The sequence below is a fragment of the Arvicanthis niloticus genome, chromosome 6, assembly GCF_011762505.2.
Source record: "Arvicanthis niloticus isolate mArvNil1 chromosome 6, mArvNil1.pat.X, whole genome shotgun sequence".
In the NCBI taxonomy this organism is placed as follows: Eukaryota; Metazoa; Chordata; class Mammalia; order Rodentia; family Muridae; genus Arvicanthis; species Arvicanthis niloticus.
In genome coordinates, this window is record NC_047663.1 from 14501693 (window position 1) to 14573781 (window position 72089).

Sequence of the window (72089 nt, forward strand, 5' to 3'; positions counted from 1 at the left end):
ATTTTTTTAAACTTCTATTTTCAGTCTTTGATGGATCTACAGGGATGTCACCCCATCAGAAGTTGAGAGCATTTGTATAGTAGGCATCAAAAGTTTGAGAAATAGGGATTGGAGAGATGGCTCCGCAGTTAAGAGCACTTGATGTATTTGCCTTAATTATATATAATTTAAAAATGTATTCCGAACCTACGAGAACAATGAGCCTTGCCTTTTGACAGATGAGTCATTTCAAGATTCACTTGTGCAGACACACACAGAGCATATACACACTATGTTAGCAGCTCACAACAATTACCATGTAGTTACCATGTACTACAGCTGTGAGCTGCATCCTGACACTTAGGTACATCAATGGCTATCTCACAGTTTTTATGGCTTGGGAGTTTGGGGCAGCTTTGCAAAGCTCCAACTCTTCATGAAATGTCATTGATGGCATGCTTGTCCTCAGACATCTTGCTATTGGCTTAATGCCCTATCAATGCACTACACAGAGATGGCCAAAAACCTCAGAAAGAGGGGCTGGAGAGATGGCTCAGTAGTTAAGAGCACTGGGTGCTCTTGTAGAAGACCCAGGGACAATTCCCAGCACCCACACTACTCTCTATAACCACCTGTAACTCCAGATCCAGGAGATCTGATGGCCTCTTCCGGCCTCCATGGGCTTTACATGCTTTTGGTTGCCCAGACACGCATGCAGGTAAACATACCTACACATATAAAATAAAAATAAAAAATAAATCTTGTTCTTAAATCTTGAAAAATATGGAAAAATCAAGACAAAAATAATAAATTTCACTCACTGTCACACAACCTGAGAGACCACTGATGACACCTGGAATTGTTTCTTCTTGCATGTCATCTTATCCTGTCATGCACGCCTTGGGCATCCACGTACCTATCCCACTTTTCCAAGTATATCTATTTGCATGGACACATAATATTGCATACCTTAATCATGTCATTAAGAACCCTTTATACTGGTTTGTTTATTTGTTTAAACAAAGTCTTGCTTTATAGCCCAGGCTGGCCACAAAGTCATAAGAGAGCCCAGGCTGGCAATGGTAGTTTAAATGAGAAGTGTCCCCAATAAGCTAAAACATTTGAACACTTGGTGTCCATTTACTTGTGCTGTTTGGGGAGGTGAGCCTTGCCAAAGGAAGTACATCACTGGGGGTGGGCTTTGAGAGATGGTACCTTCACCCCACCTCCAGTTCTCCACTTAATGCTTTAGTTAAAGGTGTGTGTGCTCAGCTTCCTGCCGCCATGCCTCCACCCCATTGTGATGCACTCTCATCTCATCCCTCTGGAACAATAAGTCAAAATAAATTTTCTCTTTTTTAAGTTGCCTTTCGTCATGTGGTTTTATCACAGCATCAGACTGTCTTACTTAGCATTTTACTGCTGTGGACAGACACTATAACCAAGGCAACTCTTATAAGGACAACATTTAATTGGGGCTGGCTTACAGGTTCAGAGGTTCAGTCCATTATCATCAAGGCAGGAACATGGCAGCATCCAGGCAGGCATGGTGAAGAAGGAGCTGAGAGTTCTACATCTTCATCTGAAGGCTGCTAGCAGAATACTGGTTTCCAGGCAGCTAGGATGAGGGTCTAAAAGCCCACTCCCACAGTGACACAACTACTCCAACAAGGTCACACCTACTCCAACAGGAGTAGTGCCACTCCCTGGGCCCAGCATATACAAATCATCACAGTGACTAATACATTGACTTTGAATTCCAAAATCCTCCTACCTTCGGCTGCCAGGTCCTGGGAGTACAGACATGCACCGCCATATCTAGACTCCACTGAATACCTAAAGCACCTACTGGTTTCCATTATACAAACTGACCTTTGTTGTTAAGGCTGCTATTGTTAAGTTTTTAGAGTTCTTCATCTTTTAAGTTATTTTGAAGAATTCAGTGGCAAATATCTTTGATCCAAAATCTTCTCATGCATTTTATCTCATCTCCCCAGTTGAATCCCAGAAACGTAATGGAATGTAACCCAGGCTGGTCTCGAACTTGTGGTTGAGACTGAACTTGAACTCACAATCCTCCCAAGTACTGGGATTACAGGATGGCACCACTTTCCCTGGCTTGAAACCTTGTTTTATGTAGTGACATTTTCTTGCCCCCGCATCAGCTAAAAACTAGTGGGTTTATCTTTTTTGTTTTAATGCATACTGTTTCTAGATTATTTGCCACTTAGTCAACACCAAAAGTCAACTCATTCATTTATTCATTCAACAAACACTTATATGCACTGTGAACAATGCACCAGGAACAGGCATTGTGGGGTGTGCAGTGGTTGCCACAGCTTTTAGTCAAAAGCATGTTGACCCTCAGCTTCTTTCTGCAGGATTTGAAGCAGCTTGAAGTAAACTACTTCAAACAAGTAATTAAATAGAAATAGACCATCGGGCCCACAGTGAATACAAACATATTTTTCACAAGAATCAATAAAATCCCTGTCACTGATCTTAAAGTTATCTGTGCGTTTCCTAGAAGCCGAAGAAAGTGGGAGCCATGATGGTCAGTCACATGATTCTCGTTCCTGGAACTTTATGTCTCTGGGGAAAAAAAGCCTTTTCTAGGATTGAGTTCCAAAAGAAACTCGCCAGGAATGATTTTATTGCATCAAAGAGGCATTGTCAACTTAAAAAAAAAATTAGTGGCATTTTGGATGTTTTATTTTCCTTTTTGAGATAAGGTCTTGTGTAGCACAAGCTGGACTCAAACTCTGTATCTGAGACTGGCTTTCAACTCCTGATGCCCCTGTCTCTCGGTCCCTGTTCTGAGATGCCAGGCCTGTACCCCTGAAAAGTGGCCGATACATTGAAGTGGCTTTGTTACCTCTTTCTTTCCTTCTTTCTTTCTTTCTTTCTTTCTTTCTTTCTTTCTTCCTTCCTTCCTTCCTTCCTTTCTTTCTTTCTTTCTTTCTTACTTTCTTTTTAACAAAGATAATCAGTTCAGTGGCCTCTCTCCCGGCCTGTCTTTGGTGATCTGCATCAACTACTGACATAATATAAAGATGAAATTTCATGAAGGTGACCGATAGGGATGCTCAAGCCAGTGTCTGGAAATATAGCCAATGACACGGCCTAGCTCAGTCCAAGAAAAGAATTTAGAATTCCTGGAGGAAAAAGAACAACAAGGTGTCATGTTTTATCTGTCAACTTGGCAAAAGTTAAAAGCCTGCTTTAAAGATTAAAACCCAATTTTGGCAGGAGTTGGGGAAACCGGCCCTCGCCTACCCTGTGGGTGGGAACAGAAATTGGTGTAATAATTTTGGAGGGCAATTTGGCATTTTGCAACAACACTCTTAAAAATGTGCTTACACACAGCAATTCTACTTTAGAAGATGTTTTCAAAGGAAGAAGAAAAACAAAAGAGCACACAAAGCCTTAGGTGGTGAGACTTCCTTCTCCCAGGCTGTCAGGATTGAAGGCAGCACAGGCCGATACAGAACTAGGAATCCAGCTGGGCCTTTGCAGCTTAGGCTTCTCAGTTTTCACATATATTCACTTATCCATTCATTCATCCATTCATTTATTCAATGTGTGTGTACGTGTGTGTGTGTGTGTGTGTGTGTGTGTGTGTGTGTGGACTCCCATATGCAGGTACACACTCATGTGCATGCATGTGGAAGTCAAAGGACAACCTCAGATGCCATTCCTCCTCGGGGTTTTCTGCTTGTTTTTTTTGTTGTTGTTGTTGTTGTTGTTGTTTTTGTTTTGTTTTGTTTTTTTGGTTTTTTGGTTTTTTGTTTTTTTGGTTTTTTGGTTTTTTGTTTTTTAGACAGAGATAGAGTCTCTCACTGAGACCAGAAGCTTATCCATTAGGCTAGGCTGGCCAGCCAGCCCTGGGCGTCTGCCTGCCTCTATACTCCCAGTGCTAGGGTTGCAAGTTCATTCCGCCGTGACTGGATTTTCACTTCGGTGTTGGAGATCAACCCAAGTCCTCAAGTCTGCATGGCAAGCACTTTACTGACAGAGCCATCTCAGCCCTCCCCTTGCCCAATTCCCCCCTTTTAAAGACTTATTATTTTGAAATAATTTAAGACTCAACTCATTATAGACTTTTCCCATCTGTCCCTCAGCCAGCTTCCCCTATGGTATTATCTTCACAGGCAAGTGTTTGAACGGAGCTAGGGAATGGCTGCCCCACTGAAGATCTCCTAGAGAGTTGACCTGGGTTAGCACACACATGCAGTGCAGGAGATGAGCTGCTTTGAAAGTCTACCGCGTGGACAGGCTCACGTAGCCACTGTCACTGTCACCAGGATTTTGAACTTGTTTTACTCTGTAATAAACTCACTCCCGCTGGCCCTTTCCAGTCAGACCCCTGAGTCACCAGAGCCCCTGGCAACCACACTGCTCTGCCGAGATACCGTTTGCCCTTTTTAGTGTTGTAAAAACGGAAGCAGACAGACCTGGAGAGATGGCTCCATTGGTGAAGTGTTTGATGGACAAGCATGAGGACCCGAATTCGGGTCCCCAGCACACGTGGAAACAGCAGGGTGTGGTGACAGGTGCCTCAGCCTCAGCTCTGGGGAGAGAAGACAGGAGGGTCCCTGGCACTTTCTGGCCAGCTGGTCTAGAATAGTAAGTGAGCTCCAGATCCAGTGAGAGGCCCTGTCTCAAATACAAGGTGGCAAGCTACAAAGGAAGCTGGCCAATGCTGCCCCTGACCTCCACAGACATGGACACGTGCATGCATGTGCACCTACACACATCACTAAAATAAATGGAGGTATATGGGACATGACATGTACATTTTATTTTGCTTGGCTTCTCTTTTACCCCCCAAAAGCTCCAGCCGACCACATCTTCCCCTCAGCCCTCCTTAGCCTCTGGCCATACTTTCAGCCTCCTCATCCATAAACCAATCCTAAGAGACAGAAAGGTGACACAGAGAGATTCTGAATGGAGCTGCATCACTGTGCACCAGTAAACCCACAAAAATACTTAATCGTGTCCACATCCGATTCCCACTTGTCCACACGTGTCAGAAAATATCAATGTCAGATTCCCACTTCAGATCCATTCACTTGTGGCTGAGGGGAACAGGCTACTTAGGAATCAAAACATGGCCAGGATGGCACACACACCACTGGGAAGGCACAGGGAAGTTCAGCTGGGAAGGGCAGGGGTCCAGGCAGTAACTATACACCATGCGCAGCTCATGGAAAACTGTTGAGAGCCGCAGTCAGTATCCGCCATTTCAAGATGGCGTGGACATCGTGTCCCTCCATTAGTAAACAATTAACTGCGCAGCTGCAAAGGCAGAAAGCCCGCCAAAGTCACTGGCCAATCCCGAGGCCTAATATTGGGTGGTGAGCGAACAGCCAATCAGAAGTGAATACATCACTCTAGGGTATATTTAAGTGGTGCCTCTTCCTGTCTTTGGCCCTTCCGCGTCTTTCCGCTTTTGCTGTTACAAGAAGTAAAGCCTCGTCTGTAGTGATACCCGATTATTGCCTCACGTGTCCTTATTCGCGGGCGAAAAGGGACTCGGGAGGTGCGCGGAACAGAAAACAGCCTCCATGTCCATAGCTATGAACGACTCAAGGCTGGTAGGATGTAACCCTGTGCTCCTTGGGTTCTTCAGGGCCCCATTCACTGGAATCAACCAATACTAGGTATTTCATTTGTCACCTAAGGGGAGCTAGGCGACAGTCTGTGACACGAGACCCCTGTGAAGACTCCGATGGCCTGCTCTTGGTCTGTGAGAGTTTTCTAGTTTGGGGTCAGGTCTACAGAGAGCAGGTTAATATGAAAGAGCGCCTAGAGGCTTCTTCTGCATGAGAAAGTGGTTTCTTGTGCCGTTTCCTTCTTTGTAAAACTGTATATGAGTGTGTGGTGTGCCCGAGTGTGTGAGGCCACAGCTGTTTGCAGGAGTGGTGTGTGCACATCATCAGTGCTAGTGCACTAGAAGACTAACTAGTACACCAGAACGGTCCACCGCAGTGCCAGTACACTAGAAGACTAACTAGTACACCAGAATGGTCCACATCAGTGCTAGTGCACTAGAAGACTAACTAGTACACCAGAACAGTCCACCGCAGTGCCAGTGCACTAGAAGACTAACTAGTACACCAGAACAGTCCACCGCAGTGCCAGTGCACTAGAAGACTAACTAGTACACCAGAACAGTACACATCAGTGCTAGTGCACTAGAAGACTAACTAGTACACCGGAACAGTACACATCAGTGCTAGTGCACTAGAAGACTAACTAGTACACCAGAACAGTCCACCGCAGTGCTAGTACACTAGAAGACTAACTAGTACACCAGAATGGTCCACATCAGTGCTAGTACACTAGAAGACTAACTAGTACACCAGAATGGTCCACATCAGTGCTAGTGCACTAGAAGACTAACTAGTACACCAGAATGGTCCACATCAGTGCTAGTACACTAGAAGACTAACTAGTACACCAGAATGGTCCACATCAGTGCTAGTGCACTAGAAGACTAACTAGTACACCAGAATGGTCCACATCAGTGCTAGTGCACTAGAAGACTAACTAGTACACCAGAACAGTCCACCGCAGTGCCAGTGCACTAGAAGACTAACTAGTACACCAGAACAGTACACATCAGTGCTAGTGCACTAGAAGACTAACTAGTACACCGGAACAGTACACATCAGTGCTAGTGCACTAGAAGACTAACTAGTACACCAGAACAGTCCACCGCAGTGCTAGTGCACTAGAAGACTAACTAGTACACCAGAACAGTACACATCAGTGCTAGTGCACTAGAAGACTAACTAGTACACCAGAACAGTCCACCGCAGTGCTAGTGCACTAGAAGACTAACTAGTACACCAGAACAGTACACATCAGTGCTAGTGCACTAGAAGACTAACTAGTACACCAGAACAGTCCACCGCAGTGCTAGTGCACTAGAAGACTAACTAGTACACCGGAACAGTACACATCAGTGCTAGTACACTAGAAGACTAACTAGTACACCGGAACAGTCCACCGCAGTGCTAGTGCACTAGAAGACTAACTAGTACACCAGAACAGTACACATCAGTGCTAGTACACTAGAAGACTAACTAGTACACCAGAACAGTCCACATCAGTGCTAGTACACTAGAAGACTAACTAGTACACCGGAACAGTACACATCAGTGCAGTGCATACAGAGGTCAAAGGTTGACCTTAGACAGCACCTGCAATCATTTTCCACTTTATTTTTAGAGGCCACGTCTCTCGTTGAACCTAGAGCTTACTAATTTAGCTCCTTTAGCCAATCAGCTTGGCCCAAGGAATTCCCCTGCCCCCCTACCCCCAGTCTGGAGTACTGGGGTTACAGGCATCCAATACGCATGCCCAGCTTCTGTGTGACTGCCGGAGATCTAAACTGATCCTCACACACTTGGGCAGAAAAGGCTGTATTCACCAATCACCTCTCTAGCAGCGAGCATTGCCCAGAGACTGTAGCTGCAGCAGGAACAATTTATAGCTAAACAAAACAACCTAAAAACAATAAACTAAGGCCGTAAAAGAAAAAAAAAAAGATTAAAGGACAGAGAGGAAACACTGGAGATTTTATTAGACCAGAAAAATACAGTGTAGTGATTTTGTGAGCATCTATCTAGGAGGAGAGTCTATGTAGGAGGAGCACCTATGTAGGAGGAGCACCTATGTAGGAGGAGTGTCTATGTAGGAGGAGCATCTATGTGGGAGGAGCACCTATGTAAAAGGAGCACCTATGTAGGAGGAGCACCTATGTAGGAGGAGCACCTATGTAGGAGGAGTACCTATGTAGGAGGAACACCTATGTAGGAGGAGCACCTATGTAAGAGGAGCACCTATGTAGGAGGAGCACCTATGTAAGAGGAGTATCTATGTAGGAGGAGCACCTATGTAGGAGGAGCACCTATGTAGGAGGAACACCTACGTAGGAGGAGTGTCTATGTAGGAGGAGCACCTATGTAGGAGGAGCACCTATGTAGGAGGAGCGCCTATGTAGGAGGAGTGTCTATGTAGGAGGAGCACCTATGTAGGAGGAGCACCTATGTAGGAGGAGCACCTATGTAGGAGGAGTGTCCTATGTAGGAGGAGCACCTATGTAGGAGGAGCACCTATGTAGGAGGAGCACCTATGTAGGAGGAGTGTCTATGTAGGAGGAGCACCTATGTAGGAGGAGCACCTATGTAGGAGGAGCACCTATGTAGGAGGAGTGTCTATGTAGGAGGAGCACCTATGTAGGAGGAGCACCTATGTAGGAGGAGCACCTATGTAAGAGGAGCACCTATGTAAGAGGAGCACCTATGTAGGAGGAGCACCTATGTAAGAGGAGTGTCTATGTAGGAGGAGCACCTATGTAGGAGAAGTGTCTATGTAGGAGGAGAGTCTATGTAGGAGGAGCACCTATGTAAAAGGAGCACCTATGTAGGAGGAGAGTCTATGTAGGAGGAGCACCTATGTAGGAGGAGCATCTATGTAGGAGGAGCACCTATGTAGGAGGAGAGTCTATGTAGGAGGAGCACCTATGTAGGAGGAGAACCTATGTAGGAGGAGCACCTATCTAGAGGTGTATTGCTCCATCCAGGAGACCCTGTGTCATTCCCAGTGACTGGGAAAGTTCCTGCCCCCTGCCCCAGCCACTTCACATCCATCTGTCTCCAATCTCCCAGTGCAGCAGAACTGAGCAAAAATCAGAATGCTAGCTCTGATCTGGAAGTTTTTTCCCCCTTTATTATGCAATTAATATGTCCACATGAGGACACATGCAGGTGACCATGTAGCTAAACACCCAAACCAGGACACATGCGAGTCAAAAACATTATGCTGAAAGTAGGGAGCTAGCTGTCCCTTGGTGTCTGTGCTGCTAACTTTCTTGTCAGTTGGACACAAACCATAGTCACCTGGGAAAGAGGAATTTCAGTTGAGGGATTGCCTCCATCAGCCTGGCCTGTGAATCTGTCTGTGGGACACTTTCTTGATCAATGGTTGATTCAGGAGTGCTCAGCCCACTGTAGGCCTTGCCACCTCTGACTTGGTGGGCTTGGGTTGTATTAAGAGAGCTGGCTGAGCAAAACCATGAAGAGCAAACTAGTCAGCAGTACTCCCTCAGAGACTCCTGCCCTGGTGTCCCTCCATGATGGACTATGGCCTGTAAACCAAGTGAACCCTTTCCTCTCCAAATTGGTTTTGGTCAAGATCTCTATCACAGCAACAGAAACCAGACTAGGGCAGTACCCTTGGGGTATCCAAGGATATCAAGATCCACACTGATACCAAAGTGCCTTACATGAAACAGATGGGACAGGATGTCACCCAGCCTACAATGGAGGCTGGTGGGTCCTGTAAATAGACCTACAGGTGGAAGGCTGCCATGCACTGAAGGGATTCATCCGGCTCCTCTGTGGGTCTTCTAGCAAGCTCTTCCACTCATTTATTTCAGAGCTTTCTTTTTTCATTAACTTCAAAGCTAGGAAATGGCTATTTAAGATGCAATTTCCTGTCATCCTGAGAGGCAGGTAATTGGGAGGTGACATGAGCCTAGCCCTGCTTTCTTTGTTCTGAAATAAATGGAAATGCTCTCATTTTCCAGCCCTTCTTTTCTCTGCACTCCCATGCCATCCTTGGGCCTTTGTCTTGGGAGTCCAGCCTTGCCTCGAGCTGATGAGGTCTGCCATGTACAAGGTACCTGGTGGGAGGTGACCACTGTCTGATCCCGAGGCTGAGCTGCTTCCCTTTGTGGAACATGGAGCCTGTTGTTTAGACATGGCCTCTTACTGAATCTGCAGCTCCCAGTCTCAACTCTGCCAGCTCAGAAAGCCCTGGGGATTGCCCTGTCTCCTCAGTGCTGGGATTGCATGCACCCCCACCCCAAGCACTGTAGTGGGTACAGGAGACCTGAGCGTGCATGCCAAGTGCTTCACTTACTGAGCCAGCTCTCCAGCCCCGTGTCTTTATTTATTCTTATCAGATGAGGTTGGGATCTCCCAGAGACACAGGGCCTGAGTCACCAGAGAAATTTTACAGAGTTCAGGTAAAAACAAGGAGCAGTCTGCAACAGTGGTTCTCAACCAGTGGGTGGCAAGCCCTTGGGAGCTGCATATCAGTTCTTTACATTATGATTCATAACAGTAGCAAACATTACAGTTATAAAGTAGCAACGAAGTAATTTTATGGTTGGAGGTCACCACAACAGGAGGAACTGTATTAAAGGGTCACAGCATTAGGAAGGGTGATAACTCCTAGTCTGGAGTTGATGATTTCCTGCAGAAATCTCTACCAATTGCCTGGCTCATTAGCCCGGTCAGGAGCTGTCCAGGTGCTGACCGGAAGCTCTCCTCCGCACGGCTCCCGCTCAAGTTTCTTTCTGGACCCCGCCTAGTCTCCTTCACGGGGGGGGGGGGGGGGGGGGGGGCTGTATTTGAAGCTATTCCTTATAATTTCCTCTGTAATCAAAATCGAGAGACATCTTCATTTTGCGTACGGGCTTCCCTGACCTTGAAACTGTTTTAGAAGCAATCATCTAGTTACCAAGGGGACGACGCAGGAGAGCAGAAGTTGAACAGCTGGCCTTTGAGGGAGCAGAGAGCACAGCACACAGAGAGAGAACATGGAGAACAGCCATGCTGGCAACGAGTGCTGCTGTGGCAGCCACCAGGTGGGCATGCAGGCGGCAATGTCATCACCCGGGTTCCACAGGATGCTGCCAGTGAGAATAAGGGAGAACGTGTTCCCGGGCAAGAAAGGAAATCACTTCTTTGCCTGCTGGGTCTGAAGCCTCAACAAGGCACTTACTGAGCTGGGGGAAGGAGAGGGCTGGGTAGCTGGAAGGAGCATGGAAACCAGCTCAGGCTGGGCTGCTAGAGAGTGGGGGGATGCGGCTTGGTCTGAAAGAGCCAGAACAGGGAAGATTATACTAGTGTCTCTGTAGAACACAGGTAATGCCTGGCCTAGAGAAGTTAAGTCAGGGGGAAAGGGGAACCACTTACAGAGCAGACTCTACAGGCAAAACAGAACTGAGAGCAACGCAGCACAGCCTTACCTTCTAGGTCCCTATCTGCCTCCCCCTCCCTCTCCTTCCCTTCCTTCCCCTCCTCCCCAACTGCCTTCCCCTCCCCCTCCCCCTCCCCCTCCCTCTCCCTCCCCCTCCCCCATCCCTCTCCCTCCCCCTGTTCCTCCTCCTCCCACTCTGCCTCCTCCTCTTCTTCCTCCTCCTCCTTCTTCTTCATGAGTCTCCTAGAGTTCAAAAGGGCCTCAAATTTTCTACGTGCCCAAGGATGACCTCGAACTCCTGAACTGATCTTCCTGCCTCCACCTCCTAAGTGGTTGAATTATAGATATTCGTTACGATACCTGATTTGTGTGGTGTTAGAAATCAAACTCAGGACTTTGTTTGCCTGTCAAGCACTCTACCCCCCGGGCCACATCAACAGCCCTGACTTTTTACTTCTTGAAGCCTACTATTCTTTAAGCCCTGTGGCCAGTCACCCTGTCATCCCAGCCTTCCCTGCTCAGAACACTCCCTGGCACTGCTGGTCTGATCAGCTCCTGGGACCTGAGGGCCTGTGGTTTTTGCTCTCACCTTCAGCACATGAGATGCTCATGCAAGCAGGGTGTGAACTTGCCATTTTCCTTTGGCATCTAGCTGTCTCTGGGGAAATTTACCTCTTTAAGCCTTCAGTTCCCCATAGGAAGTGATGATATTTGAGCTGGTAGCCTTGTTTTTAGAATCAACTATGCTAACACAGAGAACATCCTTAGTGTGTGATTGCCTTGAGTAGTAATGATCTACCAATCATCCCTCCGAGGGGACAGCTAGCGCTTACACTCAGCTCAGACCTGCCCTCCTGCTCCCACCTTTCCTGGGCCATCCTCCCTCTCTCCATCTCCACAGACATAGACATGCCTACGTGTCCCCAACCCACACATATATAAGCCTGACAGATAAGTGTTGATCTCCTCTGTCTTTGACACCAAAAAGGTGTCACCGCCTATCTGTCACTGACTGGTTCACATCTCTACTGACCACCACCATGACTTGGAGTTTGGATTCCCAGCCCATCTCCTCGTTGCTCACGGCGCAGCAATCGGTTCACAAGGCAAGGCAGAGGCACCGGGAAACATTCTGTGGCCGTAACAGCCAGCTTGCCTTTTGCCCAAGGCGTGTGTCTATCAAAAGTCATCCAGGAAGTTCTACTGCTCATTATCACATACAACAGCTCAAGTGACAGGAGACATCATGTCACCTGTCTCCATGATCCCAAAAGCAAGGAGAACTGGGTGACAGAGCAGACACCTGAAAGTGACATCTGCCATCACCTCCTACCCTCTAGGGCCAGAAGGAGGCTGTCAGGAAACCCCACCCTTACCCAGGACATAACTGGGCATTTTCTTCCACATGCTTGTGGAACTCGCTGGGCAAAGCCTACACGCACGTGCAGAGTGGGGCAGGGTGTTCCTAATTAAGACCTAACTAGCGTGTGGAGCCTCAAATTCTCTCAACTCAGCTGTGGATTCAGAGAAAGCTTGCGTTTCATGAAACTCCTCTCCCAATAGGGAGTGCATGAATTATTGAAAGGAAAAAAAAAAAAAAAAAAAAAAAAAAAGCTAGCCAAGCCAGGGAGGGAGATCTGCTCCATTATTCATCAGGCCAGGAGTCCCCAAGTCCCCGAGCACAGCTGCTGGCTTTCTACACCGTTTTCCCATTATGTCAACAGGATCGTTTCCAGCCCCGCTGTATTGGCAGCCTCTGAACAGACTTCCTCTCCTGCCATTCGAGGCCTGTCCTCATCTGCAGCCAGCCTTGCAGAGCTGTAGCTAGGGATGGAAGCTCTGCTTGGGGCTGAATGCCTTCCTTTCCCTTCCTGGCCTCAGCTCAGGGGTCTTCCAGCCTGAGGACAAGACTCCTTCAAGAACCACAAAGGCTTTAAGGCAGCCCGTGTCAGTGTCTGCAGCTGTAGCATCCATGCTAGCCACGCCCATCCAACCCCAGCCCATTTGCATTACAAACCTGGGTAAAAAGTCCTACTCTCTGACCTTGGTCCATGCTGGCCCCTCCCTCTATTTCAAACTCCCTCTCAACCTTCTGCCTTACTGCTGAAATGCTCTGCATCCTGCAAAGCCAAGAAAGTAACTTTCATTAGAGACCATGGCAGGTGCTACACCTCTTCACCCCCCCAAGGTCTCAGAAGCTTCCCAGTGGCCCAGAAAGTTCAAGATTCTCGCCAGTTCTGGCTGCGCAGTGAGGACAGAGCCTGTGCGAAATGTAACAGCATCTCAACCAAAATGATTAAGAATTACATTGTGAGAAAGCTTATCAATAAATAGACCAAACACAGCCTCCTTAGAAAGAGCTGCACGACTCCTCAGCCATACCCTGTTACCCAGAAGTGAGGCTCAGAGAGGTTACAGATTCTGTCTGAGGTCACACAACTAGCTAAGTGACAGATCCATGTTGAAAATCTCATTCCAACAAATACACATCTTTTCTCTCTCAGCCACCCAAGTCTTGGGGCACACTGCCTTGGGCAGGACTGGGAAGGAAGCCACAGGCATCCCTGGAAATGCCCTTTGTAAAGCGTTTCAAAGGAAAAAGAAAACGTTGATCATGGTGGCACATGCCTTTAATCCCAGAACAGAGGCAGAGGCAGGTGGATTTCTGTGAGTTCAATGTCTGTCTGGTCTCACTATGTAACCCTGGCTATCCTGGAACTCACTGTGTAGACCAGGCTGGCCTCAAACTCAGATCTTCTTTGTCCTTTCATGGCACAGATCCACCACACCTGTAATGCAGTTTGTTTAGCAGCTATCTCCTTGGCAGCTTTAGCCTCTTGAAGAATTTATCCAACTTTTAGACATTTATTCAACAAATACCCCACCCCCTCGCACCTGCTGTGTGCCAAGCCTTCTGCCTAAGCTCACAATAGAATCAAAGAGAACACCAATCAACTCATTATTACTACACTGATGACTCCTGGGCCCAGAGGAGGAAGAGAAATGAATCCTTAGACCACAGGAAGAACCAATAGTATGTAGTGCAGTGGATCAAGAGATCTTAGCCACAAAGGGCTTCCGCCTCTGTACAAGTGATGCCTTATAGTCCAGGGGTAAATGTGTTTCCATGTCTGAAACTAACCACTGGGCAGAGGAGACAGCTGGGTCAGTAAAATGCTAGCAAACACTTACGGTCCAGACCCTGGGGAGTAGCAACAGGAGAATCCCTGGGGCTTGCTGGCTGGCCAGCCAAGTCTAATCAGAGTCCCAGAGATTCCAACTGCACACGCACGCTCGTGTACACACACTCACACATCACAAACACTCCCCATCTTGTCCCACTTCATCGCCTGAAGGAACTTGACAGAAGCGTCAAGTTGTGGAAGACCCCTGTGGCCTGGCTGCCCAAGCCCACATGTCCCTGCAGGGCATGCTTCTAGCTTGCAGCAAATGCTACTGTGCACAAAGTTCACACACGTGTGGATAAAGTTACCAGCCGCCATTTCAGAGACATGAAGATGGGCTGATGTTCCGGCCAGAAAGAGTGAGCCCTTGGGTTTTCCCAGTCATTCTGGCTGGATAGCCCTTCACCACACCATGGCTCCAGCTGTAAATTGTCTGGGGCTTAGAATTAAGTTTGATGGCCCCGTGGAAGCCCTGTATTCCAGTTAACAATTTAGAGGAGGAAGAAATGCTTAACGACAGAGGCAGGCAGCTATGAGCTGCAGATGTGGTTCTGCCTTCAGGAACACCCTTGGGTCTGAGCCTCCCCGTTGGCATCTGTGAAATGGTAATGTTGTGAGGGTCAAATGACCGGAGACCTGAAAAGCGCTTTGACTAGTGTCTGACCCTCAGAACTCAATAAACAACTGGCTGGTGCTAGAATATTCTCTCCATCATCAACTGCAGCAGCCGGCACGGGAAAATGGATCTGACTCAAGGCAGGTGTTCTTGATTTAGAAAGCCTCCCTTCTCCTACGACAACCCCAAAGTCTTCACCTACAGCCTCCACGAGGATGCTTCGCCACCCCAGGGGTTCTCCTCTCTCTGGAAGGCAGCATCCTTCAGTCTCAAAGCCCACCCGCAACTGACTGCATAGGGAAGGCAGGCCCCGCCCAGACCCCGCCCCAGGCCCCGCCCCAGACCCCGCCTTCTTCCAGTCCGGTGCTCCAGCGGCGGCCACCAGCACGGTAGCTGGCGCAGAGCATCTCCGGCGGACCGGACGGGGCGGGCGCCCGGCAGGCAGTGCGATACCTTCCACCGCGCGCAGCCCACAAGGGACCTTCCAGGCGAGTCTGGAGTCGTGGTTGTGAGGTAAGAGCAAAGATGAGTAGGAGGGATAGACACAAGCCTTGTCGGGGGTCCAGGAAGCGATGATCTCTGGTGGTGCCACCGCTACAGCATCGGGCTGGCCTCCTTACTGAGTAGCCAGGGGCAGGGTGGGGCGTGCGTTCTCTCACTGTCTCTCTCTGTCTCTGTCTCTCTCTGTCTCTCGCTCGCTCGCTCGCTCGCTGTCTCTCTCTCACTGTCTCTCTCTGTCTCTGTCTCTCTCTGTCTCTCTCTCTCTCTCTCTGTCTCTCTCTCTCTCTCTGTGTTGGGACTTGGGGATCATGATGACGCCCCCTCCTTGCCGATGTTTCCAGCCAAAGCCACACTTTCCCATTACAGACTTGAGTGAAACTGGAAGAAATGGCCTGGATGCGGGATAGTAAAGCCCTCTGCCACCTGTTGAGCTGGGCTGTGGGTCTCTGAGGGCCAAACTCCCCTAGGCTGTCAGGGTCTGTGATTAGACTCATTTCCCAGTGGTCTCACCCCCTCCGCAACTTACCAGTCTATCTTAGGACATCTGCTTTGCCTATATTGTTTTCCTCCTGTCTGCCTCAGGCGACAGGAGGATGCCTGGAGAGGGCGATTAGGAGAAAGAGGCTTCACCAAAAGCCCCAGAGCTGATAAAGGTCCGTGATGGAAAAGCATAAGACCCGGGGATCCCCTTTACGCTTTGTGTGAGATGCCAACCCCCCAGGAGTACCCTATATTTTCCGCAGCCCCTCGAAAGTGCTCCATTTAATGACTTGGTCTCTTTACTGGAGTCCTGTCTTGGCAATTGATGAAGCTGCAGCATATGAAGTCTTAAAGTGAAATCAAATCTTAGGGCTGAACAGGGATTTTTTAAAATGTACCAGGTACCTAGGTGAGAACTCCCATGGTTGCTGTGAGAGTCCCATCTCAAGGCTGGTTCTCAAGGTTGCTTAGGAATGGATAGCTTTCTGTTTGGTCTTGCCACACAGAAGGCAAGAATCCCAACCATTCCCAGGTTGGAGGCATTGGGATTTCCTGATCAGGGAGGGGTCTTGGGGACGTGGTAGCTGCACTGTTCACATCCAGCTGAAAGAGGCTGACCTTAGTTTGTGATCCCTAACATGGACTCTAACCCCAGTCGCTCACCCTCTGACAGTGTAGCACTGGCTAACCTAACTCACAGAACCTCCCCGAGGCTCCATTTCCTCTTGGAAAGCTGGGCTGTCAGTTATGAGAACAAAGTAAGGTCACAGGTGACAGTATCCATTCGCAGAAATGTCCAGGGCTGCCTCAGCTTCTTCAAACACCAGACTTGAGGATGGTGGCCACCTAGTGAGGAGCCTAATTAGTTCTCCAACAGGGAGAATGTGCTCTGAGTGTTAGAACTCGAGAGAACTCTGGTGGAGTTTAGATTCCCAGAGGATGATGAAGGATCTGTAATTGCGGAGCCATACCTCTAGGGGGAGCTATCATTCTCCTCCACCCCCCACCCCCCCCCACCCCCCACCCCAGGCTTCTGATCCAGTTTTTGCAGACTCCTGGGTCACTGGCAGCTGGTCCTTCACCACGTGCCTGTCTCATTCCATCCTGAGTTTGGCGCTAGTCTTACATGCTGGCAGAACTGGAGACAACTGGATGTGATTTTAGAGGCATTGGTAAATCCCCTCTTCACCAAATATCCACTTCTGGAGTATAGCCGTCTGGGGTCTAATATTCTACTGTGAGAAATGTACTCCTTTAGTCCCCAGCCTGTAACCTATGTCAGCTACTAAACATTCACAATGATGTCTTGTTTAGACACATTTAGGACCTTTAAGAAAAGAAGGTAAAGACAGAAGAGCAGAAGGGGGAATGGGGTATAGGAGAGAAAAGATGGGACTTTGCCAACTGTACGGTCCCCAGAAACAGACCCAGTTCCCTGGAAGGAAGGAAGGAAGGAAGGAAGGAAGGAAGGAAGGAAGGAAGGAAGGAAGGGAGGGAGGGAGGGAGGAAGGCAGGCTGGGAAGACAGATGGCAGGTGACAGGGAAGAGCTAAACCTCAGTTGTGATTCTCTGAGGAAACAGGAAGTGGGCGCCTCCTAAGGAAACCTGTGCTAGACAACTGACTGGGGGCCTAGGCTGTGTCTCTAGCTGTTTACATTGTTAGTTAGGGTAGCAGAGAAGGACACCAGCGCCTTACACTTACACACACACACACACACACACACACACACACCCTGCCCCTTATGTCACCTCTCCGGAGAGAAGCAGAAACAGTCGTTCACCCACACCCGACATGGCTCCTGGACTGATAGAGGCTGAAGGAACAGGGGATTCCACTGGAGTCAGCATGAATGGCTTGTGATGTTCTGTGTGTCTCCGTGTGGGGCATGATGGAGAACTGGGGGGAAGTCTCTGCTGAGAGAGCCTGTGGGCTAGTCTCATTGGGGGAGGGGTGGATGAACATCACTTAGATTTGTGAATACCACTGCCACTGTTGCCCAGTGCTGGTTTATGCTAATCCAAAGAAGAGTGTTTGCAGCCCACCCTAGTGGTCCAGAGGGCAGGGTCGCAACCAGAAAGGAGACACAATGGGCCGTTAATGTGTCCTTATGGTCTTTCATTCCCAATAGACATCTTTTTGTTGGTTTGTTTGTTTGCTTTACTCTGTTGCCTTTTTGTTTTTCTAATAAAGCCCCGGCTCTTATGTACCACAGGCTAGCCTCAAATTATTCATGTAGCTGAGGATGGCTTCAAACTCCTTATCCTGTCTCTGCCTCTCAAGTACTGGAATTATAGGCATATACTACCTGCTTTATGCAGTGCTGAGACTCAAGCTCAGGGCCTTCTACAAGGTCGGCAAACACGTTACAACTGAGCTGAGCTACAGCCCCCGCCCAAGGGACAACCATCCTTATATATAACGTTGATGGTGCCGGCATACCTTTGTTCTTCCATAATGAACACCCAGGGTCCTTTTGCCAACCAATGAGCAAAGCAACAGGAGTGCGCTTGGCTTTGGGGGATGGGTATTCTTGTGTTTGGTGACCTGCGTATTGCAGGATGTCCCCAGTCTCCACCAACTAGATACCAGTAGCCCTCATCCATCTACACACCTGGCTGTCCTCAGACATTTGCCTGATATTCCCTAGGGAGCAAGGCAGCCTGATGTTGAGAATCATTGGGGATCTAGCTAAGAATAAACTGGGAGGGGAAAAAAAAAAAACAGTCTTGCTCCCTCAGGAGCAGCGTTATGCGAAAGCAGCAAAAAAGCAGTCAGCTGCATGGTGGAAGTGCTGGCAAGAGGGTGGGGTGAGAGGCTGAAGGGTGTGGGTGGGGTGGGCGGCCATTTCTAAAGGAGACTCAGCAGAGGCATGCCTGAGTAGGTGACATTTCAGCAGAGAGGGGAAGTGAGGGAAGAGAGCAAAGTGTACAGAAATCTGGAGACCCACCTGCCAAGTGTGTGTGTGGGGGGAAGCCTAAGGGGGCGGTGTCTGGGGCTGGGTGGAGTGGATGGGTTAGGGACAGGTTGCTGGAGTCTGATCATCTAACCCTCCCACCCCCCTCCAAGGACTTTCGTTTTCGCACTGAGCGCTCACAGCCTGCTGGGTGCAGACGTACGCCATCCTGACGGCTTTTAGCTGACATTGACAGAGGTAGGTGCTATTTCTTTACTTGATTTTTTTTTTTTTTCCGATTGTGAAGAGTAAGGTCCAGAAGGGTGGAGGAACATGGAACATGTAATGAACAACCCACACCCTCGTCTCCCGACAAAGTGCACTCTGGGGCTGTGTCGTTTGGAGTTCTCTGCCCCCAGCTCCAGCCCTTTACTAAAATCTCTCTCAGAGCCCATGTTTTCTCTGAGGATGGTGCTCCCCCCTCCCCATCCCACATGTTGGTACTCTTCGGGTATATCGTTTATCCTTAGTGCTCATATGCCTCATGCCTGTCACCAGGACTAGGAGGTAAGTGGTCCCTCCTGCTCCTAGGTAACATCTCTTACATTTGACTTTGTATGTATTCATTGAACTGGACCCGGGCTATCTGCTGAGGTTGGGACCAGTATCCCAGGAGGTCAAGGGACATGAACCGAAGCAAGAGGAAGCTTTGTGTGTGCGATCCAGTGTCTCTCCAGGCCTTCGGGGCTGGCTTGCCAATCTCCCTCTGCTGAGGCTAGCCTGAGGCTGGCCTCAAAATGGAATGTTCCACAGTTGAGCAGAATTGCTGAGACCGTCTCCCTCCCCAAGACTCTCTTGCCCCATGCAGAAGTCAGAGTCTCAGTTAGTCCCAGGCAGGCCCTTATTTATTGATCAAGCAGTATATATGGGAAGTCAGGTCCTTCTTAAAAATAGAGATTTAAAAATAGCTCAGAACTGGGAGAGGGGAAGCAGCTCACAGCGACTACAAAGGAGTGACCTCCCTGGTGACTGCCACTATGAAAGCCTTGATGCTTTTCCTTGCCCAAAGATCCCAGGATGGGGAAAGATATAGAGGAGTGCTGCTGGTACCTGGAAGAAAGTCATCTGCCAGCCTGAGTGAGGGACAGCCAAGCTAATGAGGGACCCTGGACCAGGAGCTCACATCCCATGGACATGAGGAATATCTTTGACTTGAGTGGAAAAGCCTGGGATATAGAGTTGCCTGAACAGATGTAGCATCCCTTCTAGGGATGGACTTTTTGGGAACATGGGTCCCTAGGGGTTCCATTAGGAGGAAGGGATATCAAAAGGAACATCCTGGAAGATGGCAGTGGGTACTGAGCCTGGTAAGTGTCCTGCCAGTTCAACCTTTGGCGATGCAGCTTGCTTCAGTGTCCCTGGGTCATTGAGAATGAAGACCTAGGCAGTTAGTTATGATCCCCTCCCCTGCCATCTCTGCAGTGGACACATGGGCATGTAGCCTGGAGTTCAGCCCCTTTGTGCGCCTTGAAAGAGTCACTTGACCTCCCTGAGTCCCAGTTTCTCTAATGAAATGAAGCAGTGAGCAGTTACTACTGTGGTGACAAGTTTAGAGTAACCAGGGATCCTTCATACACCCGTTACCACAAACCCTCCCAGTGTGGTGGGCGTGGAGCTCTGCCCACCTTCTGCATGATGTCTATGCTCAGCTTGGCTGAAGTTTGGCCACCATGCTGGTGACCCTGGTTCCAAAGCCATCGTCTGCCAAGACATGGGCACAATGGTGATGACAATGGTGTTATTTCCTACTCTGGGGTCCCCATGCTAGTGGTCTTGCCAACCTTGTCTAACTGCAGAATGAACTTGTGAGGCTGTCACCATGAGCCCTGTGTGTATGTATGTATGTAAAAGAGAGAAAGAGAGACCATATGTATGCAGGTATGTGCAGTTGCATGTGTACAGTTACACATAGGCATGTGAAGGCCAGAAAACAATATCTCAGGGGTTGTTCTTCAGGGACAACCTACTTTTCTTTTTTTAATTTTTATTTTTTAGGAAGGTTTTCTCACTGTCCTAATGCTCACCAAATAGACTAGGCTGGTGGCCAGAAAACCCCAGAGATCTGCCCATCTCTACCTCACCAGTTTGGGGGTTATAAAGTGTATACTAGCACACCTGCCTTTTTAAATGTGGGTTTCAGGGATTGAACTCATGTCCCCATATTTCAAGGCAAGAACTTTACAAACCAAGCTATCTCCTAGGCTTTCATGAGCCAGATTTTATAGAAGAAGAAACAAAGGCACCATTAACTAATCTCAAGTCACCTAGCTGCTTTATGAACTAACGAATATAACCAAAACATCTAACCTAGGGGTAAATTCTTATAAAAATTGTCTTCTTTTTATATGAAATGAAACCTCCAGATGGTAGCCATGAGATGCAAGATACTCAGCCAAGTGTCATCTTCTCAAAAAAGCTTCCCAAGATGGTCCTATCTGGGGCCTTGTGTGCGTTAGGGGCATCTTTGGTGCATGGTAGCAGCCAGCTTCCCCAAGTGCTGTCCCTCCCTCGAGACCAAGAACACCTAGCAGTGCTTCCAGATTACTTGGCCAAATAGCAGCCACTCCAGTATTGTAGAAACCCATGCATATTGTGGATCTTCTAATACCCAAGACACTTTTGTGCTCAAGTCTAATCATGGGCCTTCAGAGCTCTGTGTTCGGAGCCTTCTAGCAGGTTCAATCTCTGGGGTCTGTCCTCAGCTAGCAGAGGTGCCAGAGGCAATGGGTCTCTTGATCTGTAGGAGAACTGCTCTTCCTCCTGCCCCCTGGGGCTGCAGGTCCATGTGACTGTCAGGTCAAAGTTCTTAGCATGAGCAATGATGTGAAGAAGCCGGGGCAACTGAGGGGCTGCTTTGGGCCTCACCCCTTGATGAACACTTTAATTAGCTTCTAGTCTCTCACCCCTAGCTCGGGCCCCCTTTCCATTGCTTGTGTATACACACTTGTGTATGCACCCCTAAAATGATCTAGATCCTGCCCTTTCAAAGAAATTCAAGTGTGTGTGTGTGTGTGTGTGTGTGTGTGTGTGTGTGTGTGTGTGTTTCTTTCTTTGCTCATTAGTCACTGGGCCAGGGTTCTGAACCTAGAGCTTGCATATCAGGCTGCTGTAGCATGCCAGCCCTCTGTCTCCTCGTCCTGAGCACTGGGATTACAGATGGCTGCCACACTTCCTGGCTTTTATATGGATTCTGGTGATCCCAGCTCAGGTCCTCACATTGGCACAGCAGGTGCTTCACCTGATGACCCATCTTGCCAGCTTTTGCCATCTTAAATGTCTAGTCCAGTGGCATTTCACAATCCAATGTGGCAAAGCCAGCCCTGCTCCCTAGAATAGCATCACCCTAACTGGAGATACACCCCGGTAACTATCCTCCCTGTACCCCCGTTTCCCTGAGATTCTGTCAACTGCCAAGCTGCTTCCTATCCCTACAACTTCACCTTCAGGGTATTTTATGTAAACATGTGATGTCTGACTGGGTCAGGTTTCTTTAATTTCACACATCTTCAAGCTGAAACATGTATTGAGATTCCGTGTGTGTGTGTGTGTGTGTGTGTGTGTGTGTGTGTGTGTGTGTGCGTGCATGTGGTGTGTGAGCACAGATGTGCGTGTGTGTGTTTGGTGTATGAGCACAGATGTATGTGTGTGTGTTGTATGAGCACAGATGTGTGTGTGAGCACAGATGTGTGGGTGTGGGTGTGGGTGTGTGGTGTATGAGCACAGATGTGTGTGTGTATGTAGTGTATGAGCACAGGTGTGTGTGTGTGCATGTGCTGTATTAGCACAGATGTGTGTGTGTGGTGTGTGAGCAAAGATGTGTGTGTGTGAACACAGATGTGTGTGTGTGTTTGTTGTATGAGCACAGATGTGTGTATGTGTGTGTTTGGTATGTAAGCATAGATGTGTGTGTGTGTGTGTTTGGTGTATGAGCACAGATGTATGTGTGTGTGTTGTATGAGCACAGATGTGTGTGTGAGCACAGATGTGTGGGTGTGTGTGTGTGGTGTATGAGCACAGATGTGTGTGTGTATGTAGTGTATGAGCACAGGTGTGTGTGTGTGCATGTGCTGTATTAGCACAGATGTGTGTGTGTGAACACAGATGTGTGTGTGTGTTTGTTGTATGAGCACAGATGTGTGTATGTGTGTGTTTGGTATGTAAGCATAGATGTGTGTGTGTGTGTGTGTTTGGTGTATGAGCACAGATGTGTGTGTGTGGTGTATGAGCACAGATATGTGTGTGTGTATTTGGTGTATGAGCAGAGATGTGTGTGTCTGTGAGCAAAGATGTGTATGTGTGTGTATGCATGTGGTGTATGGGCACAGATGTGTGTGTGTGATGTATGAGTACAGATGTGTGTGTGTGCATGTGGTGTGTGAGCACAGATATGTGTGTGCATGTAGTGTATAAGCACAGATGTGTGTGTGTGTTTGGTGTGTGAGCACAGATGTGTGTGTGTGAACACAGATGTGTGTGTATAAGCACAGATGTGTGTGTGCATGTGGTATATGAGCACAGATGTGTGTGTGTGTGGTGTATGAGCACAGATGTGTGTGTGTGTGTTTGGTGTGTGAGCACAGATGTGTGTGTGTGAGCACAGATGTGTGTGTGTGAACACAGATGTGTGTGTATAAGCACAGATGTGTGTGTGCATGTGGTATATGAGCACAGATGTGTGTGTGTGTGGTGTATGAGCACAGATGTGTGTGTGTGTTTGGTGTATGAGCACAGATGTGTGTGTGTGTGTGTGTGTGTGTGTGTGTGTGTGTGTGTATCTGTTTGGTGTATGAGCACAGATGTGTATGTGTGTGTGTGTGTGTGTGTGTGTGTGTGTGTGTGTATCTGTTTGGTGTATGAGCACAGATGTGTGTGTGTGTGGTGTATGAGCACAGGTGTGTGTGTGTGTGTGGTATGAGCACAGATGTGTGTGTCTGTGTGGTGTATGGGCACAGATGTGTGTGTGTGTGGTATGAGCACAGATGTGTGTGTGTGTGTGTGTGTGCACACGCACACACGTGCACAGTCTGCACACCCGTGTACCATGTGGAGGCCATGGAGGGTACTGGGTGCCCTGCTCTATTGCTGTTTGCCATATTCCTTTGAGACAGGGTCTCTCCATCAACTTGGAGCTAAGCTAGAGGCCAGCAAGCCTTCTGTCCCCGCCCTTCCCCTCACAGCATTGAAGTTACAGGCACATGTGGCCACACCCAGATTTTTATGTGGGTGCTAGGGATTTGAACTTGAGTTAGGTGCCTGATAACAATGCTTTTCTAATAAGCCCTCCTACTCATAGAGAAAGTTCATCAGTCCAAGAGTTCCCTCCCTATGATGGCTGAATAAAACCCCCCTGTGTTGATGGACCACACTGCTTATACATCCACTAGCTGTGGACATCTGGGTCTTCCCAGCTGTGGACATCTGTAGGCAGGAAGAAGCTTTCTCCCCAGTTCCTGCTTGCATTCTCCCCCTGGCTTCCCTTGATGATGGACTTCATGGAGTAGCAGTTATTACTCCCTCAGTCACAGTGTAGGATGACTGGGAACTTAATGGGGGAACGACCTACGCCTGTCTAATCGGGACAGGTTTACAGTTACAGGCCCCTCCCCATTACCCTCCTTACCAGGGTCAACTGTCTGATCCCAGATACCTCCCCACAGTTGTTCTTGCCACTCCTGCCAGGTCCAGTTACTGTGAGATCCAGGACAAGGTCAAGGACCTGAGTTCTAAGAAGTCCCCTTCTACCACAGGTACTAGAGGGAATGGCTAAACCTGCTTTTCAGCTTCAATGGATAAGAGTGTTTGGAACAGGAAGAACCCTGTGGCAGATGTGACCGTCACCTGATGCTCAACCTGGTCCCCACACAGGTGCATGCTGTTACAAGCCTATAGTCATAATCAGAGCATGCCTACTAGGGTTGCCTCTGTGCTCTTTTGATCCACCTGCACACAACTCCACAAAAAGAATTCTAATTTTTTTTTATCACCCCTGTATAGATACAGAAAGTAAGAGAGTGTCTGACTCAAGGTTGCTCTGCTGGTAAGGGCCGGAGCCAGGATCAGAACCGACAGAGAGCTTTAATAGGCAACTCGTGTCTTTTGTGACTTCTTGGGAGACTGACCTAGGAATAAACTTAAACTGGGCATATCCTTCCAACCTACCTGCTTTCTCTGTGTTGAGGATACTGATTGACCCTGAGACGTGAAGGACAGGCCTCTGGGAGTGTCAGTTCTTAGAGGGTCAGGGCTGGTCCTGACAACCCTTACCCCTGTGTCCCTATCTCCAAGTTCAATACCAGGCACAAGGTGATGACGGACCTTCATGTGCCCTCTGTACCCTCCTTCGCCCTCTCTGAGGTTTTCCTACAGATGCCCCTTCATTCGTGAGTGTCTTCTTCCATCCTTCTCCTTTCTAGAAAATTCCGGGATCTGACGCCATGTGCTGGGCACTATGCCAACTCCCATTTATGATTCCATGTTGCCTGGTACTTCCACTAGGACCTGCCATCCCACCTCAGCAGAGAGTTCCTACTGCGGAACTAGAGTTCCTCAGAGGCCAGCTCCAGCCAGAGCAGCCAACTGGTAAACCAGCTGGCAGCTGGAGGGCCAAGGCCAGAGAAGCTGAGTGTGCCAAATGTAGGCTGGGCCCTGGGTATGAATCACCTCATGTACCCCCTCACCATGTCCCTGAAGCAGGCAGGCTCTGTGGTTATTGTCCTAGGGACAAGGCTGTGAACATTCATACTAGAACGTTAGTGGCTTGGTAGTAATACTGTCTGTACTGCTTAGATTTCAGCTTAACTATGAAGGCATCCGAACCTTGGACAGGGAAGAATTTGATAGTGATGCTGTATCACTCCTAGAGACCTTCCTCCCCCACCTTCAGATCCCTGCAGTTGGACACCAGTGTGGGCTCGGGGTGGAACAGGATATAGAGTCAGACAGGGACACTTGTGCACATTGATTGAGAACTCACTCTCAGCCCCAGAGCCAGCAGGTGGTGGCTGGCTATTAAAGGGGCACTGCTCGGTTCACCCAGCTTCAAGATCAATTAATATCAAAACTAGCATCATTTTATCTGCTGCCTCTGTGGAGGGCCTGGAGTGAGGAGATGCAGAATAGACCCATCATTTTCCGATATTGATTTCCTCCACTCCCTCACTGTCTTGCCTCCGGATAGGAACGTCTGTCTCCCTCCTGATAAACGCATCGTTATGGGCAGGATGAAACCACTCATCATCTTAGGTGCCCAGGGAGTCGTGCTATGCACAAGCAGGCGGAAGAAGAGGCCCTGGGCCGGCCAGATGGAGCTGGCCCAGGAAAAGGGGGGTGAGGAATGCCAGCAGGCAGCAGTTGCCTGGTTTCACTTTCTCCCCATCCTAGAGAGGGCAGATCCAGCATGAGAGTAATGGCCAGGAGCCTATCTGCTAGGGGTACCCATAGCTCTACCTGAGGATGACATCCACTGGCTAGTGGCTTCCTAGAGCTGTGTTCTAGGGTCTGCCTGTCTCTTTGGAGGACTATACCCAAGTTCAAATCCTGCCCTAGCTTCCCAGAGTAGGGCAACCTGCCTTGGCTTCTATTTTATACTTCAAAAATGAACCATATCATCTATAATGTCATCTCCGTATGCTTGGTCAAGGAGCCAGTAAGGTAACATGTGAAAGTGTTTGAGAAAAAAAAAGGAAAGGTCAGACAGCCAATCAACAAACATTGCTATGTGGTTTCCCCCGACTTGCCTGGCAGCTCTTCCAGGCTCCTGTGGGTATGAACTCTAGGCTGTCAGATGGTCAGAAGACACAGTGTAGATTACAGTGGAGGTGAAAATGAAGTTTTAAACATGAGGCTGAGGATACAGCTTAGTTGCTTAGTTGGTAGAGCTCTCACCTGACATGCAAAAAGCCCTGGGTTCAATCCTCAGCACCAGCAGAAAGCTGAGTGTGATGGTAAAACACCTCTAATGTCAGTGACTTGAGAGGTGGAGGCAGGAGGATCCAACCCAAGGTCATAGCAATATATTCAGTTTGTGGTAGCCTAGGCTACATGAGACTGTCTCTCAGATATATGCATACATTAATTAATTAAAATTAACTAATTATGTGGGGATGTGGCTAATGGTAGAATGCTTGCCTAGCATTCACAAGACCCAGAGCTTAATCCCCCAGCAACAAGACAACAAAACAGCAACAACAATTTTTAAAACCCATTCCTGGAGGAGGCCAGTCCAGCAGAGTTCTCAGCCCAGCCGGTGTAGCCCAGAGCTGAGTTAATTAGTCAGAAACCAGCCAGGAGAGGTGAGAAAACAAGGTGTCAGCACACAGGAGCCCCACAAGGAGAGCTGGCTGCAAGCAGACCCTGCCCAGTGGGAGTCTTCTGGCTTCCTCTCCTGCAGCCAGCCCCCTCCTCTGTTTCCTTGGCCAAGGAGGAGAGGAGAAAGAGTAGGGGCTGGCTGCTGTCCCTGTCTTGCTAAAGTTGAAGTGGGGGTGGGGTACTGACAACCCTGTTCATGGCCTGCAGAGTCTCCATGTGATCTGGGCATCTGCAGTCTGAGGTCAGTTGTCCATAAACTCCAGAGAAGAGCAATCCCCTTCCAGAGTATGTGTGCCACTGTTAACTGGGCAAATGAAAGTAGAACACAGTAAAGCCTGGGGCAGGCCGGCTGGAGCCCCTGGAGGAAGGAGGGAGAAAAGCTGTCCCAGGAAGAGGGGAGGACACTCACTGCTGGCCTTGATGCTGAGGTCACAGGGCTGTTTTCATCCAGCTGTTCCTCTCTATGGGGTGAGGGGGTACTTTCAGGATCCTCAGAGATACCCAAGTCCCAGAATGCCCAAGCTCATAAGTGGTGGCATATTCACAGGTCCACACACCATCCTCCTTTGTATTTAAAATCCTTTCTACAGCATTGATGTCATCTTTTACAAAGTAAGCACCATCAACGGCCATACTCTTTCCTGGGCAGTGTCTCAAAGAGTCTGGACATATTCACTGCAGACACGGTTGAGGCAACATTTTCAGATCATAGCTGGTCACATTCATGGCCATGAGGGCTGGTCATAAAGTCCTTCCTTTGTTTCTATCCTTGTTAATTCTTGAATTAATTTGAAAATGAATAAAAATTAAACATTTGTTAATTTCTCTTTTCTTTTTGAGACAGAGCCTAGGTAACCCTAGCCTGGAAATTATTATGTAGGCTAGGCTGGTGTTAAACTCACAGAGCCCTGCCTGCTCTGCTTCTGTAGTGCTGGGATAAAAGGTACGCACCACCACACCTGGTGACATTTACTAATTTAAAAATTACAATACACATACAGACATGGACACACGTATATGTAGTCACAGGCATAAATACATACTTATGCACACGTATACATGAGTGTGCACACATAGGTACGTACACACACACAGATAGGTGTGTATGCACAGCCGACTAGAGAAATCATTTCTGCACATTGGAAAATGAAGATTTTCTAGATAAAAGATAAAAGAGACTTCCTCCGTCTCTCTATTCCACACTGCAGAGACGTCTGACACACCACAGGAAAGAGAAAGGGACATAGAGCAAGGGGCTTAGTTTGGGTACAGAGTAAGCTCAGCTAAACACACTGGTTTAGCTCCCTACGTGAGAGATTCTCAAAGTGCATGGGGGGCTTACTAAGAGAGAATTGCCTGCGAACCCAAACTCAGAGCCTTGACTCTGACATTTAAACTGACCCAAAAAAGTGTCTCAGAGTGAGTGTGGGTGTGTATATGTGTGTATTGGATCCAGACATGAACCAAGACGCACACACTGACATACCAACTCATGCTGTCACACACACTCTTCCTACACACATACAAGAGTAACGGATTTGAAATTCAACGTTTACATAAACTAATCTGTGACAATACTAAAAATTCAACAAGAAAGATTTACAAAAAACAAAATTAGGAATAAGATTGGGGGTAAACATATATACCAGTAGAAAAAATTTGACATATAAGAGAATATCATGGTAGATGTGAGCCTAGTCTATCCAATGCATGCCTCCTGGCAACTTAAGATGTCGTGGTACCACCACGATAAGCCAGCAGGGGGCATATCAACTGTCTGCCCTCTTCCCTGGTAAGGCATTGTCTCCTGGCAATAGAAGGCTACCTCATTTCATTGGATGTAAATAAAGTGAACATTTATTAAATAAAACTATGGAAAGGCTAATGAAGCCTAAAATTTAATTTATAGTAATAATAACTACCATTCATATTTCTGTATCTGTCGTTCCACACTAAAAGATAGTTTTAAGACTTAGCAAGCTAATTGTCGATACTTAGTATTACCTATTTTTGGTGGTGAGTTTTGTTTTTGTTTCTAGTTGTTTGTTTGTTTGTTTGAGACGGGGTCTCACTATGTAGCCCTGGCTGGCCTGGAACTCACTCTGTAGACCAGGCTGGCCTCAGATTCACAGATGCATCTGCCTCCCCAGTGCTGGGATTAAAGGTGAGCCCAGCCATTTGTTGTTTAGCGTCATCTCACAAACATTAGCCATGGCTACCCAGTAGCCTGCTGAATGGCCACGCCATATGTCATGTAACTTTCCTTAGAGAAAAGCTCGATCGCTGGCTTGTGCTCTTGGCTGTAATAAGGGAGAGTGAGTCAACGTCTCTGTGTGCTTTGTCCTTATGTTCACATTTATTCCCCTGGCAGCAACTCCCAGGGGTAGCACTGTTGGAACCAAGAGAAATGAAGACACTTAATGCTTGACCAAACTGCTCTCCAAATGAGGTCTACTGTTTTATGCTGTCTCTGTCGAAGTTAGGGTTTAGAAGGGACTTTTTTACAGTTAAACCTTTCATTTATTTTTTAACTTTCTCTCTCTCTCTCTCTCTCTCTCTCTCTCTCTCTCTCTCTCTCTCTCTGTGTGTGTGTGTGTGTGTGTGTGTGTGTATACTGTTTGCATATTTGCATGCTTGTGGGCAAGTGTGTGTGTGTGTGCGAGTGTGTGTGTGAGAGAGAGAAGCAGAGAGAGAGAAAGAGAGAGAACACATGTGGAGAGCTGAGGTGGATGTTATGAATCCTTACTTGTTCTCATCAACTGCCCTCAGAAGCCCTTCCACCTTATTCATTGAAGCAGTGTCTCTCAGTCAAATCCAGACAACATTCATATGACTCTTCTCCATAGATAGCTTGCTATGGGATCTTTAATCTCTGCCTTCTGAGGCTGCCACACATGGGCTCAGGGGATCTAAGAGCTGGTCCCCTCTCTAACACTGCAAGTGTGTAACCGCTGAGCCACCTTCTTAGCACCTAGCCCTTTGTTTTGAGGTCATTGTGAATCACATACAATTATAGTAAACACATAGAGATTCCATGTGCCTTGTTTCCATGCCCACCCCCTCCCTAAGTGGTAACATCTTGCAGAATTAGAGCACGTCTCTATCAAGATTTGACATCTATACAGTCAAGATACAGACTCACCTCACCCCAAGAATGTGGCTCTTTTCACAACCTGCCTCTCCCCATCCCATCTCTTCCTCACCCCCACCCCAGCAACCACTGCTCTGTCCTCTAGTTCCCTAATTTATTTTTATCATTTCAATGCTATTAAAGAAATGGATTCACAAGCTAAATTTCTGTTAAAACTAGAAGAAATAAGTTTACCGCTAGAGATGAAGAACACATCCTTGATCAGCATGTCTCTAAACCAGCAGAAATGGAGTGCACCGTAATTTACAGTTCTTCCTGTGACCATACTGTATTGGTTATTTTGATCAAGGGAGGAAGGGAGAGAGGGAAAGAGGGAAGGAGGGAGGGGGAGAGAGGGGGTGAGAGGGAGACAGGAAGGGAGGAGGGAATGAGGGAGAGAGGGAGGAGGAAGGGAGGGAAAAGGGAAGGGGGAGGAATGGAGGAAGAGAAAAGGAGGGAGGGAAGGAGGGAGGAGGGAAAGAGGGAAGAGGAAGAGAGGGAAGAGGGAGGGAAGAGGGAAAGAGAGAGAAGGAAGAGAGAAGGAAGAAGGGAGAGAGAGGGAAGAGGGAAGGAGAGAGAGGGAGGAGGGAAGGAGAGAGAGGGAGGAGGAAATGAGGAGGGAGGAGGGAATGAGGAGGGAAGAAGGAAGGAAGGAGGGAAGGAAGGAAGGAAGGAGAAAGGGAGGAAGAAGAAGAGAGGAAGAGAAATTTATCTGTCCTTTGATTTATTTGCAAGTGCAGTTTGTCCTGTGAGGAGCACACACAGCAGGAGCATGAGGCAGCTGCTCTCACAGTGCGGCAGTCAGAAGCAGAGAGCCGATGCCAGTGTGCCAGTGTTCTGACCATCAGGCTCTCTTTATCATTCAATCCTGGATCCCACTCACTTTTCAAGTGGCTCCTCCCACCTCAGCCCATGACAGACACCCCATCATACACACACTCAAAAGTTTTATCTCCCAAGTGACTCTGAACCTGACAAGTTGACAATATTAACTGTCACACATACAAAAAAAAAATGTAAAGGTACAGGTAAAATCAATTTTAATAATATATGTGTGCATGGTATGTGTGTCTATACGTGTGTGTGAACATGCATGTGCCTCAGCATGCAGATGGGAATCAGAGACAACCAAGGGTATTGATTGGTCCTTGCCTGTTAGCCTGTTGAAGACACAGTCTCCTGTTTGCTGCCATGGAAGCCAGGCTGACTGAGCAGCAGGCTGACCCCACTTCTCATCTCGCAGTAGGATGCTGGGCTTAGAGACGCAAGCTCCTACGCCCAGCCTTCTCTGGGTTCTGTGGATCCCATTTCAGCTCCTCATTCTTGCATGGCAGGCTCACTACCCACTGAGCTATCTTCTTGGGACTATTGCTGGGAAGGTTCTGAGCAAGGGCCAGGACACAGTGGCTCTAGGTTCCTCGGCTGACCATTGAGAAGCACACCTTTCCTTCTGGTGATTTCTGTGCTGCCCCACCCTTCCTCATCCCACTCTGGCGTCTGACTTGTTCCATGCTAAGTCAGGTGTTGGATGGCTGTACCCGCCCTTCTTGTTACACTGCCTCAAGGGTCAACATCTATATCTTCTCCCGATACAGGAGTGAAGGTTGCCATTTGCTGAGAGTATCTCATACCGACTCTCTGCAGAGAGTCGGTCCTGAATCATCCATGAGATGGAGAGGCTGAGCAAGATGCCCGAGGGGCCCTGCTAGGACAGAAGTAGGAGCCAGACGGCAGTCCTGGGGCTGAGGCACGAGGCAGAACTTCACGCTTGCCTGCCTTCCTGCAAACCCTTCCAGACCAATTCTCTCAGATGCCCAGAGGCTCTGGGGCCTGTGAGAGGGTGTTGTCAGCTGAGGAAGGGGAAGGGGAGCAGTCCCCTGCCTTCCCCCACCTTGTTGTTATCAGGAGTCACCCAAGGGCCCAATGAGTTGTGAATGATTCCCCTATCTGGGTTCTGCATTTGCTCCCAGGCCTTTAAGCCTGTCACCCAGTCAGGAGAGATAAAGATTTCTTTATCTCTAAGCAACTGGGTACATCAAGAGGTATAAGACACCTGCCAGGGACACAGACTGGAGAGGTGGGTCACAGGCAAGGCATCCCAAGGGTCCATGGGGCCATCTTCCAGAACTATGGGAGTCGATGGATTTGTTTTGCCCCATTGTGGCCTTGTGCTTCCTCCGTCATGGAGACACGCTCCACACCAGGCCACTGGAGGCCCCAGGTTTACTCAGACATGTTTTTATCTTAAGTTACAGCGATGGGAAAAGCAAAGAAAACTCAAGTCAAGAAATCACTCCTTAGAGAGACCCAGCATCTTCTCGAAGCTTTGTCTAGTCCTGTTCCTCCCTCAAGGTTCTCAGCCTGAGGGGCTGGAACACCAGTTTCTTATTTTTACCAGCCCTCAGGGGACTGGAAACTGAGTCTGAGACTTGTTCCTGGACCCCTAGAAACCTGTGCAGCTTTTCTGTTTGACACTTGAACCCTGTGAAGGAAAGCTGGAGCATGTGGGAGAAGGTGGGGACGCAGAGCAGTGGAGAGGAGGGGGGCTTGGGCATGTGTCCTACATACCGTAGCACGCTGGTTTATAGGAAAATAGGCTGGAGGCAGGCAAGCCATGCTGGAGGAGTATTTATAGCTGTGTGGCCCTGCTTTGTAGCAGGCAAGGCCACACTTGATTGTCTGGGAAGTCTTTCTGCAGCACACACAGCCTCGATTTCAGGAGGACACCAGGCTGAGCAGAGGCATCTCTAAAGCCAGGCCAGGCTGGTTTCTTTTCTCAGGACTCCCTGAAATTGGCACAGATTGTCAGAGAGAAAGAGGGGGGAGAGGGAGGGAGATGGGGAGGGAGAGAGAGAGTGGGGGGGGAGAGACAGAGAGAGACAGACACAGACAAAGAGACACAGAGAGACACAGACACAGAGACACAGAGAGACACAGAGGGATTGATTGATTTATCTTGAGACAAAAATATTGACTCTAATCATCAAGGGAGGCCAGGGAGTAATCAAGAATAGCTTCCTACCCAGCAAGGACATTCAGCAGCCTCCTTCTCCCCACCTCCTTTTCCTCCTCCCCCTCTTCCTCTGTCCCCTTCCCTTCCTTTATTCCTCCTCTTCCTGTTCTTCCCCATCATCCTCTTGTCCCTCTCTCCTCTCTCTTTCTCCTCCATCTCCTCATCCTTCTTCTGCCCTTCCTCCCTCCACCCATGGACAGAGAGAGACGGGCCCCTGCCTCCTCTTCCTCTCTCCTTCCTCCTCATCTTCTTCTGACCTCTCTCCTCCTTTTCTTCTTTTACAATCGCTGTTTTATAAGGAAAGCATCTGACTTGTCCAACCACCTGAGTGACACTCAGCCTAAGGGGAAAAACCAAAGCCATCAGCACTTTTACGCCAGGCAAGATGCTGACCATGGTGAAGAAAATTGGGTCAAAGTTTCTGCTTGTCAGTAGGCAATCTCCACCTTTCAGGAGAGTGTTCCCAAGCTGGGGACCCAAGCAGGACATGGCATCCAGCCTCTGGAGCCCTGCAGGAGCCAAGCTGCGGTCAACAGAGGTCAGCAGAACCCAAATGCTGGTGGGACAACAGGATTGGTTTCAAATATTTGGTCACACACACTGTAGCTGTGCAGGGACTTCTCAACCTCTGCACCTAAAAGCAAGGGTAGGAATAACCATCGTGGAGGTGACTCATGCAACCACATCCAGATGCAACACAAGCAAAGACAAAAAGGGCATCATGATGGGGATAGAGATACGGCTCAACAGTTAAAAACACTGGCTGTTCTTCAGGAGGACCCAGGTTCGATTCCCAGTGCCCACACAGCAGCTCACACTATCTGTAACTCTAGTTCCAAAGGATCTGACACCCTCACACAGACATGCAGGCAGGACACCAGTGCACATAAAAATACATCTTTAAAAGAAAAAAGAAGGCATTGTAGAAACAGCAAGAGGGGGAAAAAACATAAGAGGTATTTTTACCCCACCACACACATGCACAATAAGCTGCAGAGCTGAATCTCCCACCCACTAAGAATCTCAGAGCCAGTGAAGGTACCTGTGGGATCTGAAGCTGTCAGAAAGGTAAAAATAACCCAGCTAAACAAAAACAAAACATTTACTGTCAGAGGAACTACCTGACCCTCTCCTTCCAAGACGCTCCAAGCAAATGAAGCCAGGTAAGAATATTAAGTCCCATAAAGTAATTTTAAATATACCAGAAGTAATTGCGTTGATAATTACAAACAGACAATATTACTGCCTGTTTCCTCTTCTGATAATAATAAAAAAGATATTAAATGACATGTACATAATTATATTGCTGAGCTAGAATTGCCATATTCTGACTGTGCGTGTACATGTGTGTGTGTGTGTGTGTGTGTGTGTGTGTGTACGTGTGCATGCTTATATGCATGCAGATGCACATGGCTTTAGATGTCTGTGTGTCTGTCTGTGTGTGCGTGTGTCTGTTTGTGTATGTGTCTGTGTATGTGTGTCTGTGTGTGTGTGTCTGTGTGTGTGTGTGTGTGTGTGCGCATCTCACAGGTCAGAAGTCAACCTCAGGTGTCCTTCCTCAGGCACTGTCCTCCTTGGTTTTGAGACAGGGTCTCTCACTGACATGGACTGTTCTTGTTAGCTCCTTTAACTCTGAACAGCCTGTGAAGTACCATCATCTTAATCTCTTTGCAGTGTACGACAAATGGTTACTGGAGGGTTCGGAGTTAATACGTGCAAATAGCTCGAAACAGTGCTTAGCATGTGTCCTGGTCCAATAATCATCAGCTGGTGGGAGGCAGGGCTGCACACCGCCGAGAGGACTGCAAGCCCGCTGCTGGGGTTCTGAGGAAGGGTGAACAGTGTAGCCCGGCCGTCTCAGCCGGCAAAGGCAGCCTGGATCTGATGGATGCCTGTTGTCACCAGAATTAGATCAAGTCTGCACATTTTCCTGTCTACATCTATTAGGTCGCGGGGTACAAAAATTGTTTTCCATTTCTCACTGGTTTTCCTCGTACCCTGTAGCCACAGGGGAAGCGGGTGCTAGGTGCTGCTCTGGGTTGCTGGAGGTGTGAGCCGGCAAGTTCACGGGAGCTGGCTTCTCATTGGCGACAATTAAGACTTCATGTCGCTGAATTTCGGAATTTGCAGTTGCTGCCACCATATTTAATTTAAAGAAGGGAGGTAATTGTGTGATGTCGCTTCCCCTGAAGGGGGGTTGGGCTTTTTTGAAACAGCAATAAGATAAAAATCCATTGCTTTTGCCTCAGAAGTCAGGGTGGTGGCTCCCTTCATGGGTCTGATGCTTGGAGGGCTGCCGGGTCTCTCACGCTAGCCAGACTCCCTGATGTGCCCCGTGAATAGGCGGAGACTTAGTAGTCCAAAGGAAGGTCTGTGCCAATGCTTCAAGGATGGTGGTTCTGGGAGTCATCCATCAAAATGGAACACTCCAGGGGCAGAGGTGTTTGTCTAATCACTCACTGTGTGTCGCTGAGGACAGGAGGCAGTGTTAAGTGTATGGATCAGATGAAAGAGCCACACGGCTTCACAGAGACAAAAGTGGGCACTGCCTCAGAAACAGAGGAAATAGCTTCATATAAATGACATCCAAGGTTGACCTCTGGCCTCTACACCTTGATATGTACATATACACACATGTGAACATTCATACACACACACACACACACACACACACACACAAGAATTCATTTGGCATTTCTTTTATGGAAATGCATGGATAACCTATTTCCTGGTTTTGTTTGTCTAAGGATATTGCTGTTTTGCCTTCGATGCCAGGGGAGATCACAGCTGGGTACAAAAGTCCACGTTGGTGAATACTTGGCTTAAGAACATTAAAAGTGTTATCGTGTTAGTTCTGACTTTCTTCACTTCAGTATCTGATATTCGTCTCAGCCCCGCCTCTGGATGAGTTTGCCAACTTTCCATTGAGGGCTAGGCATCACATAGGAAAACCATAGGTGCTCCCTTGCATTTCTGACATCCGTTACAGAGGACCACCTGTATCCAGTCATGAATGAGCTGCTTTGAAGATGGTTTTCAATCTTTGCAGAGGCAGTTCCGTTTCTTCCCAGGTCCCATGTTGGAAAAATCTGGGCTATTTCTAAGGCCTGTCCTCCTTGGTGAGCTGACCTGAGCTCTCATTTTGATCCCACAATACGAAAGGGCAGCAGAAAGATCTGCACAGGCCCAGACTCAGCCTCTCAGACTCACACCCTGTGAACCAGCAGGTGCTCCACTTAAACTGCCCAAAATGTCCTGTCCATCTCAGTGCATCTCCTTTGTCTTTACCCTTTGACCTCGGAAATACTGGTTTTCTCGATTACTATCCAACATCTTTAAACTTTTTGTTTTATTTTATTTTATTTTAATATTTAACCCAACTCCTCTAGTTATTTTCAGCAGGAGGGTTTGCCTAATATATGCTAGTTATTCATAGCAGAAAATGTCTATTTTTAACAAGCTACTTAATCACAGCCAAAAATAGCTTTTTAAATTTCCATTGATGCTGTCTCCCCTCAGCAGAATCAAGCTGTTTTCATTACGGTAGCTCCGCCACGAGGATAATTGCCTGGTATTCCCTACTCATGTGTCCTCATCCCTAAAATAAATCCCTGGCTATTTGCAAGAGATTCCCCTCTAGGCTATGCCCAGAGTCGTGACATCTTCTGAAGAACTCCCTGTAGGAGCTGGAGAGATGGCTCAGTGGTTTAGAGCACCTGCCATTCTTGAAGATAACTCAGGTTCAGCTCCGAACACCCAGTGGCAGCTCACAACCACCTGTGACTCCAGGGGACACAGTGCCCTCTTCTGGCCTCTTGTGGCACACATACATGCATCCATACACATAAAAGAAAAATAAGTACATTTTAAAGTAATAATAGAAATAAGAACAGCTCATTGCGTTGAATTCATAATTACCTTGGGGGAGACTTTTTATGAAATGCTTTTTTATATAAAGTATTCTATTTATCATATTGTTTATATATTTCAGTAAAATTGTGTGTGCGTGCGCGGGCCTCTGTGTGTGTGTGTGTGTGTGTGTGTGTGTACGTGTATGTGTGCATCCATTTGTGTGCATGTGTGTGTGTGTGTGTGTGTGTGTGTGTGTGTTCATATGTGAGCATGGCTATTCATATGACAGAGGGCCTCGGGGATCATTCTTCCCCTCCACCCTGTTTGCTATAGGGTTTCATTACTGCTGGGTACATCAGGCTACCTGACCAGCAAGCTTTCTGGGAACTCTCTTGTGTTTGCTTCCTGTATCACAATAGGAGTTCTTAGACTACAGATGTGCAAGCACATCTGCTTTATTTGGGGTCTGGGAACCCAAACTCAAGTCCTTATGCTCACGCAATGGCCTTACTTGCTGGTCAATTTTTGTTAACTTGATACAAATCTTTCTTGATTAGTGATTAATGTGGAAGAACCTAGACCACTGTGGATAGTACAACTCCTGGGCAGGTGGTCCCAGGTGCTCTAAGAAAGCAGGCTGAGCAAGCCATGGGGAGCAAGCCAGTAAGCAGCACCCCTCCACAGCCTCAGTATCAGCTCCTGCCTCCAGGTTCCTGCCTTGAGTTCTGACCCCAACTTGCCTCAGTGACGGAATGTGTCCTGTAAGCTAAATAAACCTCTTCCTCTCCAAGTTGCTACTGATCATAGAATTTACCACAGCAATAGAGAAACAAATTAGTACATGCACTGAGCCTGTCCTGCATTTTTTTTCATAGCGCCAGCACATAACTTACAGTTTAGTTCTGTTGCCACATGGACAGTAGTTTCCCATATATTTTTATCTTTTCTATTTGGCTGCTATTCCTATGTGGCATTTTTGCGTCAAACCACTTATATCAACCCTTGGATTCTCTTGTTTTAAACAAGTTTGGTTTTGAGACAGGATCAGCCCTGTAGCCCAGGTTAGCCCAGAATTCACAGGGATAGCACAGGGTAGCATCAAATCCACACCAATCCTACTGCCTCGTCTTCCAACGTGCTAGGACTTTAGACATGAGCCACCATGCCTGGCTGGGTTGTTTTTAATACTGCGTTTTCCAGCTGATTGACCTGGATATCTGTGGCTGTCTGTCACACAAGTGGCAATATCCTAGAAAGTATATCGTTCAGAGTAGTTCTGGTGGTACTTTTATAATTGCTAAGCCAGGAATATTGACCAAGTCATTGATTGTGTCTGTCAGTTTTCTGTCACTCTTACAAATACCAAAGTTAATCAACCCTTTCTCTTTAGAAACAGTTATTTTGGCCCACAGTTCTGCACATTTCAGTTCATAAACGTTTGTCTTCGTTACTCTGGGCCTGTGGTGAAGCAACATTTCGTGGTAGAGTGTGCAGCTCTTCTCAAAGAAAAGGAAAGAGGAGACTGAGTTCCCGTAACCCCTTCAGGACCACAACCCTAATCACTAAAGACCTCTCTAGGCTCCACCTCCTAAAAGTTCTGCCACTTCTTAAAAGTTCTTCACCATCCAGAAGGCTCCACCTTCAACACCTGGACATTTGGATAATGTATTAGCACGGATAGAGGACATGTTACTTGTTATGTGGGAAGTCTAGAAATATCCCAGATCATCTAGGGTAGTATAGAGTCCTTACTCTGACATACCCCATCAATGCACCAGACAGCATTAGCTGAGAGGAGCCCAGAGGCCAAGTTCTGGGTCAAGCCATCCAGGGGAGGACTTTTCACTCTGGGGGGGTCTCTGACAGCAAGGCCTCTGCTATGTTGAGGGTAGCAGGGCCTTTGGAAGCTTTCAGGGTCAGTCTGACAGGACTTTTAAGACTGCTAAGATGGTTTCTTTCCTTCCAAAAATCCCGCTTGTAGGAATTTATCCCGAAGAAAACTACTTGCAAATGTCCCCTTGATATTTAGAGATGAGTAAATTTATTCATTGATTTTTGTAATAAGGACAGATTTGAAAATAACCATTCTGCAGTAGGGAAATAGCTGTCTCGCCTTGAGCATATGCAAATCGGAGACTACGCATTCTGAAGCTATTAAAATATGCAAAATGCTGATAATGTTAAGTAAAACAACACCAAGCAACACTGAGTGTACATGAGGTGTGTGTGATGTGCTCCCAATTTTTTATGCGTAGAAAATTTTAAGCTGCACAGAGAAATTCTGCAGAGGCAGTAACACAGTGATGTGCATTTTCACTATTGTGACAAAACACCTAAAGGGAGAGTGGGTTTATTTTAACTCACAGTGTGGGGCACAGTCTACTGTAGTAGTGAAGATCCCTCAGTGAGTAAGACAAGTCCTGATCCCTGATCCCTTTCTCCTTTTCCTCTTACTGGGTCTAGGAGCCCAGCCCTTAGGACAGCAGTGCCCACATGACTCCTCAGTTGAACCTCTCTGGAAATGCCTCCAGAGATGTGTCCAGAGGTCCGATCCCTAGGTGATTCCAAATCCCATCAGGTCACAGTGAAGAACCATCGCAAGACTTTCTGCTGGACCTCCAGCAAAGTCATGGTCATTTGACCCCAGCTGGACGTCTATGGGCAATGGGCATCAGCCCTTGCTGCTTGTCCACAATGCTTCTTGGTCTCTGTGAAAACGCATTGATTAACTACCTCTTGCCAAACCAAGTGTGGGAGGGGTTTTAATAAACATCACCCTCTTTCCATGAGGCTTAGTGACATTGTATGATAGGGTTTGCCAGGGCTCCATATCCTCTGCTCGATAGACTTAATTCCTGGCAGACAAGCTGGCCGTGGCTTAGTCATAGAATAAAGTGTGTTAAAATTTGGAAAGCATACTCTTTGCATCCTTTTTATTGAAGGACAGTACATCCTTACCCAGCAATTCTCAACTCCTAAGAAGAGCATCATCAATACATCAGAGAGAGACTGGTAGATCCAGCAGGAAGAACCAGCTACTTAGCAGTTCTTCAACCAGAAGCTATTTGACCATTTGGTGGAAGGTGGTGTCTCCAACCAAGACGGAGGAAGTTTGGAGAGAGAAGCACAGGATGATGCTGAGGGCTTTAGGTTTCAGGAGACATGGTGTCTTCTGAGCCCCTATGTGCTTGGTATTCAGCACTCAGAATACGTTTGGATATTCTTCATCTGTGTCCTCAGAGATACTACTTTCTCCACTGTGAAGGCATCCTATATCATTCCACAGAGCAGTTTAACTCTCCATAGGTTAAAGACCTAACATCCATTCAGTTGGCTGGTGCTGTGGAAGTGAGAGAAGAGACAGGGCTGGAGTCTGTTAGGTAGCACATGCTGGCTATTGATGTGAAGCTCAGCACAGTGTCAATCATAACATCTGTACTAGTCTGAAAGTGGGTCCCAGTGAGGTGGTTTTCTGTTTGTTTGGTTGGTTGGTTGGTTGGTTGGTTGGTTGGTTGTTTTGTTTCCTGTAGAGAAGCATTTTCATGAGTCGAGACTCAGGTACCACTGGCATCTGGTGATAGAAGGATAAGGTTGTCCCTAAGCACCCTACAATATTTATGATTGTAAATCACAACAAATAATTTTCCATCTCCAAAGTTCAGTAGGTTGAGAAGCCCCACTCTAAAGCACGGTGACCTCAGGCTGATCTTCATCCCTGAGTGCTAGTCTCCCTGAGGCAGCCAGAGAAAAGCCAGTATCTTTTCATGGCCCTCAAAGGCCCATAGCATCATTCCTGTGTACTTTCTTAATCAGAACAGTCACAAACATGTCTAGATTTAAGAGAAAGAAACACAGATCCCACTTCTCAGTGCAAATAATTAGCCAGGTGGTGGTGGTACACCTTTAACCCCAGCACTCAAAAGACAGGCAGGTAGATCTCTGTGAGTTCAAAGAATAACAAATAATTTATGACCATTTAAAAAAGAGAGTTTATTTCTATTTTATGTGTATGAGTGTTTTGCTTGTATGTATGTATGTATGTATGTATGTATGTATGTATGTATGTGCACCACATGCATGCCTGATGCTGCAGAGGCCAGAAGATAGTGGATCCCCTAAACCTGGAGTTACAGATTGTTGTAGGCCCTCATGTGAGCGCTGGGAACAGAACCCAGGTCCTGTGCAAAAACAGTAAACACTCAACACTGAACCATCTCTCCAGCTCCTGTGGTAAGTTTTTAAGCCCCCTGGAAAATAATGGGGACATTCTCATAGAAAGCAGGCAGGGGATCAGGACCCACTAGGCGCTCTCTGGTTACTTTCTCCTGCTGGCTCAAAGGACCAGCTGTAGCCAGGGACTGTCTACAGTCCCTACTTCCCAAACTTTTCACCGAAGCACTACTGGGGTTCCTCTCAACCGGCTGGGCATTGACCCTGGGTATCTTCCTTTGACTGACTTTCTGCTGTTCCCTAATTGAACCCCATCAATTTTTCCCACAATCCTTTATACCTACTACCTCACCTACCCCGAGTCCCTGTGCACTCCATCCCAGAGTCCTTCATGACTGGCTTGGGCAGGGAAATGTACCATTAGTGATTTAATCTCCGCAAGACATTTCTCTCTAATTGCTAGTCATGGATGATAATTAGTGGCGGTTAATTCCTGATCGTTAACAAGCTAATACTTAGAGGTAATGGCACCGAGTAATCATCGTAAACTGTGCAAAACTGCCATGCTCTGGGGCCCGTTTCCAAAGGATGACACTGCATCATGATACCCTCAGCACAGGAGTGGGCTGGCACCCCTCACTTTTCTGACAGGGGTGGCCAGAGAATTGATGTCCCTAATCTTTAATTTCATGTTCTTCTCTGGCTATAGAAATAATGTGTGTTCTTTTAGAAGCTGTGTGGAGCACAGAAATGTATAAAGAACATAAAACACACATAACTTTGTTACTTGAAGCATCTTCTGAGTCTGTGAAATTTTTCTGATGAGAGAGGTAGAGAATTTCTACAAGTTGCCACCATGTAAGAGATGTTTATCTTAGAATGCTCAACAAACAAAGGCTAAGCGTTCACCAGAAGCTTGACCGCATGGGAAAGATCTGACTGCAGAGGTATAAGAGTCAGGAGACCGAGAAGCAGACGTCACAAGCACAGACCGGGAGCAAGGGGGATGGTGTGATGAGGAACACGTTTATGGAACAAACCTGAGAAGCTGACTTTGATCCCCAGAACTCTCATAAAAGATCTATCTATATATCGATCTTTTGCACTTTTGTTCCTCAGAATTAGCCGACTGGGCCATCTCAGGCCCCTCCACCTTCTGGAACCTGATTGGCAAACATGTGGGTGGAGGGAAATATTAGTCTTGTTGCTTACAATGTGGTTTTCGAAATCAGAAGTGCTGAGTCACAGTGGTCTGCCACGGAAATGACACCAGAAGCTACACCCCAGAGTCACCCCATAGGAAGCCCCAAAAACATATTACTCTAATCTTACATAATACTTGGTCACTTAGTCTATTTTCTAAAGACCCATGTCTTACGCATTCCTAGATTCCTGAAAACCCTCTTTCCCCGTTTCTCTACCACCTCAACACTCCTTGGGCCTGTTCATTTCTGCAGTAGAAAAACCATACAGTCTAGGCACAGAGCTTGGAATTAGAACTGATTTCAATTCATTCTGCCTGCTAGGATATCCTGTGGGCTGCTTGACACCTCTGAGCCTCAGTTTTCCCATCCAGGAAATGGGAGTTAACGTTAATTACTTCTTCATGGGGCTACTGTGAAGGTTTGGTGAGGGCTTTGCGCTATGATTAATAGTACTTTATAAATAAATATGATGCCACAATAAACACATAAATACGTTTACAGTTGCTAACAGTGTTACCTTTCACCTGCTGTACAGTTGCCATGCTCTCCAGAAAGGGAGGTGACTCTTGGGGTTTGCCTGAGGAGACTCCAGACTTTAGGACCTGCTCCTGTGGAGTCCACAGGCAAGGTCACCTTCAGTCTCTTCTTTTAAGCTTTGCTTTACTGATTCCAATCCAATCTCCTCTGCACTTTCATCTTTCCAAATCTCTAAGACCCAAATCTTTCTCATCTCTGCCAAGCTCCACATTAAAATTGGCTGCTCAGCTTTGGCCGGGCAATAGCTGTCGTATTTCAGACGTCCTGATCTGTCTGCTCTGAGAAAAGCAGGGCTTTATTGCATTGTTACTGAATAATAATACCCTACACCAGGTCCAGCTTTGCCTTTTGCAAACTACAGTCCTGTGGCAGTTAATCCCCCAGCAATTAGGGAGTGGGGGTGGGGTGGGGGTGGGGGTGAGGGTGGGGAAGGCAGAACAGGTCTTATTAGTCTTGAAGAGCATGGATCTTAAGGAGGGTGTCCCAGACCCCTCATTTTGTGGCCAAATAAGTCTGGGGAAGTTTGGAGTAAGTGAGACTAAAGTGATTCTCATGCAATGCAGTTCTTCCAAACCAAGATACAGTACCTCCTGACGCCTTCCTCCCCGCCAGAATATTCCATAGACTTATTGCTCCAAACCTCACTGCATTGCATGGTGAATGACTTGACATTTCACTTTCCTCTCCCTTGTCAAAGCCAAATACAGGAAGGCTTGTAGGGCCTTCTTGACCCATTCTCTCCCACCCTGCAGACTTTACAGTCCTCCAGAGTGCCAGCATGTGGCCCATACCATAGCTCTCCCAACATTCCCATGGTCAGCTGCGAGGGTAGAAGTGCTGCTGGGGGTGGGATCAGGACCTGAGTGACCCCTGCCAGGCAAAGAGCACTAATGTCACCTCATGACACTATGCGGTAAGCTCAACTTCACAGCCAAACCTGGTTTCTGATGCTTCTCAGATGTCTTGGCAGCCACTTATGCTTAGATCCCAGGCAAGGCGTGACATCATCCCTGGGTAGGGGCCTGTGCCTGGTGGACTCAAAGTCGCCCACACTGTGTGCAGAACTGCTATGGGTTCAACCCCTGTCCTTGTCACCCTAGGCTTACATCTTTTATAGAGGTGGCTCTGTCTGCCTTCTTCTGGGCTCAGGTCACACTCTGAGCTTTCTCTGCATATCAGTTATCTTTTTCATTTCTATAACAAAATGCATGGCAAAAGCAACTTAAGGGAGAGTGTGTTAAGCCAGTTAAATCTTTCTGGAAATATCCTTACAGTATACCCAGAGGTGTGTTTCCACAGTGGCTCAAAATCTAATCAGGATGGATGGATGGATGGATGGATGGATGGATGGATGGATGGATGGATGGATGGGCAGATGGACAGACAAAAGAGTGGATGAATGGATGGATGGATAAACAAATGAGTGCATGGATAGATAAATGAACAAATGAGTGGATAGATGGATGGATGGATGGATGGATGGATGGATGGATGATGTATAAGTGGGTGGATAGGTGGATAGATGAATGTTCATGTGTAGTAAGGGGAATTCAGAAGACAACGGAATAGATACAGTAGCCTTAAGAGAAATCTGTGAGTTCCTGAGGAGAAAAGGGAGAGGGTCACCCTTAAGAGGTGACCCTGGAAGATGGTCTGGACACTAGTGGCCTAGCTGCTTATTCATCCACTGACCCAGAGAAGACTGACTTCAGCTACTGCTCCCCACCTCCAGCTCACACTCTCTCTCTTCCCCATATCCCTTTCTGCCCTCAGTAAGACAGCACTCCTTGCTGCCCAGTCACCACCCAGGAAGATGAGTGCCTGTGGGAGGAAGGCCCTGACTCTGCTGAGCAGTGTCTTTGCTGTCTGCGGCCTTGGCCTGCTGGGCATCGCGGTCAGCACAGACTACTGGCTATACCTGGAAGAAGGCATAATTCTTCCCCAGAACCAGAGCACAGAGGTCAAGATGTCCCTGCACTCGGGCCTCTGGCGGGTCTGCTTCCTTGCTGGTAAGGACGGTCTTGTTCTGGGAGATACCTGCCCCAAGGGGATCTCTCCCTACTTAAAGACACCCAGGAGGTGCCGGTAGACAGTTCACCACAGACAATCTCCACAGCCCAGCTGCAGTGCAAGCAACCACCAGACCACAGACCCAAACTCAGACCCTGATTCACAATGTCCTCTTGAGCAAGCTCTCTCAGGTCCCACGGCTTGCTTTCTTCCTAAAAGATCCATGCAAGCCTGGCTTTCCCACCCTCTGCCTCCAGTGCTGAATGACTCCTCACAGATCTGAATCACCCATGGAGGCCTTTCATTAGCTCCTCAAGTTATCGATTGCACATAATCTCCCCTATGAAACTGCAAGGCACACTTATTATCGACACTTGGCAAACACTGGAAGTGAAGATGCTGGCAGGTTAAATGCGTCTAGACTTCTACTTCACTGACATCCACAAGTTTAAGGAACAGGAAATGTTCAGCAGCTTCTGTTCCTCTGTCTGTGAAATGGCCACACATAGAACATACAAATGTGGATACTTCCAGGTCTATGGGGGGGGGGGGGGATGTAGATTTTGGACTTCCTTTCAGCTCACTGAGGATTCTCAAGCACTGTATCATAGCCTGAGTCCACCCGATACAAGAGTAGACTCCCATGTCCTACAAGACCTGGGAAAGCTGTTCTGGCCAGCATAGCCACAGTATGCCCTTACATTTCTTTTGTGGAATCCTGGAACCTGTGTGTGCATTGAGAAGAGATACAGTTTGTTCCCCCGGCCTTTTCTCCCATCTTGGTGCTAGGGCTCTGGTGGACAGGCTAGAGTTGAGTTGGGTATAGCCGAAAGGTCACCTTCAGCTCCACTCTGGCTACCTGTGTCACTTTATAAAGCCTGCTTTAGGAACAGCATCCAACTCTGACCTCATCTCCCACTGCTCCAGATGCTGTGGCATCTGTCTCTGCTTAACCTGAAGCAGAGTCTTGAGGCCACCAGGGTCTGATTGACAAGGCTATGGAAGGTTACTGCAGAAAGTCTACACTCGTGCATCTGAGACAACCATGTGCTGTCATCAGTCAAAAGCAACAAATGGCACCCAGATGTTTGCTGGACATAGAGTTCTTCCCATGCTTCTGTCCTTACTCCAGAAAGAGACATCAAGACATGTGCCCTACTTCTGCTGGGGGCCACCATCCGGGGTTGAAAACTTAACCTAGAGATTTTATCCAGTCCAAGTACAGAGACACAGGCTCAAAGATTCTGGAAACATTTGGATTGTACTAACTTCAAATCCATGTTGGAGTAGAACCTGGGAATAGCAATAATTTCTCATCTCCACAGGTGAGGAGCGAGGACGCTGTTTCACCATCGAGTATGTGATGCCCATGAACTCCCAGATGACATCAGAATCCACAGTCAATGTTCTAAGTAAGTATCTAGAACATTCTAACCTGCGCCACAGATGGGACAGAGAAAGCCAGACAAAGGGAAGGGTCAGACATCCAGAATCTTCTCAGGAGCCCTTGGCCTCAGCTGGTTATACTAGTGTAGTTCACTGGAGCTTGCCCTGTACATTTGTTTTTCTGCGATGAAGATAGATTTCTGGAACCTCTATGTCTCTGACCCCTGGAAGTGGAAGAAAGCTCACCCCCAGGCTGAAGCAGTCTCTCTGGGCTGTAGCAAGACTGACTTTATGGCCTTACCCTCACTATCAGCATGAACTTGACGCTATAACGCGATCCATGTCCTTTGTGTGTTAGGAGAGTAGGTTCCAGGACCCTCTGGATACAAACATTTGTGAGCACATCTGTTATGCAGGATAGTTCACTACTTGATGTGAATATAACCGACACACTTGTCCTGTGGACGTGAAGTCAGCTCTAAATAATGGCTAATATCGACTACAGTGTGAATACCTAAACTCAGAGTCCAGACCTTTCCCTCCTCAGAAGTCAAGCTTATGCCACATGGCTCCAAACGCCAATTTTCTAATTGGTGTGGTTGCTCTTTCCCGCCTCCATCCTGAGTGACCTGTTAGCATAAAAAAAAAAAAAAAAAAAAAAAAAAAAAAAAAAATAGGGTGCTCTCAGGACACCACATGACTAACAAAGATACCCTATAGGAAATTCTAAGGATTTAGGTTACCTCTCAGGAACCTGGGACAAAGACCAAATTCCTTATTATGCAGTAGAACCCCACACAAGAGATTATAAATTGAAATATAAAGACGCCAGTGCCAGTCCCCTGTAACACTCAGAGCTTGCCCTGTACCCTTGGAAATGGTGGGTGTCTCTTGAAGAAGAGGCAGGATGGTGTGACCGGCCAGGCACCCCACAGCTCTCCTATAGACAGGCCGTGTAGACTCCTGGGAGCGGAGCTTATGCCTGAATGGGAGACAAGTCTCTGAGTAACCATGTTGGCAGTTGAAGTCAAACTTTCCAGTCCTGCCTTGGAAACAAGCCCTGCCAGCATCAGGAGACCCTTAGGTCACTGGGTGGAACTAGGACTTCAAGCATCCATTGGTAGACACTGCAGGAACATAGTTCTTGGAGTGAAACAGAGTAGGGAGGTCACTGACAGGCTGTCCCTCTGCCCTCTGCATTAGAAATGATTCGCTCGGCCACACCCTTCCCACTGGTCAGCCTCTTCTTCATGTTCATCGGGTTCATCCTGAGCAACATTGGACACATCCGTCCCCACCGGACCATACTGGCCTTTGTCTCTGGCATCTTCTTTATCCTCTCCGGTAAGTTATGATGCCTGAGACTTTTGATTTTTAGCTCCCAAGCAATTCTGCTTCAGGAAGTCCCACTCACAACTGTGAGCCAACACTGGGCATGGAATAAGATGAGCCAGTGACCCAGGCAGAACTGAATCAGGGCAGAAGGAGACTTCTGATGTCCTCAGACCCACCCATGTGACATTCCAGAAAATAGTGCATGAGACTTCAGAGGTGGAGTGGACTGATGGGTCCACCCTGGGCAGAGCTGGGATGTCCTAGCTGTCCTCACAATGCATCAGTACACTTCTCTAGCTTCCCAAAGATAAACATTCATTCCTGTGTCTCAAAGGACCAACACCCTCAGGTATGGCAGTGGAAAATAAATGCATCTGCCTTTGGAATAAGGTTCCTTCACCCCTTTCCTCAGCTAATCTCAGAGACTCCTTGCTTTCACGATCTAACCATGCCCCATATTCTGAGCTCGCTAGACCCCTTCAGACATATCTTCATGAACGATCACCAGGCTGTACTACATTCGTTCATTCATTCATTCACTCATTCATTTATTCATTTATTCAGTCAGTCAGTCAGTTACAATGTCTATCAGACCGTGTTCTGTATGCTGGCATCACTGACTATAGAAAGGTCAGTGTTGTAGGAGATATAGACATGTAGACTGGAAACAGAAACACAGAGTGGAGGGGACTAGGACAGGAGGCATCAGGAACTGCCAAGGGGACTGAGAATATAGCTAAAATTCAGAACAAGGTGTTTGCTAGTCAAGGAAAACTAAAGAGTGAATAGGAATTAGGCTGGAGGGAAAGGAGCCTAGAGAGAAGAAATAGCAGGAAGCGTGGGAAACTCTCATGGAGTCTCTGAGCGCTGAGGAAACGTGTTGAGAAGTGAGATCATAGAGGCACCTGAACTGTCTTGAGATCTGGGACTTTATGAGAAGCCTTTAGAAGAATGTGAGCCAAGGAATGACATCATATTTGGATGCTAGAACTCTTGCTGTTAGAATCAGTGAGAGGAAGGGAAGTGAGACAGAGCCAAGGGACCTGGGCAGGTCCCCAAGCTACCGGAAGTACAGGAGTCGGGCAATAGTGGCACAGACTAGGTGGATACTGCAGCAGAAAGAAGAAAGGTCCATGTGTCGTTTAGAAGGTAAAGTCAACAGGACCAGGGTCTCAAGGGAAGCGTCGAGGATGAGAGCCGTTTGCTTGCTTGCACACTGAGTGGATGTTACATCCATGATTAGGAATCATAGACAGAGAAACAGCTTTGCACAAAGGTTATATAATCAGTGTGAGAAACTGAGTGTGATTCTTCCATTGTGGCATAAAGGAAGCAGTATCTAGATGGCTGCCAGACATCAGGATCTGGGGCTCATAGAATCACCCAAGTCACAAAGATTTGAGGGCTGTCAGCATAGGGGATGCAAGCATGAATCCTGGTGAGTTTACACATGGGAACTCTATGAGATGGCAAAGGAATGTGGTGAATAAAATGGAAGCTTTCTCCCCAGTGACCTCACGGAGACCTGTGCCCTAAAAGATAATGGATTGGTTTTCAGGGTGTTGATTTTCAGTGTCCTGAATTGATTGACTAGAAAGAGGTCTAAGAGTTCATTCTCGGGTAGAAGATGAGTAGGTGGTTTGAAAATTATGGATAGATGCAATGGCTGAATGGATGGATCGGTGAATGGAAGGTTGAATGTGTGGGTGGTGGATGGATGGATTGGTGGACGAATGAGTGAATGAATGGATGGGTGGGTGGATGTATGGATAAACGGATGGACAAATGGATGGATGGATGGATGGATGGATGGATGGATGGATGGATGGATGGATTGGTTGGTAGATTGTTGGGTGAGTAGGTAGATGGGTAGGTGAGTGGATGGATAGATGGATGGATAGGTGGATGAATGAGTGGGTGGATGGGCAGATGGATGGATGGATGGATGGATGGATGGATGGATGGATGGATGGATGGATGGATGGATTGGTTGGTAGATTGTTGGGTGAGTAGGTAGATGGGTAGGTGAGTGGATGGATAGATGGATGGATAGATGAGTGGATGGATAAGTGGGTGAGTGGGTGGGTGGATGGGCAGATAGATGGATGGATGGATGGATGGATGGATGGATGGATGGATGGATGGAAAGATTGATGAACAGATAAATAACAATAAAAGAGAAATTATTTTCTGGCATAGGCATCCTTACTGCCAACTGACTTTCCAGTCCTTTTAGGATCTTTCCCCACTTCCCTGTCAGCATAATCTTTGTGCCAGCTGACAGTTAGAGTGCCTGACTCCCAAGAATCATTCTTCCTCATTCTTTCCTTACACACACACACACACACACACACACACATACACACACACACACACACTCCTCTACCCATCTAATTTTTCTTCTACATACCTGGTGTGCATTTTCTCCTCCACTCCACCCTTCCAGTCTTTCACCCTTCAAACAACACTTGCAGTATCATCAGCCCAACATGATATGGTGGTATTCCACCTAGCCAGAGTGGGACAAACTCCAGGCCAAGCGATCCACTTCTCCTTGTGTAAACTCCATAGCAGCCAAGATGGTTGGAGATCAGGATGCCTGAGATTCCAACCGTGAGTGAATCACAAGATGGTAAGTCTAGGATGGAGCTGATAAACATGGAGTGGGCTTGTGATAATAACAGAGGGACATCTGGGGACAGCAGTGACTCACTTGAGTTAAGTACAGAGGAAGCTTTGAATCACACCTGTCTCCCTTTAACATCCGTCCTTGGAGAGGCCCAGGTTTCATAAAACATTGTGAATGGGATGAAATATTAGGAGCTCAACACAGAGTAATTAATTATGCCTTGACTCAATTACACTCACTAATTGATGAGACTGTTGCCTGAAGCAGTCATGTGCACAATGGCAGTTGGAGTTTGGGGGGCCCAGTGGCTTCCTGATCCACTGCTGGCCAGGATCTGATCTAGCTTCCCTTACATATTCTGGCTGAAGATGTCAGAGAGGATTCACTGTGTAACCAGATGGTCTGCATAGGCCCCCCCCCCCCCCCGGCCACACTGGAAGACTCCAGAGAGATACATACCGCCCCCTGCTGGAGACAGGGATTAGAGGCCCTGCTGAAGGCCCTTATCTTAGTCCTTAGATTAATAAAAATCCTCTTGGTAGTTCAGGGTTCACACCCAGGGTTATAGCAATGCTTTTTTAGAACAGTCTAATAGCAGGACCCCAGAGCGGGCCCAGTGAACAAGGATACCCAGGAGGGTGTGTTTGGCTGAGGTAGGTGTATCAATCACTAGCCTTGTGTCTTGGCTCAGGAGAGTGGGTGAATAGGGAGATTCTACCTACACCTGTTCACTATCTAGAAGATGCTGATGTCCTCAGAGTCATCAGGGGGCAAACTCAAGCTCATTTTGAACTCCAAATTGAAGGCTTTGTTCTCAGTGGGTACCATATTGGCAAACTCTCTGTACCTCCAGGCTAAGTGTGCCCTGCCCTTCCCTTCCCTTCCCTTCCCTTCCCTTCCCTTCCCTTCCCTTCCCTTCCCTTCCCTTCCCTTCCCTTCCCTTCCCTTCCCTCATCCAGGCCTCTCTCTTGTGGTGGGCCTCGTGCTGTATATCTCCAGCATCAATGATGAGATACTCAACAGAACCAAGGATGCAGAGACCTATTTCAACTACAAATATGGCTGGTCATTTGCCTTTGCTGCCATCTCCTTCCTTTTAACAGAGGTAACCTGCCCCATACTGCCCTGTGCCAGATTGGTACTTGCCCCACCTGGAGGGGAGGAGGGAAGCATCCCACAGCATCCTGGACCACCTAGTTACTCTACCACTCTTCCCCAGAATGTACCTATCCCTGGCTTTCCTGGGTCTCTTCTATCCTGGAGGTTCCCAGGGCCCACTCCCATCCACACATGCACTGACCCTCCCACCAGAGAGGGTCCACGACTGTGTCCCAGGAAGACATAGCTGGGACATCAAAAGAAGACAGACACCCCCAGCCCCCATCGGTGAGGTCTTTTCTGTTTCTCTTTCACTGTAGAGTGCCGGGGTGATGTCTGTATACCTGTTCATGAAGAGGTATACTGCAGAAGACATGTATAGACCTCACCCAGGCTTCTACCGGCCACGTCTGAGCAACTGCTCCGATTATTCCGGCCAGTTTCTACATCCAGATGCCTGGATCCGGGGCCGCAGCCCCTCCGACATCTCCAGCGATGCCTCCCTACAGATGAACAGCAACTACCCAGCCTTGCTCAAGTGTCCAGACTATGACCAGATGTCATCATCTCCCTGCTGAGTCAGCCCTAGCCTCCTCCTCACCTGAACTTTGGATGGCTGGACAGCGTTTCCCTCTCCCCCTGAGCCTTAGGCCCAGGCTGTTCCCTGCTTAGCCATTGTTACTTGACCACATCCCCTCCCTGCACCCAGAGTAGCTAGCATCAGAGCCTGGAGTCAGAGGCATTCTGATTGGCTGAGAGCATGGGTGAAGCCCTGCCTCTAGAGTGTCAATCATAGCCACAGGCTCCTGAGAAGCCAGCAAGCACCCCCCATGCTGTGCTGTGCTGTGCTGGAAGATGCCTCTGTTCTAGTTGAGTTTTGTTTCTGCACTTCCGGGTTAGCCAAAGCCAGGCTGGAGTTGCAGAGTTTCTGGTTACAGACAAAGCCAGACTTGAATGCTTGCCTACCAGCCTGGCTCTCCATCTGGGTGACTCTGCTCCAGTGGTCTGGCTGGCTCAGAAATCTCAAGAAGACTGTTTCTTTTATCTCATCCGCCTTTCCACAAAACACATCTCTCTGAGTAGCACTGCCCCCGAACCCCCAGGCTCTGGACCATTCCCCACTTTCATCCTTCCAGAACACAGCTGCCCTGGTCAGGGACTAAGGTAAGTAAGTATTCAGCAGTGCCAATGATGTCACAAAGGTGTTAATGGCGGAAGATGTCTTAATACACATGACCCCTTGATAAGCTATTTCATGGGGTCTTTTGATGCCTTAACCCAAAGAAGTGACTGATAATGAGAACTCAAGAATTTGACAGTTCTGTGTTCAGAGTGCCAAGCACTGTGTCCAACCCTGGGGGTGTTGTTCCTGACTTTCAGGGACCCTATTTTCCATCCAAGGCTCTAGGATCTAATCCTGTAGACAGGTTTCTGTACCACCTAAGAACACCATAGCTGTGAGCTAGATTTGATGACACAGTGCTATTTGAGCCCAAACAAGCCAGATTCCAGATGATCCAGCTGCCCTGCCAATGATGCTTGTGAACATTTGGGGGTTGCCAACTTAATCCTGATACGGAAAGCATCTGCTTCCCAGTTACATGGCATATGTGGGCAAATCACACGCCTCCAGAATGCCAGACAATGTGACAACTGCTTTCCTGGTGGGAACACTGAGCTGAGAGGCTGCAGGCGCTTCTGAGAAGTCCACAAAAGCCCCATAGTTCTCCAGGTGTCCACTCAGCTGGACTCTTGTTCATTCTGAGAGTTTTGAGAGGCGAGCCAATGTGGCTTCTCTGTGCTGTGTTTTTGCCGAGCCCACTCTTGACTCATTCTCTTTAAGATGCCAAATGTACCCAAATATACAAAGCCGCAGTGGGGGCTGAGCAGGCTCTGGCAAGTGGCACAGGAAACCACACAGCTGGTGCCTACAGGAGGATGCTGACTCAATCAGCATGGAAGAGGCCAGAAGTTCAAGATCAAGTTGTCAAAGGACTGATCTCTGAGGCATCTGCTCCTGGCTTACAGATGGCCGGCTTCTTGCTGTAGGATCATGTGCTGCACCTGAGGCTGGTTTTTTTTTTTTTTTTTTTTTTTTTTTTTTTTTTTTTTTTTTTTTTTTTTTTTTCCATATCCAAATTACCTTTAAAAGGACACACCAGGGGCTGGGGCTGTAACTCAGTAGAGTTCTTGTCTAACATTCATGAAGCCCTGGATTTGACTCCTCAACACTGTATAATCCAGGTGTGGCAGTAATTACATCCGTAATCCTAACACTTGGAATTCGAGGCTGGATCTTCAACTACATAGCTAGTTTGAGACTAGCCTGGGCTACATGAGACTGTGTCTCAAGAAATTTTAAAATCAGGTATGGATCAGAGCTCATTCTAATAAATTCAATGATCACTATTAATAACTATGAATATAATCGTTTAAGTACCCATGTACAAATATATTCACATTCCGAGGTAATGGAGGTTGGGATCTCAAGAGTACCAATCTGGGAGAGGGCACAACTCAGCCCCTAACGTGCAGATTGCTTTGTACACTGCTCCGTCAGTTTCACAGACAGTGGAAGGGAAAGAGAAGAGAAGCCCAGTTTTGCCTCTCGGTTCAGTCCCTGACTCAATGCTTGGGCAACCCCTTCAGTTCTGAGACACTCAGCTGAGACGGCTTCCACGCATCCTCCCCACACCCACACCCACACCCACACCCACACCCAACCTCCAGTGATCTAGTCCACATTGTTCTTGTGTGCCAGTTTGTGTATCTGCCTGTGAACTGAGGGCGACTAGCAGGGCCTGGCTTCCCGCTCCATCCGCACCTCGAAATGGCCGTCCTTTGCTTTCCTCCACTGTTTGCCAGAGTCTGTTTTGGAGACGGCTGAGAGGCGTTTTCAAGATGGACAGGCGTTTGGATGTGCTTGACTACAACTTTTGTCAATGTTATTAACACCTGCAATGTACTTTTCTCTCTCTAAAACACTTCTCTCTCACCGTGCTGGGCTTGCTTGTGTACACCTGGGGGAAAAACAAAATCTACTCCTAACTGTAAGCTGACTGCTGACTGCTGACTGTGTATTGTTAGAGCGTGCTATCCCCAGTCTGAGGCTGAGCTGTCAAGTCCAAGGGTGTTCCCACCCTGGAATGGATCACGTGCACTTACCATAGTAATGGATCTGGGTCCCTTTCTTCCCCATGAGAGGATGGGAGAATGTATCAACACATACCACCGCCACAATTTCTTTTCCATCTATAAACTGTTTTCAAAAACTATTCGTAGTCTTTCCTTGATCAAAATATTTGTGTATCATACACTCAAATGCATAAACCCAACTCTTGCCGTCTCTCTGTGGTACTTACTGGAGTTGACTTTATCCTTGGGTTGGCAGCAAGAGGGTGGTGTAAAGTACCATATGGAAGATGCAATAGCACCCATAAAGACACAGTGGTAACCCTTCTTTTGTCTTGCCTAGAGACAAAGACAACAAATGCCCTCAGTAGCAAGCCCCAAAGACTTACCTCATGTCCCACTGGCCAATTCTGGGTCGCATACCCATTCCTGAACCACTTTCTGGCCATAGGAATAGGATGATCGTCTATATAAGAAATTATCCGCCCCCCCCAACTTAAGGTGATAACAATCACGTCACAACTACTTGAGTGAGTTGGCTGGGCCTGGGGAAGGTGGTTCTTGCTCAGGATCTCCCAGGAAGTTGAACTTGAGCAATGGCTGTTATTTCAAAGGCTTTCTTGTTTACTTGTCTGGCCACTGGTGTCCACTGGCAGGCAGTAGTTGAGGTTGTTGGCTGGGATACCTGTGTACAGGATTTCCTCACAGCCTGACAGCTGGGAGCTAAGAGGGAGTATCCCAAGAGACAGGCAGGAGCCATATTGATGGTTTTGAAGAAGTCTTGCAAGTGACCCAAAGTCGTATTTATTATCTTCATTAAACCACCCAGATTTAAGTGTAGAAACATAGATTCTACTACTTAAGAGGTAAAGAAGACAGCCTCCCTTTCAGCCTCCCATTGTATTACAAGTTGGCACCTACTGTAGTGACCACCTTGGAAATACAACATATCACTTCATGATTGGCTTTGCCCATGTTATCCCAGACCCAAGATCCAAATGCTATTCCGAAGTGTGGGCTGTGTCTGTAACCAACTTCTAGATTATGTCATACATACCCTAAGGCCATGACATACCCTAGGCTTCAAGGATAGGGTTCTAGATATGTGAATGTTCTTAAGCTCCCCAGAGAGCTCTGACCCCAGGATTTATGACTTGGACCTAGGTCTTATGGGGTTTACCATCAGAGATGAAGATAAAGCCACCTTCTCACTAGTCCATCTGGGGATTACTGGCTTCTTACAAAATGCAGGAGAGGATAAAGAGTACAGGTGGGCCACCAAGGAGGATAAAGGTCCCAGGATCATCCTTGGTCCCTCTCAGCCTTCACTGGCCTCACTCAGGCAGGCTGTGCCTGTGGGCAAGGTGTCAAGCTTAAGCCCAGTCAGTACTTTGGCTCCAGAGCCATCCTTCATCATTAGGATGCAATAACAGCTTGCCCTTGAGGACCAGGATGGCAAGTACTAAGCATTCCAGAGCCAAGATGATCTTCTTTCTATGGTAAGGGCCAAGAATGGGACACCCAGTCCTGAGGAGGGCCAACAGATCTTCAGAAGTGACCTTGTAGTCTCAGACTTCCAAGTATAGAACTAGCCAACCTCCCGGGCTGGCTTTTGAATAATTCATTTTGCACTCATCTATTATTAATTAACCAGGCTTGAGGGCTTTGGGGCCATAAAGAGACCATGTATCACTATGCTTGGAGTGAATACAACTTCAGTCGAATTTTAAATCCACCCACACAGAATATCCCTCACACTGTTTCAGATTCGGAACAACAGGCTGAGAATGATCTCTAGTCTGTTGTTTCCAAAACTCAGTCATGAGGGCTGGCAAGATGGCTCAGTGGTTAAGAGCAGTTGCTGCTCTTGCAGAGGATCTGGGTTTAGTTCACAGCATCCATGTGGTCGCTAACACTGGTCTATAACTTAAGTTCTGGATGATCCAGTGCCCTCTACTGGTCTCCCTGGGCACTGCACACACACAGTGCACTTAGAGACAAAACACTCATGCATATAAAATAAAAATAAATAAATCTTTATTTGAAAATCCCAAGCATAGCAAAAAAAAAAAATACTATGTTATTGCATAGTAAAACTCTCCTCAGATTAAGTTTTTTTTATTAAGAAAATGGTAGAGACTAAATTAAGTCTGTCCTATGAGAGATTCCAGATAAGTATCATCTATGAAATCTACAGAAAGCTTCGATGCCCTCAACATCAAGGTCGGCTCTGAGGCTGAGGTTTGTCATTTACCTGATAAAGGATTCACTTTTGTGAACTCCAATACAAGCTCTTGTGAATCAATTACGGCACTGTGGCATCAGCCTCCACCCCCACAGGAGGGTATCACCACATTGTCATCAGCCTGCACCTAAAACCTTCATCAAAGGATACAGTTCCTAGTAGGCATTTGTAAGCACGGCCCCATTTAACCTTCTTCATCCTATGTGTGGAAGAGTCGTGAGACCTAAAGAAGTTTCTTATCAGATTTAGAAACTTGGTGGCTGGGAAGACAGCTCACTCAAGTGTTTGTCAATCAAATATGAGGACCTGAGTTTGATCCCCAGAATCCACACAAAAAGCCAGGTATGGTGGTACACTTCTATAATCCCAGTACAGGGCGGGGCAGCGATATAAAGATCCCTGAGGTTTGCTGGCTAGCCAAACACTCTAGCTGATTTGGTGAGCCCTAGATTCAGTCAGAGATCCTGTCTCAAAACAAGTAAGGTGGAGTTTGACTAAAGAAGACATGGCATGGAGACATCTGATCGCCACAGGTGAATATGCATACACACACACACATGGAGACGGGGGTACACAGAATTGGTAATCGTTGCAATGCTCTGAAAGTTTTATTTCACTCTCAAGAGAGTTTGGCATCTGCAATTCTAAATACACAGCTTGGCAAATGTATCCTTTCCATAATCAGTGGGAAAGAAGGGTGACACATAGTTCCCTAGGAGCCTCCCAATGCCTCGTCTGCCATCTCTGCTCTTGACGTCAACCATATTGAAAAGGCTGCAGTACAATTTGAGAGCTTCCAGGCTGAAGCCACTCAGAGGCAGACGCTGACTCGTTCTTGCCCACTGATAACTGGAGGAAGACTTGTGACACCTGGTCAGGCTAATGTGTCAGCAGACCCTCAGCTGGCAAATATTTTTTTCCCATTCTTCAAGAAAGCATTTTTGAAAGCTCACAGGATGGAGGAGAGAGAGAGAGAGAGAGAGAGAGAGAGAGAGAGAGAGAGAGAGAGAGAGAATGAGAATGGTGATAATGAACTTGGCCCAACCACTCTAAGATGTGAGAAATGTCATCTTGGCTCACCAAATCAAATTCAATTTGATGGATCCCCTGCTCAGATGGATGATGGGAAATTCCCAAGAGGTACCCAGGAGTCCTCTAGGGAGAGAACAGCAGCAGCTCTTGGGTAGCTGGACACGCAGTCGTCAGAATGTAGGTGTCGGGGCTTCACAGAGATAGAATGTTGCTGTCAGTGGCCAGAGTCCACAGAAACAGCCTCTTGGGCCCTTTAGGACTCTTCCCTCATTCGTTTCATTCCTGCAGTGACAAACCTATAGACCAGCTTCTTTCCTTGACCCATCCCAGGAATTTCTTCCTGCTTAATCCCTTGGAAGGATGCTTCACATTCTTATGGATCCAGTCAGGTCTGGTTTGGGGCACACATGTAGCCCCAGAACTGGGGAGGCTGAGACAGAAGGAGTGGAAGCATGAGACCAGCCTGGGCTATACAGCAAGTTCCAGGCTACCCTGGACTACATGACGAGATCCCAGGTCAATGAACGTGAAATTCAGTCATGAACTCTTTCCACAATTGGAAGGAAAAGGAGAGTTGATGTTTTTAAAATGGCCTGCAGAATTTGTAGCAATTTACCCCATTTCTTTTCATAATTATTAAGTTAGTGCTAAGATGTTGTGTTGGTGGCTGCAACCGTTTGCTTATGAACTTCTATAAGAAATTTCTATCATGGAGTCCTTATCGTTTACCGCCACATTTTACTTACTGACTCCACCTGCCAGCCCAGAATTGGAACTAAGCCTGCCCTCCAGAACACAGTACACACCCATCAGTGGTCCACACGAGACCTGGCTTCCAGTGTTTCCTTCCTTCCTTCCCAGGCACTGTCCATGAGCAACATGCAAATTTGTTTAATATAATCTCTTGGGCTACAAGTGCTTTAGGATGAGTGCTGTGGTTTCTTTGCATGTAGATCTTCATTCCCCTAAGTGAGGCTTCTATTGTTCATTGCATACGTGTTCTTTATCAGTAGTGCTTTGAAAATGCTTAGTCTCCCTCTGTAACCCTATGGTCCCCTGTCAAATACTCCACTGTACACATCACCACCTTATACCAAAGTCCTAGTGAAAATCCCAGTGACAGACACCAAGACGGTGAAATCCAGAGGCCAGGGGCTGCTGTGGCTCACCTCCAGGGGCTGCCGTCAATACTATAATCAGCATTCTGCTGGGTTCAGGTTCACTTTGTGTCACAGCCTCTGTCTCCCTTTGCAGACCTGATGATTGATCATGCCTTTGAACAAGACCAAGGAGGGAGATGAACACATCACAACCCTGCCATATGCTTGATATCACCAGACACCATCCCTGCCTTCAGAATGGAAGCTTGGGAGATGGGGGCTGTCATTTTCTTTATTTATCATTTACTCTTGAGATTAAACTTAGGTCCTTGTGCATAATAAGCAAATGCTATACGGCTGAGCTATACCCCAGTCCACACACTCTGATTTCTAATCCCCTGAACAGGGTTTGGACATCCCCCTGCCTACCTAGGTGACACAAACATCTAAGAATTTCTCAACATCAGGAGTACTGATACTTTGACCGGAAACGTCTCTGTGTATAAGGCAGATTATTCAGCAATGTCTCAAGCCACCATCCGTCCTCCACTGTGACAACCCAAACATTTAGATGTTGCCAGCTGTCCAGGGGCAGTGTCCCCAGTTTAGAAGCACCCCCGGCCTTGCCTAGCACTCTCTCTGTGTCAATTCAATAGTTTGCATTCTATATCTGCAGGAACCCCATGACAGAAGCATCATTCTACCTGTCTTATAGTGGAGGACACACTGGGGGGTTAAGCAATTTGCTTTATCAAGAAGCAGTAGCCCTCTGTCTTCAGAGAGCTCGAAGCTCACCATATAAGACCTGTGATCCTATTTGAACATCTGAACTGATGCCAGTCCTGTGGCCCAGAGGCAGGGAAAAAAAAAAAAAAGACAGTAGGGATGAGGTGGTAAGGGACAGTGTGAAGTTGGACGTCCTTTAGCTGGTCCTCAGAGTCCAAGAACTGAAGGCTAGATTGGTGTGACACCAAAGCCGGAAGTATACAAGAAATCTATTGTTTTAAAGTGATGTTTGCTATAACACCTTCAAACTCTACTCACAAGTTGAAGAGGGGGGCTATTGAAGTGGCTTGTTCAATCACATGTCTGCCACACAAGCATGGGGACCTGAGTTCAGATCTCTGGCACTCAAGAAAAAAGCCAGGCACAGTGGTATACCTCAATAACTTTAATGCTGGGTAGAGCAGGCCAGAGACAGGAGCATCCTCAGAGCTCTCTGGTCAGCCAGCCTAGCCAATCAGTGAGCACTGGGCTCAGCAAAAGACCCTGTCTCTAAATAAAGACAAATATGGAAGAAAATACCCAGTGTTAACCTCTGACCTCCGCATACAGTCATACATGTGCACACAAACCTGTATGCACATGTTCACAGGAACCTGCATACACATGTGCACGCAAACCTGCATGCACACATACACACAAACCTGCACGCACGTGTTCACACAAACCTGCACAAACACGTGCATAATACAAACCTGCACACACATGTACACACAAACCTGCACACACATGTTCACACAAACCTGCACACATATGTTCACACAAACCTGCACATACATGTTCACACAAACCTGCACAAACACGTGCATACAAACCTGCACACACATGTTCATACAAACCTGCACGCACACATACACACAAACCTGTATGCACACGTTTACACAAACCTGCACATACACATGCACACAAGCAAACACACATGTACTACACATACACAAAAGTTAACTGGTGGCAAAGGCAGTGCAGTGATCTCACCTGTCCCTCATTCAGCCTCAACAAGGACCAACCATGCTCAACGCCAGTTTGTTTAGAAGCAAATCTTTAAAATCAGGTCATTTCCCCCTGCGACTGGTTCACTGCATATCTATAAGAAAAGTGGGTTCCTTTGTGAGAACAAAATTTGAAAGCAGCATTGTAACAATAACAAAAATTCATGGTCAGCAAAGACCACCAACAATTTGTTAAATATAGTCATAATAAAAATATTAAGCCCCTGCAGGGCAGGGTGACAAAAAATAAAGGCATGCAAGGGCGTGCCCAGACAAGTCTAAACAAGCCCAAGTGAGTAATGGGCTATCTGGTGTTTACTTCTCTCTCCCTCCCTTTTCTGGGAGGTCCGAGTTTCTACAAGTTCTGCCAGTTCTGCAAGTTGCTGATGTTTGAAATATCCAATCATATGTAACCGCGCCAAATTTTCCCGCTCTCCCCAACCCCTACCGATAAATATCCCAAGTTCCCTGGGTCCAGGGCCGGAACCTCTATCTCCTGTGTGAGATATGTTCCAGCCCGAGGGCTCTCGTCATTAAACCTCCTCTGCAATTGCATCAAGAAGGTCTCTTGTGTGTCCTTGGGGCGCGCAGGTCCGGATTTGGGTGAGGGTCCCCTTGCGGGGGGGTCTTACACCTTCAACCTCACGATGCCCACAATACATGGAAAACAGTGAAAAATATTTTGGGGGACAGTGCTAGAGATAGCACCATGGCTTTATACATGATAGTCATGTGACTTTGTTATGAAATCATGTTATAATAACCTGGATAATTCACCAAATATCCATGCTAATGTTTGACTTCCTCGGTTATTTAAAATATGCATTTGTGGCTGAATCTCCCATTACCATACCTGGCCCTGCTTCTTGCATTTCTCCTTGTCACTGGTCTCGTCCTCTTTACCCTCTGTCTGTCTGTCTGTCCGTCCGTCTGTCTGTCTGTCTGCAGAGTGCCCCACAGCTTGAAGTTTTATGGCTAAGTCCTCATGCTGTTGGTGATTTTGATTTGCTGTTTCTTCTATCTCCTGTGAAGCTCCTGTATCTAAACTCTGGTCCCCAAGCTGTTCTGTACCCACATGTGAACATACGAGATCCCCAGGATGGAGGCATTTGAGCTGGGTCCAGCAGTGTCTAGTAGTGACATTTTGCTGTCTCTCCCCAGAAGCCATTCCTCGACCTTGTCTTCAATTCATGAATATTCATGCTGTTCTTTCTGGCCCTGTGCGCCAGGGACATTAAACAACCACTTCCCAGGTTCTCCAAAAGTCTGCTCTGGTGGAATGACTAAAGAATAATCAATCAAGCCAGGAAAGAAGAGGCCACCTGTGAGGCTAGAAGGCCACTCAGAGGGAGGCTGGGATTGGGTCGGGTTCCCCCAACACAGGATGACATTGCCATGAGGTAGCCCCCTCCCCCATTCCCATCCCCATTCGCACAGAAAGAAGAGCCTTTCCTGGAGTCACCACAGCTGTGAGTCACCAGCTTCCCAGCCCCAAACCCTACAGAGAAAATGCAAATGGAATCTGGTGACTGGGAACTAAAGCCACTTCTGTGTGGGAGAGATGTTATAATACCAGGCTGTCGCCAAATTAACATTGTTAAACAAATGCGCAAAAATAGCAGCCGTAATTATCCCCATACAGTAGCTCAATCTGCAGCTTTCTGTGCGTTTTTGCTCACCCCCTAAGTACAGGGCTGTCACTTTCCTGTTCCTTTGGACCTTCCTTCTTCCCGAGGCCAACTCCCAGAAACCCCTGTCTCCTTGGGAAACATGACGGGAGATACTACACTGTCTTCAACACCTACTAAATGCATATAGAACTTGATTGAACACATGTGCACATTAAGTCCAAGAGAAGCCATTTGACTCAATCTCTCAACTCAGAGATATGGAGGCCTGGGTTTGACTGACCTTTGTTCTTTGCCCTTTGTCCCTGATGCTCCCCACACTCCTCAGGCTAACGTCCCTCAAATGCCTCCCCTCGGGATAGCTCTCCAATCAATGTACAGTCTGCTATCTCTTCTCTGAAATGCTCGGGGACGGAAGTGTTTGGGATCTCAGATTTAATTTTAGACTTTGGAAGAATATTCACGTGTACATAATGAGACACCTCAGGGATGAGACCCAGACCTGAACACAAAATTCTTTTATGCTTTAGCTATAATCTTACACCCGTAACCTGAAGTAGTTTTGTTGAGATTTGAGGCTCTCATATTTTTCCACCAACTTCAGCTCCCTGTGCTCAACCCAGACCTCACAGGGGTGCCCTTCTGTTCCTTAGGTCACGCCTGCAGTCAGTCATACCTCTGAATGACTCTATATTCATGTCAGTGAGATGGATATGTCAGTGGGTAACAGCACCCACCACCAAGCCCAAGGCCCACATGGTAGGAGAGAACCAAATGCATGCTACAGCATATACCCCGACTCCTCACCCCACCATATACGGTTAATTAATTAGTTAAAAATATATGTATTTTAAAGACTCTGCACTCACACAGTCCTGCTTCCCCAGTAGCTTAGCTTCCTGGGCTATAGATAAATGACCTTATCGCTGTGACCTGTACAGAACCTTATTGACATTTGCAGCAATATTTTTACACCACAAGGAAAGATCAGCAAAAACACAGTGGGTGTCACACAAAGGCCTTGGTCCTGTGACATTTTATCACCCTTTGTGGTAGTAAGGAAATCTGCTTCAACTGGCACAGCCGCATAAGGTCAGATATGGAATTTTCTATCATCTTCAAAAGCGTCACGACTTGGAGCACTTCAGATTTGGGGGGGAGAGGTGGATTTTCAGATTATTGTTTTCCAACCTGTACCTGCCTATGACACCATGACTGCTCTAGGGATCTCTCTGCCTCCTGCTCCTGCCCTGCTTCACCCCCCACCCCATCCCCAGCCTGCTTGGGGCAGCTATCTGAAGGAGAACTGGAGCAGGTAGGGTAGGGGGCAGGTCTCAAGCATAAGCTGGCAAGCTGGAGTCAGAATGGGAAGTTCAGGCCAGGGGATGGGAGGATCAAGAAGTAACTTCAGTAACACATCTTACTGTTTGGTTGACACCATGAGTACCAGGAACACCCTCAGTGAGGGTTTTGGCAACCCAACTTCTAGCTGGCTACTGGGAGAGCTGTCAGGAGACAACCCTCAGGCAGCAGCTCCTTCCTTTGGGAACCTCAGTCCTCCCTGGACGGCCTACATCCAATGACAGACCACTTGGGAATACAGAGCACTAAGGTCCACCAGCCTATAGCGCCCTCTAGAGGTAGAGTTTGGAACTACAGCTAGGCTTCCCTGCTGGGAGCTGTGCCTTCTCATCTGTCCATTTCACTGTCCCAAGACCCGTCAGCTTGGCATCTTGTTCCCATCATTTGCTTCCCAAGGAGCCTCACCTGCAGCACATGGTCACTAGAACTGCTCATGAGGTCAGCAGCTTGCTTGCATAGCTTACTGCAATTGCTGGCAGCCACAGCGATGGACCACAGACAGCATCTTTCGTTTCTGTGTGTCCCCTTGTCCTTCTCACTGTCTTCTGGCCCCAGAGATGACGAGGGACACAGACAGGGATGATTATAGCCCTCGTGTGGGCTGCATGGTTGGACTGGGGAGCCAGGCACTAGACAAGCACCCCCCACTCCATGCCCATGATTAACCTAACTATGCACACCATTGTCTTTTGTCTCACAGAAGGACTGAGTGAGGAAGTCAACATCACAAAACTAAAGGGTCATAGTTATGGATATGTGACCAGCTTAGTTTTGTCACAGAGACTCTGGGTGACCTGGGATATTTTTAAGAGGTCCCTAAAAAAGTGAAGGCAGGGAAAAGGGTGTTAAAGAGGCTGAGTAGATGGTGCTCCCCTGAGTGGATGGTGCTCCCTTGGGTGGATGGTGCTCCCCTGAGTGGATATGCTCCCCTGAATGGATGGTACTCCCCTGAGTGTATGTGCTCCCCTGAGTGGATGGTGCTCCCCTGTGTAGATGGTGCTCCCTTGAGTGGATGGTACTCCCCTGAGTAGATGTGCTCCCCTGAGTGGATTGTGCTCCCCTGAGTGGATGGTACTCCCCTGAGTGGATGATGCTCCCTTGAGTGGATGGTACTCCCCTGAGTGGATAGTGCTCCCCTGCGTGGATGGTGCTCCCCTGAGTGAATGATGCTCCTCTGGGTGGATGACGATCCCCTGAGACTGGATGATGCTCCCCTGAGTAGATGGTGCTCCCCTGAGTGGGTGGTGCTCCCCTTGCCCATCACACTTCAACAGCCACAGCTTAATCTCTATAGATCCCACATGCTTCGTGATGTCCCCTATGCCTGTGTCCCAGGTAACCTGTGATTGATGTCCCCAATATCCCATTGACCTTTTCATGCAGGGACAGCTCAGGTCAGGTGCCTCTAAAACCTGACATTCTTTCTCTACCTCAAGTCACTTTGGTCTCCTGATTTCGGTCTGACTTTGAAAATCGACTACCTTTGTAGCTAGGGAGTGTCTCTCAGTGGTACAGCTCCTGCCTGGCATCCTCAAGGCCCTGGTTTTAACCTTTGGTGCTGTAAAACAAACAAAACCTAACATTGCAGCTTCATACTTGAGAGTTATCTCCAGTTCTCACTGAAGGCTACTTCTTTTACAAACCGAACAGTCTCCTCTTTTGCAGGTGTTGGGGTTCTGAGACAACTCATCATCCTGGTCAAGCCCTCTGTAAAACCCCCCTCACTCCTCCCTCTCCCTTCTCTCTTCCTTTCCCCCCTCTTCTCCTCCACCTCTCCTTCCCTCCCTCTCCTGCACCCCCGTGTGTGGGGGGGGGCATATGCACACGTGTGCACACGTGGACTGTTCTCAGAGGTCAGCATCAGATGATCCGTCAATTCCTCTCTACCTTATATTCTGAACAGTCTTGCTGAAACTGGCTTACCATTTCGGCTAGCCTGGCTGCCCAGCCAGCCTCAGCGATCCTCCTGCCTCTGTGTGTCCCCAGCACTGGGGTAACAGATGCTCGCTGCTGCACTTGGCTTTTATGGAAGGCTGAGGATTTGAACTCAGGTCTCCACACTTACTCAGCAACGCACTTACTTGACCCATGGAACTATCTCCCCAGCCCACTGGGTGATGTCAGAGTTAATCCCAAACTCCAGCACCCAATGCTGGGGACTGTGACTTTACCTTGATGTGAACAGCCTGCCTTTGGCCATTTAATTTGTTAAGAAAATGTCAGATTTGGCAGGATGACTTAGCTTTCTGCTCAAACCTGACAACCTGAGTTTGATCCCTGGGACCCACATGGTGAAAAGAAAGAATGGACTCTGGTGAGTCCTCCGACCTCCACATGTACCCCATGACACACACATGGTCCCACACATGGACACCTACACATACGTGGTAAGTACATGGCTGCTCAGTGTGCACAAGCACTTTGGAAATTGAACTTTGGGATCTGAAGCCCATACTCTTCACTTATTCCTTATCACATTATGTGTGTGCATATTCAACATAGAACTTGCACCATCCAAGAATCCTTCTCCCCAAATTCAAACGCTTCCCAAGTTCTTTAAGGAAAAAAAGTAACCACTCTGCCCTCTAGTGGCCAGTTTGTTTTCCTGTTTCCCTTCATCTGTCTGTGACCTGGGGTGGTGCAAGAGGATTCCCTTTACAGTCAGGCATTGGAATAAGGCAAGTCTACTCTTGGGGGTGCAGAAGATGAAGTCCCATCCCCAGACACTCACCTACTGTGTTTAGCATTTACAACAGCCTAGAAAGGTCAAGAGACCCCTGTCTAGCAAAGGCCTAGGACTAAGTTTAATACCTAGTGGTCCTATCTTATCTTGAGACAGTTTGAAACTTCCATAAAAGTTTCCAATTCCAAACACAGATCTTGTTTCTATACTAGAGGCTCCAAAACCCTATAGCAAATGGCACCTTTAGTGCCTTGGTGATTTTTTCCCCACATCACTCCTAAACCCAAAGGCACAGCTGGTGGTTGAAGTTATTTGGCAATTGTTTATGGATTCCAGTCCCCATTCCATTTTGGAGTTGCACTTGTTCTGTGGGATGGATGTCCCGTTCCCCTTGTGCATGGGCAACAGTAACTAGTGACATTTCTCCAGCCCGACCACAGGAGCTATACTTCAGCTTATCTTCATCTTTGACCCAAACCAAGTAGTGGTTTCAGTATTCATATTGTTCTTTCTGAAACTTCTGTGTTCCCTGTGCCCCAAGGATGTCAAGGTCCTTGTGGTGGTTTGGATAAGAACGGCCGCCGTAGGCTCGTATGTGTGAATGCTTAGGCATCAGGAAGTAGCTATGTTGTATTAGGAGGTGCTGATTTGTTGGAGGAAGTGTGTCACTGGGGGTGGGGCTTTGGGGTTTCAAATGCTCAAGCCAGGCCCAGTGTCTCTCTCTGCCTGCCGCCTGCAATTCCAAATGTAGAACTGTTCAGCTGCTCTCCAGCACCATGTCTGCCTGCACCCCGCTGTTAGACAATGGACTAAACCTCTGAACTGTAAGCTCCAAATAAATACTTTCCTTTACAAGAGTTGCTGTGGTCAGTGGTGTCTCTTCACAGCAATAGACAGTGACTAAGACAGTCTGTCCTGGTCCACATCTTTGCCAAGTTTTGGAGAGACCCATACCATGCCATAGATGGCCATACCCAAAAAATAGTTTAATCGTGGGAATCTGGCAGACACTTCTGTTTCCCTCAAACAATTAAAAACTCTATGTGGGGTTAGCAGGGTGGTTCAGCTGGCAAAGAAGATAAGCACCAAGCATGAAAATCCGAGTGTAATTGTTAAAACCCACATAGCTGTCTTCTGACCTCCTCGAGTGTGCCACAATACTTGTCTGCCCACACATATGCACACACAGACTAAATAATTTTTTTCTTAACATCCTAGAAGGCTGGGTTGTAGCTCAGTTGAGAGAGCAATTGCTTCACACACAGGAGGTTCTGGGTTCAGTCCCCAGGGACCACATAAACCAAACGCAATGGTGTGCATCTATAATCCCAGCACTCAGGAGTCAGAGGGAGGAACAAGTTTCAAGGTCAACCTTGCCTGTATGGCAAGTTCAAGGCCAGCTTGATCTATATGAGATCCTGGGGTTTTTTTTGTTGTTTTTTTGTTTTTTTGTTTTTTGTCCTGGAACCCACTCTGTAGACCAGGCTGGCCTGGCCTGGAACTCAGGAACCCCTGCCTCTGCCTCCCAAGTGCTAGGATTAAAGACGTGTGCCACCACTGCCCAGTGACCCTGTTTCCAAATCAGCTAAAACAAAATATCCTACTGATAAGCCATGCTTGTATCTTTTGCTTAGGAAGACTGAAGCAGGAAGATTGGAAATCCCAAATAAAGACAATAGCATCGCCGGACGGTGGTGGCGCTACACAGAGAAACCTTGTCTCGGAAAAAAAAAAAAAAAAAAAAAAAAAAAAAAAAAAGACAATAGCAGCAACACACATGCACACAGGCAAGCACACACATGCAAACACACGTGCATACTCAAATTCACATGCACACACACTGCCAGGCTTCTTAGAGCAGAACAGTACCCCCTTCTGGGAAGACACTCCTGTCATAATTAAGTCAAAAACCTGCACAGAGGCTCTTAGTTGGCCAGAGAACATGATACATTGTTGCAAAATCCCATCACCTCTAGCCAAGGAGAAGAAACAATATGGATGCTCTAACAGCCACCTCCAAAAACTTTCACCATCAATTGACACTAAATGAGCAAGGGCCAGAGGAGGGAGGTCACAGAGGTCTCCAGCCTCTGGGTCACCTGGGGCTTCTGAGACAGTGATCAGGAGGCGGGGTATGCTGCAGGCTTTCTCATTGTCGGTCCTCAGCCCCAGATCTGGAAGTACGCCACTCGCTCCCTAGACGGATCCTCCTTCCAGGATATACTTGTAAACCCCTCAATGGATTTGGGCTCCTCGAGTTCAAAACAGATTTTCTGGCTCAGCAGAGATCCATCTGCAGTTGACCTGGGGGGTCATTTAAGGAAACAAGTCCCCCTTTGCCAGAGCTCAGCTGGTTGGCATGGAAACGCGCGGAGTACAGATGCTCTTCTAGCAGGTTCTGGCATATTCTGGGCAGAGCATACCTAGCCCGCTGCTCCAGCACAGCGTCTCTCTGCTCTAGATTCACAGACTGTGGCTGAAGCTCAAATGGCTTCATCTTGCAGCTATTGTCCCCCAATGAATTCTCAGTCAACAAATGATGGGGAAGCCACATAGAAGGCAAATACAAATGAGCAAGGGACGATGAGAGATGGCTCAGAGGTTAAGACTGGGTACAGTATACCCACATCAAGCAACTTATAACTGCCTGTTCCAGGGCTTCTAACAGCCTCTTCTCACCTTCTGAGTTTTGCCTGCACACAAGCAGTACACCCACAGATAAGCAGGAACGCACAGCATCACATAAATGTAACAGATGTGCGAGGAAGCTTGAAAGATACTTATAGAAGGAGGGCTATGTAATCTGGGAGGGCTTCCCCGAGGAAGAGGTGTTCCCAGGCAACTCTGAGGAATGAGTGAGTGAGTACCCCAGCAAAGGTCTTGGGCAGTTTTCTTCTGGGGGAACAGGTTATGCAAAAATTCTGGGGTAGGACGGGGTCTAGAAAATGACAGTTGTATACATTAATCAGTATTTTTTTTCAGTGGGGGAAAGGGTGTTTCAGAGTCATTTTTCCATAGAAATGTCCATTTCACAGCTTCTTCATATTCATACAGACAGATATCTGCCCTGCCTGCTCCCAGGTGTTCTAAGTCAATAATCTATATCTGGACACTCAGTAGGGCTCTCAAAAGAAAAAAGGTTGCTTGTTTGTTTGTTTGTTTGTTTGTTTGTTTAATGTGTGGGGTGTTTTGTCTACATGGATGTCTATGCACCAGTTGCATGCCTGGTACCCACAGAGGCAAGAAGGCAGCATTGGATCCCTGGGAACTGGAGTTCAGGCAGTTATGTGCCTCCATGTGGGTGCTGGGAATTGGACCCAGGTCCTCTGGAAGAACAGCTTGTGCTCTGAACCACTGAGCCATCTCTCCAGCCCTAGGTCAAGTTTTTAGTGTGTATTCTGTGTTTGTTTCAACTTATTCTCCAGAAAGGTTGGGGAGCCACTCATGCTGAATGAATGCCAGTCACGTGACAGGTGTTGAACTGGGTACTTTGTGTAAGTTGTCTCACAGTAAATGTTCAGAATGACCAGAGGAGGTGGCTAGAGGAATATCTCAGTTGTGAACTGCATACCTCGCAAGCATGAGGGCCTGAGTTTAAACTCTAAAACTTGTTTAAAGAAGGAGGAGGAGGAGGAGGAGGGAGAGGAAGAGAGGGAGAGAGGAAGAGAAGGAGAAGGAGGAGGAAGAAGAGGAGGGGAAGGAGGAAGAGGAGGAAGAAGAGGAGGAGGAAGAAGAGGAGGAGGAAGAAGAGGAGGAGGAGGAAGAGGACAAGGAAGAGAAGAAGAAGAGGAGGAGGAGGAGGAGAAAGAGGAAGTCATCTAGCAGAGTGCTATGTGCCTGCCATCCCTGTGCTGGAGAAGTAGCGACAAGCGGAGCTGCATGCTCGGTGGACAGCCAACACAACTGAAGTGGCGAGTTCCTGGCAAGTGAGACAAAGTCGACATTGGGCAGATGAACTAAAGTGATTGTCTCCAAGTGTGAGGACTGGAATTCCAGTTCCCCAGTACACATATGAATGTCAGGCAAGCATGGTGGCCATTTGTAATCCCAGTCCCTAGAAGGAGGACACAAAAGATTCCGGGATCGAGCTAGTTAGCTAAATTAGTCATATGGGTGAACACTGGGTTTAATAATTAAGAGACTCCACCTCAAGTGACTAAGGTGGAGAGTGAGCTATGAAAACATCAGCTTCAGGCCTACACACTCAGACACGCATGTGCTCACACACATTTACTCACTTGCACCAGTACACTTATACACATTCATACACACACACTCATAGAGACATGTGTCCTCACACATACACACACAGTGTGTGACCACACACATTTGCTCATGCACACACATGCACACACTCATACACACACACACTCATACAGACATGTGCCCACACACATTCACTCACACACACATAAACACACACACAAACACATACACACCAACACACACACATTTTTGAACTCATACACACACATACACACAGATGACTTGACCGAATAGTGACCATTTTCCCCATCACAAGTATAAGACAGAATCTTGGACACTCCAAATTACCCCAGACCCCTGGCTGGTGGGGAAAGAGGAGGCAACGCTCGGAGTCAGGTGTGAGCACCTTCACCTGACTCTGCATCTCCACTGCCACTGAAAGATCTTCCTGTCCTCACAGTCTGAGCATCCTTCTTGAGTCCCTAATGTGCAGCAGAGGCTGGTATGGCAGTATCTTGGATTGTCCTCTGTAGGACACTTGGGGTGCTGAGCCCATAATACACACCTGTCAGTCACAGAGATAAAAGAAGACCAGGAGAACCAGAAAAAGTCTCTCTGAGGAGGTGACATTTAGGTTGAGACCCGAGTGTTGGGGCGAATTTGTGGGACCTATTAACAATAAGGGTTTGATTAAGTCCAGAAAATGGTGACATAACGTGTAAAGCGCCAGTAGCCTACTCGAAAGCAAAGGGAGACGCTCCATCTAGTGGCCAGATAAAGCAACTGCATGGGACTAAGCCCACAGGAAATCAGCTTGGGTGCATTCGACAGCCACAAAATACAGGAGGCACCCAGAATAGGCATGGTGGTGCACACCTTTAATGCTAGAACTTGGGGTGGGGAAAGCAGACAGGGGTTCAAAGCCAGCTACATATGCTAATAGAAAGGCCCAGCTCAAAAAAACATGATAAATAATAAATAGATAGATAGATAGATGAAAATAGATGATAGATAGATAGATAGATAGATAGATAGATAGATAGATGGAGAGATAGATAGATGAAAATAGATGATAGATAGATAGATAGATAGATAGATAGATAGATAGATGATAGATAGATAGATAGATAGATAGATAGATAGATAGATGGATAGATAGATGATGGATGATAGATAGGTAGATGATAGATGAACAATAGATAGATAAATAAATAAACAAATAAATAAATCAGTACCTTACCAGTTGGTTAACCCCAAAATATAAACACTAATATTACACATTTGTGGGTACCTTGCTGTGCTGGTCATTGTGGTTTGTAAGCATCACAGATAGGTAGGTATAGGACTATTGATTGCTTTTCTCTTGGCAGCTTGCATGGCACCTTCCAATACTATTGAAAGATAGTCCTCAGGCAGGAGGCTTCCCAGCCCGTTCCAACACAGTCCTGTATCCAAAGTGTAGTATCTTCAGCAACATGGGCTCACCTGTCTGATTGGACATGAGACGTCCTTGGGAGGAAGAAATTCATGCCCAATACTGTAAA

The 72089-nt window shown here is 47.5% G+C and overlaps 1 protein-coding gene across 1 annotated transcript; it reads left to right on the forward strand.

The window, feature by feature from the left end:
* The first annotated feature begins 15151 nt into the window (after nt 1–15151).
* Cacng5 (calcium voltage-gated channel auxiliary subunit gamma 5) lies at nt 15152–53508 on the forward strand. Its single transcript, XM_034507899.2, has 7 exons — nt 15152–15291; nt 18827–18911; nt 44701–44936; nt 46263–46349; nt 47527–47667; nt 51247–51392; nt 51706–53508. The coding sequence occupies exons 3-7, from the start codon at nt 44741–44743 to the stop codon at nt 51961–51963; spliced, it is 828 nt and encodes a 275-aa protein (XP_034363790.1). The 5' UTR covers nt 15152–15291; nt 18827–18911; nt 44701–44740; the 3' UTR covers nt 51964–53508.
* Nucleotides 53509–72089: the final 18581 nt, after the last annotated feature.

Excerpts from the sequence above, each read along its gene's own strand:
- Cacng5 (XM_034507899.2), top strand. The coding sequence starts at position 44,741 with ATGAGTGCCTGTGGGAGGAAGGCCCTGACTCTGCTGAGCAGTGTCTTT. Across the intron at positions 47,668-51,246 it reads CATCTTCTTTATCCTCTCCG|GCCTCTCTCTTGTGGTGGGC; the intron begins GTAAGTTATGAT and ends TCCCTCATCCAG. Across the intron at positions 51,393-51,705 it reads TCTCCTTCCTTTTAACAGAG|AGTGCCGGGGTGATGTCTGT; the intron begins GTAACCTGCCCC and ends CTTTCACTGTAG.